The sequence below is a fragment of the Pteropus medius genome, unplaced genomic scaffold (genome assembly GCF_902729225.1).
Source record: "Pteropus medius unplaced genomic scaffold, Ma_sr-lr_union100, whole genome shotgun sequence".
NCBI lineage: Eukaryota > Metazoa > Chordata > Mammalia > Chiroptera > Pteropodidae > Pteropus > Pteropus medius.
In genome coordinates this window covers 1562349-1632103 of record NW_024344433.1, presented here as the reverse complement: position 1 = coordinate 1632103, position 69755 = coordinate 1562349, and the positions used below count along the sequence as shown (strand labels likewise).

Sequence of the window (69755 nt, the reverse complement as noted above, 5' to 3'; positions counted from 1 at the left end):
GAGTGAGCTGCTTTTCCCTTCTGACGCCCAGGCCCTCTCCAGTGGGGGGCCTCCCGAGATGCCGGACCTGGGCTGCGTAGAAATGACAGATTTAAAAGGTGAGTCCACACGGCACCCTTCACCAGAGCATGTCAGCCGTCAGAGATGTTTCTCATAACTGTGGAGTGTAGAAAGCCCATCGTGCTTTTGTGCTTTTTACGTAAATTGCCTGGAAGTTTCCCCTGGAGTGCCAAACTGGGCGTCCTTTCGGGAAAGACTGGCTTCCTGGCTGGTGAGCACGGGTGACACCGTAGTCACCAGCGCCCCCTGCACCTGGTGTACGTGCCCATCCCTCAGATGCCCTTTTAGCAGCCCATCGTCAGTCACATTCTGGAGCTGTGGGCTGACCCCACAGTCAGAGTTTGGACTTGGGAAAGGGCCTGTGAGAGGCTCATCAAGCCAGAAAGGCCTCATTCTAATTTGTTACCAGTCTGGGGCCTGCGGAGAAGCGGGCATTGAGGAACTGTTTGCAGACCCCTGGGCAAGGACTTTATCCCCCTCCCAGCCTGCCTTCCATGCCCCCAGTGAGGGGCTCATCTGAGGCTGCTGTGACAGGCACAGGTAGGGGGTGCCAGGCACGAGGACGCGAGAGCACTGCCTGAGTATAGTCATTGCTCTGTGTTGCGTGAGCCCGACCCCCGCCTCCAAGGCTGGCAGAGGGCACAGCACCTGCTCCTCTTTAGCCTTCTCTCAGGTTCGCTAAGTCAGACAATTTCAGACTGACAACTCGTTTGCTAGGCCAGTGTGCTCAGCTGGGCCTCTAGTGCTGCTAGGTGGTACCTGTCAGGTCCCTTGAGGCCTGAGATGAGCAGCCCCACACGTTGGGCTCTGGGTTTCCCAGCCGCGGCATTCGGCACACAGTGTGTTTCAGAGTTGCATGTCTGTACTTCAGGCCCTGCTCTAGCATTGCACTGATTGCTGGAGTGCTGGCACAGAGCCCACATCCAGTGCTGGGGTGCCTGTGCATCTGCCCACGTGTAGGACCAGAGGTGGCTGTGCCTCTGGTGCCGCTGTGCACGACTGCCCCTAACCGCACTGCTCTCCTGCCTCACAGTGCTCCTGCAGCAGTGCGCCGAGGAACGCCAGATCTGCCCTTCCCTGGCTGGGTTCCAGCTTGCCACGTGGGACAGTGAGGCACATGATGAGGTGCGGTGGGCCTGTGGATGCCTAGGCTCCAGTGGGAACCAATACTGTGGCATCATTTTGATTCAGCCACGACTACAGAAAATATTTGCTTTGGCTCTTTTGTAGAGACCAAAACCTGGGGCAGGAGCGGGGAAAGGGTAGGAATGGGGCGAGTGCCAGCAGGACCGGTGAACAGCTTGATAATGTCAGGAGCCAGCCTGGTGCTCCCATGGGTGAAGTGGCCTGACAAGCCTGGGCGCACACACCGACCAGATTCACTCTTGAGCTTGGTCATCCTGGTGGTCGCTGGCCTCTGGGCTGCTGTCAAGCTCGAGGAATTTCCTGCTCTGAGATTGAGTCCCTTGGCACAGAGTTTCCTGAGAAATTGTCACGTGTCAAGCTTTCCTTTGTTTATTTTTAGCATGGTCCCTTTAGCCTACTTACTATAGCTTCCAAAATAAATGGTCTCCATGGACAACTGTTTTCTCTAAACATGTGGTTAATGGATGTAGATTCCCGTCTCATGTTTTACAAAATGTGCCTAACAGTGCAGCTCCACCCTGTGCACAGAATATAAACGACCCCAGTGTTTTTCTATCATGAGAACGTTGGCTCCGGGGAGGGGGAGGAGGCTGGAAATTGGAATTTAGGGGTGAGAAGGCACATCTAACTGTGACCGGGGTGGTCACGGAAATGACAAGAAACCTCTCTTTGTCCCTTCAGTCTGTGTCAGCCCTGGTAGACAAGTTCAAGAAGAACGATCAGGTATTTGACATCAACATCCCGGTAGAGGACAGTGATGGCAGGGATTCCCCTGATGGACCCCTGGACGACTTTGATGCCAGTGATGAACCCGGCTACACTGCCTCCGGGGATCATGCAGAGTTCAGGAGCTGGAGGGAGCCCTGCCACGGGCAAAGCTGCCAGTAAGGCTCTCTGGGCCCCGGAGAATTTCCTGTGGTAGTCTCCCCAGATTTCCTGCTGGGACAGTCTCATTTCATCTCTGATTGCCTGTGCTGCTGTGCACGTTGTCCACACAGGTGGAGCCATCATGCAACTCATGGTGGAATCACACCTGCCTTTCAATGTTGGCTCATCCACTTATTGTTTATAAAACTGACATTGCAAGAGTTTGTAAGGACAGAGCTCAAGTGGATAAAGTGCTGGGAAAGTAGCTGCTTTGGTGGTGGCATTTGCAATGATGGCTCTAGCAGTGTCATGCAGTGTGCTCCCTTTCCACACACTGCACGTGGTCCGGCTCCTGGCTAAAGTGCTACATAGCATTATAGACAGAAACAGGCTGATGTGTTGCTTACAGAATAAACGCGCCCTGCCTGAAGGGTCAGAGCGGGGCTGAGCAGTGTTGGGTTCCCAGGCAAGCAGGCTGGGACCAAGCAAAGCAGGGAAAACTCAATAAGCAGACGACATTGAGTATCTGGAGCTGGAGATACGACATTGAGTATCTGGAGCTGGTAGAACTGGTCTGCAGTCATTTATAATTTTTATCATTTTTGAAAGCATCCAAGAAAATTGGAGCTCTGGCGGCCATTACTAATATGTGTACTTAATGGATAGCTATTGTTTAAATTTTGAATATGATTTGGAGGCAGGTCCCACAATTCTGTAGTGCTGAGGGCCCCTAAAGGTCTTGAGTGGGCCTGGGTGTAGAACAGGCCCCTGGTAACACCTGTGCCTGTAAGAGCAGCTTTGCAAGCCTGGGACTGTGGGTGGCTGAGCTGGTCGAGTGTGGGGAAAATCTTAGAAGTCCAGTATAGTTTCCCGCTGAGGCAAGAATCCCTTCTAGAGCATGGATTTACTGTCTCCAGGGTAAGAGACTGCCTTCTTGAGCTCAGTTTGTCTGTGTGGAAAATGATTTGATTGATAATATGCCTTCAAATCGGAGTACAGGTCCAGGGCCGAACGTTGGCACCTGAGGGCAAAGTTACCACCTAGGCCCTTTGGCACCTTCTGAGAATTGAGATACGGCAGGCAGCTTGGGGGACATTTTCAACTGTCAGAAGAACTGTCACTCCTCCTAAGTGATGCAGTAACATCTGGGGACCTGATGGCAGCACGGTCACTTCCATTTTATTATTTTGTTAGGACCATAGATGCTTATTTCGAACAGATTTTGGACAAGTGTCTTCATTTCTCGCCCCAGCTCCAGACAGCACAAAACCTTAGACTCCATCCTGGCGATGAGTGCATTGGGAGGCTTACATTTTAGCCTAGGGCTTTGTCCACCCTGAAGCCCCCTACCCTTGGCGCAGTGCTGGCCTGTCCCGGAGCTCACTGTTTGAACTGAAGCGGACCTGGCCTTGCCATGGAAGTCATGCAAGGCGGAGCAGGTGGCTCTTTGTTTTCTCATCCATGAGATGAAGGGTTGGACTAGATGACAATAGCAACACCTTGATAATTACTGACATTGTGCCAGACGCTGTGCTGGGTACCTTTCTTGTGTCATTTCACATAATTTACATAACGTAGCCTTCATCTGCACAACAATCTTATGATTAGATCCTGTTTGCCCCATTTTATAGATGTGAAAATAGGCCCAGAGAGATTAAGTGACGGTTAGGCTGTCAGGAGAAAGCTGCCTCAGGCGTACTAGTAGTTTGCAGAAAGGGTGGAAACAAACCCAAGCTGCCATGTTGGACGGGAGAGTAAGACGCATCACATTTGGCAAAGAATGAGCTGGGTAGCTTAACCGGTTATGAGACTGCAGCATTTGGGGACATCAATTAGATTGACGTCTCCACTTTCAGTAGGCGCTACCACAGAGTTCCGGGAGCCCTCTATGGAGGGTGGTGAGGAGAGGGTGTGAGTGCCAGCATGTGGCAGGAGCCTGTGGGGGAAGAGCCTGAGGCTGGGGAGCAGGGGATGTGCCAGCTCCCAGCCCTGGTGCTCCACTCGTGTGTAGTCTCCATAAAACTTAGCTTCTTCCTGCCTCTGCCTTTGTGTCTCTCAAGGGGGTAAACTCGCATTTACAAAGCACTTTGAAACATCCAAAATACTTGTGTAGATATGACCATATTTTTGTAAAATTAAGAGAAGCAAAGCTTGTTGATGAGGTATTTGCACTGGACTTGCTCTTCACAGTGCTCGTCCATGGAATGATGGGCGGTGGGTGGAACTCCAACTGTATTGCGTGCTACTTGGCACGAGTGCATGTGTGGGCCATACATATCGACATGGACATGACTACACGTGTAAACACGACTGCATGTGTGTTACAGGGAAGAGGCAATCCCCCTCGGCGATGGGGACATCAGGACCATGTGCCCCCTTCTGTCCATGAAGCCAGGAGAATATTCCTATTTCAGCCCCCGCACCATGTCAATGTGGGCCGGGCCGGAGCACTGGCGCTTTAGACCCCGACACAAGCGTACGTATCCCCAGGGGGCCTCGGTAGAGAGGTGGCGGTGACCAGCAGACAGCAGGTCAGCCGAGGAAGGGAGGTGCCAGTCGCTGTCTTGTTGCACCTCCTGGTCAGCTGCAGCAGCACACAGATAAGCCAGCCCACTGGCTGGCTGGTCAGCTGGCCTGGCATGTAGATTCCGTTAAGAGAGAGGCCTCTGAGTGGGAAGAGCCCAGGGAACTGTACTCTTGACTTGGTCCCACCCCTTGGTATCCAGGTGACCTCCAACGATGGCCAGAGGTGGGAATGACCCACAGACTCGGCCCTCGCCAGTTCCTGCATGAGGCAGCCAGAGGTGGGACTTCGAAGGATTATGCCAGCATTTCCTCTTTGAAAAGAAGGGATTAACTAGTATATATACTTTATTGTGTTTTGTTAGCAAAAACAAAATTATAAGTTAAAGATGCAGATCAGGTGTATGATCAGCCTTTCCTAGTGCTTTCACACTGCGGTTGGTGAGGCCATCAGCGTGTCTGGTGGGATGAGGGAGTACCAGCCCCAGGGGTGAATAGTGTGCCATCAGTGTCTCTTTCTGCAGAAGAGACTGCCTTGAAGTCAGAGAACAGAAAGAAGAGCACAAAGAAAGAGTTCGAAATTGACTTTGATGACGACATTGACTTTGATGTGTATTTTAGAAAAGCAAAGGTTTGTGCTGTATCTATTGCTGTTTGTCCTTTCTTAAATTACTCTTCACACTTCTCTTTTTAGATGTGATTTTAAAAAATTTATTATAACTTTAACTCTTAGGGTAAACAGATGGCTTTATTGCCCCTCAGTTTGTACAGGAATCAAGAAATAGTCCCAAATTCAGTGGTTGAATCAAGTTTAGAATATGAATAATATGTAGCAGAGTCGCTGTTTTACACAGAACTGGGAACTCTGATGGTGGACCAGTGATGCCCATAGCCTTTCCGAGCTCCTTCCAAAAGGAATAGGTGTTGACTATTTTTATTAAAGATGCCTAAAAACCCGTTTGTTTTTTATTACTAGGCTCCCACGGTTCTGACCAAGTCCACTCTGGAGAACCAGACCTGCAGAGCCACCACTCTCCCCGCAGACTTCCACTATGAGGCTAATGATCTCGTCAGGCTACACCTCAAACCAGGCACCAGGGTAAGTGCTGTGCCTTGTTCCTCGAGGCCACTGTTGTTGTCGAGCCTGTTTAGAGCATCAGGTACCAAGTGGCTGGCAGTGTGCCAATCAGGCTGTGTCTTGAGGAAAAGATGAGAGCCAGGAAGACTGTGTGGGCCCAGGGGAGTTACCAGGAGGTAGGGGTGAGGCAGAGCTGGAGGGAGAAGCTCACAGGACAGGCGCACACTCATGCTTCGGAGACCTCAGCAGGTTGGATGCGGGACACAGGCTTCCATGCTGCAGTGCTAGGGACACGCATAAAAACTTCTGTTGAAGTTTGTGCACGATGTTAGTTGTTTCTCGATAGTCTCAATTTCTCATTGAAGTTGGGATTCACTAGCCTATGCTTCCCCAGCCCGCCTGGTCTCCCTCATGGGCAAGGTGTAGACAGGAGCCCACTGTGACACATGGGGAAATGGAGGTGCCGTGCACCTGACTGCACCACCTGCGGTCCCTGTCGCCAGGGTAACCCAGCAGTGGTTCATGCTTGTTCCATGTGATCAGAACCCTCTGCTCATTGATTCCTGGTTGTTTTAGTCTGGCATCAGGTGTACAGTCCATCATTCCCTCCTTGTTTTGCCTGTTCGTCCACGAGGTATGAGAATGTATACCCAGTTCCTAAATCCACTGGTATCTCACAGTCCGTGTTTGTAAACCAGCCCTGATGTAGTTTTCTTTCTCGTCAGTACTGCTTGCTTAACAGACCCTCGAACAAGGCAGAGCCAGGGGCACCCACCCCTCCACACAGTCGAAAATCCACTTACAACTTTCCATCACCCCAAAACATAGCTACTAACAGCCTGCTGTGGACCAGAAGCCTTACCGATACATGAACAGTGGATTCACATGTATTTTGTATGTTATGTGTGTTACACATTGTATTCTTACTGTAAAGTAAGCTAGAGAAAAGACATTTACAGTGATTGTTGATAAAATTTGCATGTAAGTGGACCTGTACTGTGTTGTTCAAGGGTCAACTATTAAAAATGCAGAGAGAACTAATACACTATTATATGTCAATTATACCTCAACATGAAAAAACAGACAGAAAGAGATAACACAGCTGCAGTGGTTACTGTGGCTGGGTACTGTCGCTCAGGTGCCCTGGCCATCTCTCTAGCTGGACAATAGCCCCAAGGCCGCCGAGCAGGGCCGAGCTGCAGGGAGTTGGCCCGCATCGAGCTGTCCTGCGTAGGCACAGGAGCCGGTCCTTGTGGGTAGCAGAGCAGCGGCACAGGCACCCGGATCACCACCGTCTCTCAGAGCTATGCTAGGAAACCGTGTCCGATGCCGGTCCACGAACACTGGACACTTAGCGCTCTCCTGGGTAACAGATTGCAGATCAACCAGGCTTCCAGTTCACGTCTTAATGGGGACCCCGATGGCAGCCAACCTGCCCACGGGGGCTCGCTCACCCCTTCTGAAACATTTCTTGTAGACTTGAAACAAGTGGAGCATGTCCCGAGGAGGGGTGCAGCCGCTGTGCCCTCCAAGGCGCAGCAGGAGAAGATGGGCATTTCTTAGTTCAGCAGATGCCTGTTGTTTACCGTGGCCTTTGGATTTGCATTCCAGACACGGTGGAGGCTGCTCTGGGGTATATGGTTGCACTAAAATATTCAGTGTTTTTCTGTACACTCTACATACCTGTAACCCTATTTCTTAACCCCAAAGGCACCCGCTAGTTAAAGTCACTGATGTAAGGGCCTGTGTGTATTTAAAAGTCTGCTCAGCAGGCTCTCCCGAAGGAGAAGCCGATGGGGTCTGGGAGGTGGGACAAGGGTCCCTGGTTGTAATGGTGGGATGGAGAGCTCGATGTTTCTCTGTGGCTCTGTAGGGAGCAGTGGCTGCCCACAGACACAGCGGGGATGGAGTGAGTCTTCTGCCAGTCCTTTAAGCTGCAGCAAGTTGGTTGCTTTTCAGATAGCTGTGGGCAATTTCAATTTGAGTGAAAACCTTTTTCAAGTAAAATTGTGTGCAGACCTAACTGCACACCAGCTGCTCTGACTAACGGGACGGATGGAGGCCCGCGCCCTGCTACCCAGGCTCACACTAGAAAGGGACTGTGTGGCAAGGGCTGCTGGGCTGTGTGGTGCCCTGGGGCCCCCACGACTCGGAGTCTAGGGGCTGTGCAGAGGCATGGAGGTGATGGCCCCACCTCATTAAGTGGCTGCTTTTCTAGAAGATGGTTTCTGTAGTTCTTGCCTTCTTTTCAGTTACTAATGACGGCCCGGAGTGCGGAGACCGAGCATTATGAAGACATCGGAGACTATGACTACGACAACGCCAATGACACCTGCAACTTCTGCCCAGGGTTACAGGTGAGGGGCAGGCCTGTCCTCCCCTCCAAACATCTTTCCTGCCTCCCTCCCCCGACCCCGGGTGGAGGAAGGCTGCAGGAGGCTCTAGTCAGGTGGGTTGGGTGCATGGCCTGCCGTGCTGTTGGCCCTGTGAGCTGGACGAGTGGCCACACTGCAGCAACCCAGCCAGCGTGTGGAGCATTGTCAGACCGCGCAGAGCACTTGTTTCGGTTCTTCTGGAGTTCAAAGGGAAAGAACACTTCTTGCTCTTAGGAGCTGCTATCTTGGTCAAGGAGACAAAACACATTAGCATGAGGAGATAGTGGGTCTTGGAGGAAAAAGTTCATGGTGGGTGGGGGCGGCCTTGGGACCAGGGTATAGCTCTATTGTCGGTTGTCACATGGACTTGCACAAGCTACTCCCGACTTTAGATCCTGGTTTGACTGGATAATGTTTGTCCCTCCTGTGTGTCCACCACTGAGACCCAGTGGTGGTAACAAAAAGGGAAGAACACTAGGCCACGTCTGGGTCCCTGCACATGGGAACAGGGAAGAGAATCAGAAGGAGAGTTTATTCACGTTATTGTCTTACTTGGAGGAGAGTTGGGTTTTTATATTTTAGTGAAACTCCAGACTGACCTCTTGACCAGTGTTTCTCAAACTCAGCGTGCCTAGGGGTCACCAGGAGAGCTGGCTAAGGAACTGGCCCTGGGCCCCACCCCAGAGAGCTGACCTCTCCTGCTGGGCTCGGCTAGGAACAACTCTCCCCCTGGTTCCCAGCAGGACCCCTGATGCCAGAAAATGAAGTCCTAAACTCATTAGAGGTCAAGGGGACACTGGCAACTATGAAGACCGCATTCCTTTTAACTCTCATTCTAGAGGCTTAGTTAACAGATGCCTCCCTCATAGGGTTTATGTGTGACAGGAGGAAAGCTAGAGGCACCTCGAAGTCCATCCTGGGCTGACTCAAAGTATGAGTCTGTTTCTGGGACCTCTCTAAGCCCTGCCACAGCTTCTGCCAAAGTTGAAGAGTTGTTTCCATGCCCAGGATGCTGACAGTGACGATGAAGAGTCGGGTGACTTATTTGTGGGAGCCGTTGGGACCTCTGACCTCTCAGCTTATCCTTGCCATCCACCCAAGACTACACAAGAGGACGATGACACACCTGATGTCCAAGGGTCGGACATCACCAGTTATGGGGAGTCAAACCTGGTAGCTGAGCCTCAGAAGGTAAAGATGGAGCGAGAATTCCATTCCGTAGTGTTCTCTCAAGCTCACTGTCATTTGCCCTATGGATGAGAGTCACCTTGTCTGAGCTTGAGTTTTTCTTCTCAATTTTAACCATTTGCTCTCTCAGTGGCTGATTCTTAAATAGTGCTCTAGGGGATGAACTGATTGATGCTCATTAGGTTCATGTGGAAAAGCCATGTCTCTGAAAGGTGTGATAACCTGGCCACACAAATTATGTGAAGGGGGCCGCAAGCAGAGGGCAGGTTTCTGCCGATTGGGTGAGGCTGGCAGGCTCTGGAAATCCCGGCCAAATTCGGTTCGTATTAAATTGTCCTCATTAAACATCTGTCTGCCTCATGGCAGTGACAGGCCCTCATACGTATTTGACTCGCTTCTCACTCTTGCCCTGAAGTTCCAGAGTAGCCTTGGTGTAGATAGCACTTGACCAAGAAGAAATCAGAACAAGGGACTCTAGTGTGTCCAAAAAGAGCTCTTTAATTCCGTGATTTGAACTCAGTTCTTTCTTTACTTGAACACCAGACTCATTTTACAGTGTGTTGATGGTAAATGTTTCTTCTGCTTAGTTTTCCTCCGTCACCTATTTCAGGTAAATAAAATGGAAATTCACTATGCCAAGACTGCCAAAAAGATGGACATGAAGAAGCTGAAGCAGAGCATGTGGCACCTGCTGACAGAATTCTCCACACAAGCTGATACAGAGGTGACAGGCTCCACTTGTCCTCTAGGTGCTCCACGTGGGGGAGGGGAAGGGAGCCACCAGTGCTCACAGATCCAAGACCCAGAGCTAACGCAGAAGGCGGCACTCAGAAATGGGAGCCATCACACCTGAAAGAGGTGAACTGAGGGTGTGACAGCAGGTCACACACCAGGTGGTAGAGGGTTAACGTGGGACACACTTTACCTTGCTGCTGGTGAGAACACCATGAGAGGACATTTGTGCTGCTTCCAAGTCGCAGCTCAGCAGTGTTTCTCTGCAGAGGCGAGGAAAGACGGGGGGACAGATTCACGGCTGGTGCCATTTAAGTTGATAATTGGCCCTTTTGTACAGCAAATTCTGACACTTCAGGTGCCACATAGTGTTCAGGCCTTTTGATCTAATAATTCTAATTTGGGAAATGTATTCTAAGTAGCAAAGTTAAAAAAAACAAGTACTCTGCTGTCATCTTATCTGTTCTTCAGAGTGAGGTGAAACCTTGTGAACATGTTCCGCTCACGAGAACCTGCCCGCTCCAGGCCTCTTTTCTCGCGCAGTGTTCTGAGCTTCCAGGCTCAGCCCGTACTCTGTGCCTTTTCCTGCTGGCTGAAAAGTGAGAATTCTTGGTCTGATTGAGGACCCCGCGCTGTGTAGTCTCAGATATCTCATAATACTTCAGTTGTATTATAAGATTTTAGCAACTAAAGTGGAATGGGGTACAAATGTAAGAAAAATGTGCCTTTAAAAGGGGTTTCTGCTTAACTTTTGAATTTAAATGACTTATGATACCCTGTCCTCCAGGGATTCCGGTTAATTAAAGGTTTATTTAAAAAAAAAAAAAACTTTTATTATGAAAATGTTCAAACATACTTAAAAATAAAAAATAGAATAGTATAGTGAATGTCTGCTTCCCGTAATGGTCAATGTTTTACCTATGCTGTCACCCAGCTCTGTCCTGTTCCTTCTCCCCACCCCATCATGTACCTTCTGAGTTATTTTAAGGCAGAAGCTATATTCTTTCATAGCTCCTTGCCTTCTAGCAAGGAGGCAGCCCCATGGGGTGGGTGGGTGGGGTGTGTTTGTGTGTGTGTTAAGTGGAAAGCTCCAATCTGCTTTTAGATATGGATTCTGTGCTACTCTGGCTGTATGGTCCAGTTGAAGCTAGAAGTGATCATACCTTTTGTTATTGTTTTGTCTTTTTTCTTATTTTGCAGTTTTTCCTTTACCAGGATCGCGCTTGGCTATGGACACTATGTTTACCAAACCTCAGTAAATGTTGGTGTCATGGTCCAGGGCAGAGGCACTGGTTCCTTCATGGACCCTTTTTCTTGAAAATGTATCTAAGAAACTGTTTTGGTTTCATTCAGATGTGGACTTTTCTTTTTAGAGGTACAACTTTGTGAATTTATGTTGCTCCCTCAAAATCGAACTGACCCCAAGATGTCTGTGAATGTCCTTCTTTTGTTAGGCAAACCACAGCAAGACTGGAAAGGAAGGGGACCCAGTGGAGGTGACTGACAAGAAGATGCTCAGTGGACTCACAAGGGACCTGCAGAAGAGGTGCGTGCCAGCAGACTCAGGGCTGGTGTCTCCGAGCACGGCTGAGGGCACTTCCACCCGAGCCATTGGAGTGATGGGCCTGCTGCACATGACCTGCTGTTGTCACACACCTAGCAGGTCTTCTGTGTCTTCACTGCATTGATGGATGAGTTAACATAGACCAACTTTAAAAGGCGATTTTTTTTCTGTGCCAGTGGTTGGAATGGAATAGGAGATATTTTATTTCCAGATAAGAAACTGGAAAAGCCTGCTTATAAAATGCATCTAAAATACTTCTTTGTTTCTCATTGGACATGTGTGCTCATGTTAGTGAAAGAGCCTTTGTCCTTAGTGCTGCAGTCACCCAGCTAAATACTGCCCTTTGTTTCACAGCCTGCCCCCGCTCATGGCTCAGAACCTATCTGCGCCCCTGGCCTTTGCCTGTCTCCTGCATTTAGCCAATGAAAAGGTAGGTGACTCTGGTAAGCATGGCAGTGTCCTCTTCCTGTTTAAGCTTTTTGTTTAGTCTTTCATGGGTGACCTCATAGGGACTTTACATACAGTGACTTATGTAGTACTTCAACCCAGAGGACTGTCCAGGCACCGAGACGTAACTTAGAAAAAGGCCATCAGTGTGACTCGCAGGACACATTAGATGTGAGAAGAGTCTCCCACTCACCACCAGAACACGACCCTTCTCTGGCCTCCTTCTCCTGTTCCTTCCTTCCCCCTAGGTCACGAGCCTCCCAGGTCATGAATCCCTTCATATGCTATGTGACGGGTTTGGCATGCACCAATGGGTGCTCGGCCCCCTGCCTCTGTGGCCCTGAGTGCCAGCTCCATGTGACTGGTCAGCCATACCTAAGCAACTTCCGGATCCCGAGCTGCAGAGGTCACACTTGGGAGGTGTGGTCTGGGCTTTTCATCACCAGCAGTCCAGGAGTGGGCACAAGAAAGGATGGTTCCGGATGTAGTACATTACACCTCCCCCTAGTGCCATGTAAGGGGTGATGTGTGAATTAGGCAGGACGGGCTCTGACAGTGGCTCAGTCCTAAGGGGACAGTTGCCTGCGACTGACTGGTGGAGAATTCACGGGGCGGGAGGGTGGGCAGAAGCCTGCTCAGAGACGAGAGTGGCTGGACAGGTGAGGAAACATGCTTGGCCCCTGGCAGCCTTTCTACTCATCTCCCCTTTGTTTCTTCAGAGCGGACAGCTTAGCCCTGGGCCTTGCACACAGAGAGATGGTGCAGGGACCAGAGCAGAGGGCTCACCTTCTGCTTTTTCCCTGCAACTGGCAGGTGTTTGAAACCAGCTCTATTGTGTAAACTGTGTTTGCTGTGGCATAATTTTACTTATAACCATGAGACAGACCTCTTTCTTTGCCATCACTGCCTCACTACCACAAGTAGAATTTGTTTTGTGATTCTTGCATTCTTGGTGTGGCGGGTCCATGTGTGTTTGATCCTCCTTCAGAATCTAAAGCTGGAAGGAACCCGGGATCTTTCTGATGTCTTCGTGAGGCAAGGGAACTGATCGCCGGGAGAAGTCAGCAGGAGCGGCTCATCACTGCCCAGTGATCAGGACGTCACTATGGCCACTGCGGTGTGGGGCTCATGGCAGGGCTGTAGCCAGCCAGCTTCCAAGGTTCCCGTTTGTCGCTCTTCCCTCCTACCCCTCATAGTCTGAAACCAGCACCTGGAAGCTGTGCCCTTGACTAGTTTTCTACCCTGTTGTGACACCCTAGGTGGGAGGGGGGAGGGTTGTTCCTAATGATGAAAACCTGCATCCATCTCTGTCTGTGTATGGTCTTGGTCTCCTAACTGATGTGTTGTTCTCCATACTTTACTCGTGTAGAAAATGAGTTCCCAGTTGGTGTTTGTGGTCCTCTAACAGCTACCCAATCCATGTACATGAAATACATCACACGCACCTATAAATGTATATACAGTGCTTAAGAATAAAATCGTTCTGAATAACATGCTTGGCAAAATACTTGAGTGCTCACTAGGTAAATAATAGACCTGGTCCCCGCACTCAAGGGGGACACATCTTGGCATCCAGACAAAATAGCCACGTGTCAGTGTGGGCGCACCTCAGGAAACGCTGAGGTGACATGTCTCGTAGCAGAGCAGAAGGGAGAAGAGTCACTGGCTGAAGACCCAGATTTCAAGATGGGGTCCCTGGGGCCTGTGAATTTTGCTGGAGGGTGGTGGCAGTAAATCTGCTAGCATATCCAGTGGCTCTGAAGAACCTCGTGTGGCATACTTCAGCCTCTTGGCACCACCGTGGGAAGCACACTGTTATTAGTCTCAGAGCAGAGACAGGACACAAGGCTGAGTAAACTCACATGGAGGCAGACATCAGGGGCTGGCCCCAAACCAGGACACCCACTTCTGGAGTCTCTGCTAGTAGCTGCCGTGCTGCATGCCGCTGAGACCGCAGTCTTGGTGCTTCTCAGTTCCGGTCCACAGAGTTCTGGCCTTGGCAGGTCCTGTGTCCCTGCCAGAGCATCCTGTCCCCATTCATTTTGGATGTTGGGTCAGACGCAGTGACATCTGTAATTGGCAATGAGTCCTGATAACGGAGAACTCACTCCTAAGCCGAAAACCACACAAAAGGCCCCACTCTGCCCCCATGAACGTGCCTTCCTAACCTACCCCATTGCCCCTCCAGTGCTGCTCTGCTGAGATGGTTGGACCTGCACCCTGTCCTGTGCTAGGGGTCCTCAGTCCTGGAGCTAGATGATGAGGGTCCACACTCAGTCCCACAAAGCCCTCCACGGTGGGGGCCAGGCCGTGGCTAAGTGGCAGGTAAGTCTGACAGGGATGCTGCCAGCTTCCCTAGCAAGCTCCCTTCCCTTCCCTCCGCCTTGCTTCTCTGCCCTCATTCACATGCTCGTTGTGTCAGAATTTACTGTATATAATAGAAAATCCAAATCAGCAGACTAGTGTGGCAGTTCCCTGAAATTATAAGAGACCAAGGATCATGCCAGTTCTCTTCTATGCTGTCTCCAAGGTGTAACTCATCCTTGTGTTTCAGTGTGGCTGCTGGGAACCAGCCATCACATCCATATTCTAGGCAGCAGGTTGAGGGATTGTGGGGTGCAGGAGAGAAGGCAACCATCAAATCTGTCTTTGCAAATCTCTTCCCTGGACATTTCACATAAATGGAATCATGCCTTTTATATGTGGCCTTTTATGACTAGCTTCTGTCACTGAGCAGGGTTTTCAATGTTCATGCATGTTGTGTGTGTCAGTATATCATTCCTTCTTATGACCAAAATATATTGTTTGATTTTGCCACATTTTGTTTATCCATTCATCAGTTGATGGGCATTTATGTTATTTCCACTTTTTGGCTGTTGTGAATAATGCTGCTATAAATATTCATGCACAAGTCTTCCTGCAGACTTGCTTTTCGTGCGTTTGGATATGTACCTGAGAGTGAACAGCTGGGTCGCATGATACCTCAGTTAACCCTCTGAGGAACATCCAGGTTATTTTGCAAAGCAACTGCACCATCTTATATTTCCACTAGCAGTGTCCAAATAAGCGACCCATTTTTTCCACGTCTTTGAAACCAGTTGTTCTCACGTCTTTTTGACTGGTTCTTTGCCATCTCCAATCTGATCCTGAGCCATTATAGCAAAACTTTTAGTTATAGTTTCAGCTCTAGGATTTGCATTCTATGGTAATTTGTATTTCTCTTTTGAGATTCCCTATTTCTTCATCAATTGTATATTTTCCTTCAATTTCTTCATTTTTTCGACATATTTAATAGCTACTTTGAAGTCTGCTGAATCCAACATCTGGGCCCAGTTTTTATAGATTGGTCTTTTTTCCTGGATATAGATTTATATTTGTTTCTTTACATTTTAGTAATTTGGGGCTGAAAATTGGATATTGTATATATAGTGTTATGGTGAACTTGGAGTCTGTCATGTCCCTCTGCAGAGGCTTGGCTCTTTGTTCAGGTGAGCAATTCACCTGCCCCATCCAAACTGCAGACCTGCCCCCTCTGGTTTGCCGTCACTGCCGCCTGTTCCTGGAGCTGCCCACTGCAGCTTTTTAGCCAAGTTACACAGGTCCACCCTACGCCTACGGGACCAGGCCCAGGATATGGGCAGAGGGGGGACTTCTCTCTAGGACACGGTTCTGCCAGCTTCCAGCTGCTCTGTCTCCCTTGGGCTCTGTCTGAGCCCATCAGGCTTCAGAGTTCGGTCACCGAGGAACATGAGGTTGAGAGCACTCAGGGTAGAGATGCATCGCTCACAGCTCTCACTCTGCACTGCGCTCTGGGGTAAATGTGCCTTCTCCAGGTTCTCCCTGCACACCTGGCTGACCTGTCATCTGGGGAGGGTATCTTGTTCTTTCTAAAGAGTTCATGTTACAGGGCCCCCCTAAATTCCCACTGCTTCCCCAGCTCAGGTCAGCACCATTACCCAGAGGAGCTTCGACTTGTCCTGCCTATTTGCACAGCCAGAGCTGAGGGTGGGCAGCACCCTGGGCCAGTGTTTCCCCTCCCAGGGCAGCTGGTTTCTGTTGGTTTTGATTTTAGTTAGAATTCTAGTTTCTGTCTGCTTCCCAGTGTCTTTAAATATTTTTCAGTTTGGTATTTACCATTGTCATCTTGGGGTTTGCATGCTTAGTTCACCACTCTGCCACTACCAGAGGTCATCTCCCGCCCCCTTTACTCATTTCTGTGATTTTGCGTGTTTCCCTTGGTACTCAGACAGAATCCAGACGCCTGTTGCCCTCCATCTCCCGCTCCAAGCTGACCCCACCTGCTCCCACCCTGACCTCCCTCTTGTCCACCATCTCCCCTCACGCACACTGACATTTTTTTATGTCCCTGGAGCAAACCAAGCTGATTTCCACTTGCTGTTCTTCCTGTGGGATGCTGGGTTCTACATCTTCATTTGGCTGCTCACGGAGGTCAGACAAGGTTGCTCTGAGAAGTGGCATTTTAAAGACAGCTTTAATGTCACTTCCTCAGAGTGGCCTTTCCTGAGCTCCTGAAGTAGTTCTCCAGTCCTGTGAGCACCTCCCGCTCTCATTGTTTACAGCATCCTTACTGCCGCCTATGGTTCTCTCGGTCATTTACTGTCCCAGCTGCAGAGGGCAAGGATCATGCCTCTGTCCCAGCTGGCCCCCCAGCTCCTGAGAGAGTGCATAGCAGGGGCTCAGTAAGTACATGTGAGTGACTAGATCAGGGGTCCCCCTGGGCCATGGACCGGTACCAGTCCATGGCCTGTTAGGAACCAGGCTGCACAGTGAGCAAAGCTTCATGTGTATTTGCAGCCACTCCCCAGCACTAGCATTACCACTTCAGCTCCACCTCAGATCACCAGGCATTAGATTCTCATAGGAGCACCAGTCCCTGGTGCCAAAAAGGTTGGGAACCAGTCTGGCAGAGTCAGACTTCTGTTCCTACTTCACAGGCCTAATGTGTGGAAGCAGTTTGGGGAAGTTGAAGTTCAAGCATAAAGTGGTGTCCACCACAGTTGCATCCCCAGCAAGTTTCCAGGCATGACATCAGCCTTCATCCCCTATGAGGCAAACGGGAAGATTATTGCTTGCTGCTGGAGTCAGCAGTCATTTGCTACTGTGCGGGCAAGGGCTCCAGGGTCCTGGCCTCTGGGCCAGGTCTTGGTTCACAGAGACATAGAGAGAAGCCTATTTGCTCACCCTCCGTGGGAGGCTCTGGCTACACTGTCCCCACCCAACAGGAGGGGCGAAGCACTCCTCTTCTCATCTCGCCATCACCAAACTTCACCTGAATTCATCACATTTCACCCTTCTCAGTAAAAAACCGTGAAATTGAGGGTCGTGATCTCATTTGTAAGCCTCTAAGATGCTCACGAGAGCAGATCCTCAGATTGAGAAGAAAGGAAAGCCTTGCCAGTTACACGGGATGGTATTGCATTGTGTCTGTTGCAAGCCTGCAGCACCCCCTCAGTGGGTTGATATCTCAACGCTGTTCATTCTGGACTCATGTCCCTTGTTTACAGTGTCCCTGCCCTATCTCCCCAATGACAATTCAGACTGTGTGGAGCTGCAGTGGGTGGCGGCGGTGGCAATTCCAATGAAGATAAACTTCCTTTGTTCTGTGGGGATGGTTGGCTGGCAAGCTTGCTTCGGCAGCTCTGCTAAACAAGCCTGTTTTATTTCACAGGAAGGAAACCAAGTCCCAGTGTCCCTGCTTGTCTACGGGCGCTGGGCAGGTGCTCAGTGTCCGAGTCCAGGCCCACAGCACCCTTTCCTGACAGGTCTTTCCTATACAGAGTCCTCCCTGAGTGAGGATGACTGGAATTCATCCATATCATTTGAAATCTCCAAAATAACTAAATACCTACAAAGGTGAGATTGTTAAATAGACAGCCAGACCATGTACTAACATGCAGCAGCTAAGATTATCCTGGTGTGGAAACAGCTCCAAGACACACTGTGTGTGAGTGTACACACACACACACACACACACACACACACACACAGACACCCCATCACCACCCCCCCAACCCCCACGTAAGGAACCAAAACAAACTATTTGTGTATGTGTGAATATATATGTTCTGGGTTGAATCGTGTCCCTAAATCGAAGTCCTGACCCCCAACACCTGTGGCCTTATTTGGAGATAGGGTCTTTGTAGATGATTAAGTTAAGATGAGGTCTAATCCAATGACTGGTGTCTTTATAAAAAGGGATTCACCTCACACCTGTTAGGGTGGCGTGTGTGTGTGTGTGTGTGTGTGTGTGTGTGTGTTGTTGTCTCTCGGCCTGTGCCACCCTGAACAAGCCTAATCCCGTCTGATCTCGGAAGCTAAGCAGGGTCGGGCCTAGTTAGTACTTGGATGAGAGACCACCAAGGAAAACCAGGTGTGTAGGCGTGAAAAAAAATTAAAAAAAAATTTTTTTTTAAGTGTTGGTGAGGATGTGGAGAAACTGGATCCTTGTACACTGTGGTGGGAATGTAAAACTGAAGCCACCATAGGAAAGAGTACAGAAGTTCCTCAAACAATTAAAAACAGAACTGCCATGGGACCCAGCAGCCCCACTTCGGGGTGCATACCCACAAGAATTGAAAGCAAGAACTCAGAGATATCTGTACCCCCATGTCCACTGTAGCATCATTCACAGCCTCCAAAAGGTGGAGGTAGCCCAAATGTCCATTTGAGACAGCCACACTGGAAATTATCTTGACCCAGAGTGGAGGGAGCTGGCTGTGTCTGTGGGCTGAGAGCCACCAGCAAGCCCTGGCTCTGCCACCAGCTCGTTTTGTGATCATTCTGTGAGGGGATCAGGTCACTCACTTCCTGTTGCTCTGGCCCTGGGCTCCTCATGTGTAAACACTGGGGTTGAATGAGCCTCTTCCAGCAACCACAGTTTCCACCCACTGAAAACAGGGGCCCCATTGTTTCAGCCAAGCATGCCTTTCATGCCTCAGACTCATTCAGCCTTAGGAACCGTGGGGACCAGCTCCCCCAGAGTGGGCTAGGGACACTGATGTCAAACCTCTGACGTCAGCACCCACATGGTGTCTGAAAGGACCCATGGCCCCCAGTCCTTCAAGTTGTAACTAAGTGGTGATCTGAAAGGACACATGAGGCCAGAATGAGGGCCCCTTTCCTGCTTCCCCACATCCAACACAGCCAACCTTGTGCCTGGCACCCACCAAGCGGGCCCTGCCCTCAGGGTCCTGCCTGACTGCTTCCCAGGGCACACGCATTCCTCTGCTCAGCTGACCCAGACTGGATCCTTCTGGCAGGCCCTGAAAGTCTGGGGGCTCCCAGCTGGGCTGTTGCTGACCCCCCTGCTGTGTCCTCTCCTCTCACTCTGAAGATCAACCCCACCTGTCAGAGCTCTGCTCTCCCTATTTCCCAAGTGTGAGTGCGGAACCGGGCAGGGTCCCACTCCCAGGCCAGCCTATGTGAGGGTGAGTGTATGCCTGACCCCAGCTTGGCTCTGTCTGCCTCCAGGCCCCACAAAGTGCAAACGGAGCTGCTGTGGATGCTCATAGAAATGTCACCTTAGCTCTAGATTGGCTGGTGACGAGATCCTGGGGCTCTGGAAACAGCCAAATTCAGTTTCCTGACTTTACATAAAGCACTAAATTAAAACACAAACAAGGGCCCCAGTGTTGGGGTGCCTACTCTCCTGCCCTCAAGTACTGGGGAAAACTGTTGTGTTAGGCAGGCCTTACCATGGGCAACTTGAGTGGATGAAGGGGTAAGGCGGGGCTCTCCATTAATTTTGACTAAAACAGTTCCTTTTGGGTAGAATTAGCACTTTATAGGAGAGGAAAAACTTTATCTCCTACCCTCTTAGGTTCTGTTCCTGAGTCTTGCAAATTAAACGAAAGACAAATTAGCAAGAGAAAAAGTGTACATCATTTATTTTACGTGCATGGTGGGTGGCTTCATAGAAAAGAAGTGATGAACCCAAAGAAACTGTTAGAATCTGGTGTTTACATACTGTTTTAATAGAGGGCAACAAATTGTAGAGAACTGACTAGAAACAGAAAAGAGTCTGAGCTCCTAGGGGCTGTAAATTGTAGGAAAGTGACTGAAAATGTATGGTAAATAAGGGTTGTTTAGTGAGGTTTGTTTTGCAGACTGATCTCTGCAGCCTCCAGGCTGCCTGCTATGGTAGAGGGAACACCTTGACAAATAGAAATTTGTTCTGTTTTTCAACAGACAGGGTTAGGGCAGAGAGCCCCTCCCATGTCTGCTGTTTTTCAACTGCCTGCAGGTCATAATAATCCTTATGCCAAAGTGGCATGTTTGCAGGTGGCATGTTCTGGACACCTTCAATGGCATTAGCGCAACAGATCACCACAATTTGTTTTTTTATGGTTTAGAAAAGAAAAATAAATTTGAGTCTGTTAATAAACATGAACTGTACTATAAAGAAACATGTTTCTAAAAACTGAGATGGTATATGTTCATACAATTTGCTAGTCTGCTCTTGGAGAATGCTGGCATGCGAGAGAGTTTACTCATCTATTTCCTAGATTTCTCTGCAAAAGAAAGGCTACAAATGTTTAAAAATTATAATCAATATATCTAATTAAAACTACTGGATATATGTCTGTCAACTATAATTAAAAATAAATTTTAAACTACTGGAAATAATAAGGATGAAAGGAAGCAACTGTGTATGAAAAGTATGCAAGAAATATAAGGATGTGTTTTTTGAAAAGGAAAGGTATAAGGTATGAAGGATGTGTCTTTGTTAAGGCAAAAGAAAGTCATTTTATTCTAAAATAGAATGAATGACTTGTTCCAGAATGAGAAGAGGAAAACGTAGGAAAATAAATACCTGAATGAATGTAAGAAAGTTGCAAAAGTTTTGCAGAAAAACGATCTTACCTCATATAGTCAAGCCCAATTGGATTCAAATGGGTTTCTTTATAAAGTATTTTTTTAATGAGGCTTAATATCAAAGTACAATGAAACAAAACTAGAAATTTGATATGTCAGAATAGCAGGGTTGTCTTGGATTGTTGGTCTGATCTTAAGAGACTGTAAAAGGTTTTTTTCTTACCTTGAAAGTCACCTGCCAAGGACACCAAGGTCTGTGTCTTAACAGCACTACTTCCCGTGCCTTCTGCTAACCTGTATCATGCCTTTGCTTATTTAAGAGAAACAAGACTCTTCACTTTTAAAAGAACTAAGGTTTTTTACATTTTTTTTTTAATTCCCAAAATCAAATCCTAAATGCAGTTTTTTTAAATGGTTTTTTTTTGTTCTTTTGTTGTTGTTGTTGTTGTTGTTGTTGTTGTTGTTGTTTGACCTTAAACTAACTTTGGGATTTCCCAGAGCGCCCCTGGAAAGTCTCCAAGTCTGTTCTTTCACCTTGTAAAAAAGAGAGATGTTACCTTAAGCACAGTTATTTGATTTGCTAAATTGTGTGAGAACGCATTGTTAAAGAGAGGCTTTAACGTTTCCTAGGTTGTATTTGTGTGGGTAACTATTATTAATATAAATATTTCACACTGTATAAAGTTCATAGAAAGCTGTCTATGGCATGTCCTGATATAATACTCTCAGTCAGGATTCTGGTTATTATCTTTGAGTGTGTCACAGAAACAACCAATCTTCTTGTCAAATTAATTCTCATCAAATCTTTAGAAGCGCGTGGGTTTATGAAACTGCTAATCCAGGGTCAAGCAGAACAAGAATTGATTACATGGGACTGAATAAACTGATACTGGATGATTGTGGTCTTGGTTTTGGAACATTGCTAGTTCTTTGATGTTCTATTTTTCAGATGTAACGAATCCCTTTCACTTAAGCTATAACTTATAGGAGTTTAATAGATTATACTTTTGTAAACAGAAATAAAACATTTATCTTTTCTCCCTACCCAATCCCTCCAGAATTCGGAAACTCTTTTTGAATATTCTTATTTCCATGGCAATATAATCAATCATTTGCAAATGTTCAATAAGAATCTGTTCTTGTAACGGGACACAATTGGAAACATTGGTGAAATAACCAGGGCTTAGAGTGGAATGTCAAATTTCAGAACGATGCATGGAATCAGGTACGTCCAGCCAGTTCTAAGTAGCTAAGGTGACTTTATGGAGCTTTCTTGGAAAAGTCATCCTGGTACTTGGCTTACAGTGTTCCCAGCCTTACAGGTGAGTAAGGAAGGTCACTTCTTGGCAGGCCTAGGAACCTCAGGATGTCTTGTGGACCTCAAGAAGAGAGAAATTAATCCAAATCTGTCGGTACTACAGGAAGATCTGGGAAACCCTGCTTGACTTCCCAGCCTCACAAGTGTTTAAAAGTCTAACCTGATTCCCCTGCAAGACCCCATTGCAGTGGCCCCGATACCCATCACTGGCCCCTTGAATGAAGTCTGCCTTACCATTCTTTCAAATAAGTTTCTCTTTAACACATCTGTCTCCTCATTTCTGGGCAGACCCAGGTGTCCCCGTCCGAGGAGGATGGCTTCTGGTCCTTCCCCAGCTCAGGGCCCCCCATCTGCCATCTGACCCCCAGAGTGGGTCTCGAGCTAGAGACACACCCATACTTAGGCTCTGTCCCCACGATATTGTGTCCCTCTGTGTCCTGGTCATGTTTCTTTAGCCGTTGCTGCCCTTAGCCTGCCATCCCTACATGCAGCCCCTTGCCCTGCCAGAGGCTGCTGCCCAACACTGGCTGAGCCTCTGCCTGCCAGGACCAGGCATGCTGGGGCCAGGGGCTCAGAGGTGCTGGTCTGGCCCTACAGATGTCCACACGCCCAGCACATCCCCATCTCATGACCCTCAAGTCCCTCAGGGAAGGTTAGAGCTGGCTGCTGGGTCCAGGTCACTGCTTGGGTGCCTGGGTCCCCAGGCACCCAATGGGCTTTTCCTGTGTGCCCTGAGACAGGAGCACTGGGGTGAGCCAGGTTTCTGGAGGGAAGAGGAGTAGCAGCGAGGGGAGAAGCCCTCCAGAGCCGTGCGTCCACATGGCTGGTCCTCCTGTCTGCCCACAGGAACGAGGGCAGGCAGGGAGGGCGGTGGGCTCCCTGGGGCAGGTGAGGGGCGTCTCCCTTCATGTCTCTTGCTCTTTGCCCCTGTGGACAGTGGCCCGGGAATGGGGATAGGGCTGGCACTGCTCAGGAGTCTGGCCAGGCTGGGGACAAGAGCTGGAAGCTTGCACATATGGCCTTCCTCACACTGCGTGGTTGGCGGACATTGGCTCACTGACCCCCAGCCTCCAGATGTCAGAGGACCCCTTTGATGCATCCTCGTGGCTTCATGGCCACTGAGAAGCCCAGCTCACGGCGGCAGATGGGGGCAGACAGACACGTCATCTGCTTTCGGAAAATAGAAGTCTCGCAGTCCACAGTGGAGGTGAGCTCTGGCAGCAGTCTGCCAGCAGTGGCTGCCAAGCCCAGAGCCCTGGGGTCAGGTGAGGTGACAGACACCCTGCAGAAGCCCTGGCTCTCCTTCCCACCCCGGGAGTTGGACTAGGCATCGTGGTGACAGAGGCCCTCTGCTAGCACCCTCTCCAGGGAGCGTCTTGGTGTTTGAGGCATTCTGTTCCTGCCACAGACACACCCAAGTGGGCAGGGACACTGCGAGCTCATTGCTGGCTTTAAGGCAAAGGGGGAAGCTGGCATCAATTCTCTCTGGGGATGTGCTCTGTGGCCTTGAATTTTCCCTCCATCATCCTTCATTACTCTTTCCTTCAGTCCTCCCCAGAGACAGACACCAGGGGCCTTCACTTCAAATGCAGGAGGGACAGATGATGCAGCCTTGGAGAGCAAACCTGGCCTATTGGTCTGCTGTTCTCTCTCTGCAGACAGACACAGGACATCTTGCTCCCAGCCTGGCTCTTCTCTCATATTAACAAGGAGAGTAAGCCTGGCCTGGTGCTCCTAGGCTGGCCCCTGGGAAGCGAATGCAAGGTGTTGGCACAGAGGCTACAAACTGTCTACCCCTACTCTGATTCCTGCCCACAGACAAGGTTTAATATAGCCTAACCACTGACCAAGTTTACCATTAAAAACCCAGGTTTCCCATAGAAACCTAGATTTCAAGCAAAGAAAGAAAGAGAGAGTGAGGGGTGGGGGGGGGAGAGAGAGAGAGAGAGAGAGGAGAGAGAGAGAGAGAGAGAGAGAGAGAGAGAGAGAGAAAGAAAGAAAGAAAGAAAGAAAGAAAGAAAGAAAGAAAGAAAGAAAAGAAAGAAAGAAAGTTGTTGTTGTTGTTATATAGAGAGGGAGAGAGAGAGGAGAAAGAAGGGAGGAGGGGAGGAGGAGGAAGCTAGAAGGAGGGAAGGAAGGAAGGAAGGAAGGAAGGAAGGAAGGAAGGAATGAATAGCTGAAGAAGGAAGGAAGGAAGGAAGGAAGGAAGGAAGGAAGGAAGGAAAGAAAAGAAAGAAAGAAAAGAAAAAAGAAAGAAGAAAAGATGTGGCAACATTGGGCCCTGGTTCTGGCGAGTGCGTGGAGCTGGGCAGTTGCTGTTCCTAGATGCCCCACAGTCCCTATCAGCCCTGGCTACCTACCTGGGCGCTGCCACCCTCCCTCAGCTGCATTGCCCACGGGCCCTCATGGTATCTGAGTTTTCTCCTGCTCCAGGGCCCTGGTTGGGGCAGCAGCACCTAAGATCCTTGAAGAGTGTGCCCTGCACTCAGAGGCCTTGCTTGGCCAGTGGGTGGCAGTGCAATGTAGGGAATGGCATTCTGGGCTGAGGCACAGGAGGCTGGGCTGTGCACCTCTGCCCCTGGCTGGAATGGCCCTGGGCAGGCTCATTGTCCCCCAGCCTGTAGCTTCCCCTCAGGTGAAGGATACTCCTTGCTGGATTGTTAAAAACAGCTTTGAGGTATAATTGGGATACAATTAACTGCACGCATTTAAACTGTAAAATTTGACAAATTTTGATATACCCATGTGCCCCTGAAACTGTCACTGCAAGATCAGGAGCACAACAGTTACACCCCGAAGTCTGCTCCTGCTCCTCCCTGCCCCTCTCAGACTTGTCTGCATTTTCTGGAAATTTCTGTTCGTCTCCTTTCACTCACCATAATCATTGTGAGATTCGTCTGTGTTGTTGCTTTTATAATAGCTAACTTCAGTTTATTGCCCAGGGCCATTCCCAGGTATGGACAAACCGCCATGTGTCTATGTATTCAGCTGTCCATGGCATCTGAATCATTTCCAGTTTACAAATAAAGCTGCTCCGAACATCTGTGAACAAGTCTTGGTGTGGGTATCTGCTTTCCTCCTCTTGAGTAAACAGCTAGGACTGGAGTGGCTGGACCTATGGTAGGTGCATGTCTAACTTTTTAAGAAGCTGCCAAACTGCTTTCCAAAGTGGACACACCATTTTCCACTGCCACCGGCAGCGTATGTGTGTTCTAGATTCCCCATGTCCTTACCCACGCAAGGTGTATTAAGTCTTTTTAATTCAGACATTCTAATCGGTGTGTAGTGGCATCTCGTGGTTTTAACTTGCAGTTCTCCAATGGCTGATGTTGTTGAGCATCTTACAGATTCTAGCCCACCTGGATTTCCTGCTCTGATGTCTCAATTTTTGGAGACCCCTGGGCTCTGTGTGCATCCCCATTCCTGCATAATGGCCTGGAAACTCCAGGCAGTAAGCTGACCACACTACAGGGCTCACGTCTTTTCTTTCCATTTCCAGGGATTATTGTCTTTCATTGCTGTCTAACATCTTGAAAAACATTGTTTTATATGTTTTGTCCTTCCCCCACCTCCCGCCCCAGTTGTTTCAGCCAGGTGGGTAGTCTAGGCCCTATTACTCCATCTTGGGAGCATATAAGTCTCTATTGGTCGATTTTAACCAAGCCGACTAGACTTGCTAGGATGTGATTCCAGGCGCAAATAAATAGTCCTATTGGTCAAGGAAGCCTCCTGTGCCTCCAGGAAGGCCTCCTTCTGCTCAATCTGCAGCCACTGACTCCTTGAAGTTCAATTTTAAGGTCTCAGTGATGTCAGTGTTGCAGGTTCAGAAATGAACTGCATAATAGCTAACAATAACTAACACTGGTTTGGTTCAATCCTATGCCTGTTCTTAGAATTTTCAGCCATATGACTAACTCGCAGACCTTCCAACGTCCCCAAGATATAAGTCCTGCTGTAATCTTTATCAGCATGTGAGAACACAGCCTCAGAGAGGCTAAGGAACATGGCCAAATTTACATGACTAGCAAACCCAGACCCACCGTTTCTAGCTGTGTGACCTGGGACATGTTCCCCATGCACCTCAGTACCTTCAGCTACAACAGGGGGTTAATACTAACAGGTGTCCATCATGGAACTGTGAGGGCACAGCTACCTCAGTGTCTAGCCCATGGCAGGTGCTCAGAAAATGCCGGTTGTATTATCACTGCGGAACAGAGCCCATTAGCTGGGCTGTCGGACTCAGGGGACGTTCAGACTGTTTCAAGAGCCCTGCCGAGCCTTGCGACCTTGACCAAGTCATTGTTCCTCTGGATACTTCCCTCCAGGACATCAGAACCACTTTCTCTTGCACCTCTTCACTCCCGTTTCATCTTCACGCGCTTGAGTGCTCAGCATCGCCACCCCAGCCCAGAGCCCACCCCATGCTGCTCCCCCAATGCCAGTCCCTTGCTTCTGGGCCTGACAGCCTCGGCCTGCCCTTTGAGAGCAGCTCCTGTCCGGGAGTCCTGTCTCATGGCATTCATTCCCAGGCTAGCCTCCCACTGGCATCTGTGCTACCCAGCCCCTGACCTTAGCAATGGCTTCAACGACAACTTTATTGAACGCATCAGTGGGTGCCTCAGCTCCGAGAAGTCAGGCCCTTGTTGCGGGTTTAACCCTTCTGTGCTCTGGACCTCCACCTCCCTGAGGACACTTCCCCTGTAGCCAGAGCACCTGACTAAGTGTAACCCAAGGACAGAGACCCCGTGATCCCGTGTGTATGAGGTGGGTGGGGGAGAGGAACAGCAGGCACCCAATAGGGTATGTTGCAGGAGTCACAGAAACTAGACCACAGAAAGCAGACACCTTCCCTTCAGCCTCTGGGAAGTCACCCAGGCACCTAAGAAGGCTGGCGAGTGCCCCGAGATGCGGGTGTTCCTGGCAACACGGCTAGCATACTGGCTCTGGGCTGTCTATTCCAGAAAGAGGTTGCTAAGGAGGAGTGCCAGGTATACAAAGGACTTTGACTGTAGTCTGACCTTGCAGAATGTGGCATGTGGAGAAAACCCAGTTACAGAAAGGAAAACACGGTGGCCTGGCTGCCACTTACCCCGGTACCTGTACTTCCTCCTCAATCTCCTCTGGCCCCAGCCTCAACCTCCGCTAAGGTTGGGAGGAGATGGGTTTCTCTTCCCACCCTCCCCACCCATTCCCTTTGGTGGGAAAGGCACTCATCTAGGGACAAGCACCGCACATTGAAGGTGCCCACGGGGCAGTGCTGGTGGCTGCAGGAAGGAGGGTCTCTGTGAGAAGAAGGCTATGCTCTCTGCTGCCTGCCAGCTCTCCCCACACAGATGGCCCTGGCCAGATGTCCAGTTTACCTGGGGCAGGTTCCAACGTGCAGGTTCATAGAGCAGGGTAGGACCGATCTGATGACACTGCCCACCTTCGGCTGTCGGTGACTGGCCCCCGGTGCTAGGCCTGGCTGGGACCAAGGACTGCTGCCCTGTTCCCAGCCTTCAGGGATCCAGGTTCCCAAGCTTCGGTGAGTGTGGAGTAGGAGGACACCGGGAAGAGGTCAGCTGGCATCTCGTCCTGGAGAGTCATTCTGGGCTCAGAGATCCCCAGCGGATCAGAAGCGTGGGTGTGGCCACCTACCTACCTGGGTAAAAAGCCTAGAATGTCCTGCAGGAGTTGGGAAGTGAGCTTGGGCCTTGGGGCAGCTGGGCAAGGACCGGCGTCCCTGGAGGAATCTGGCACCTCACTGGCCCCCTTCTGATATCCTGCCACCCTCATGAGCAAGGGTGACAGGTTCTTCACGGTGTGGTGTGAACAAGCTAGGCACATGCTGGGCATGGATTTGTGGGTCAGGAGTGTGTGGAGGATGGTTCCAGGGCATGTGCCTGCAAAGGAGGTGAGTGCATGTGCACGAATGAGCACAGGGGAGCTGCACGACCCAGGGTGTATGTGACATTAGAGCCCATTCACTATACCTATTCAGTCGTTTAATCATGCATTCATTCCTGGCACCCATGCATTTATTCCTGCCATCTGTGCATTCATTCAGCCATCCATGCATTCATTCAGCCGTCCTTGCATTCATTCATGCCAATTTTCAGCAGACAGTTATGGAGCTTCATGCTACCACATAAAATCTCTGCGGAAGCCCAGTAGGGAGACCCTTTCACCTGGAGCTCACTCTCCTCCCTCATCCCAGCCAAGTATGCCCAAGCTATGTTCCTCATCCACTCTGGTGGCAGCATCACACCTGGCAGCCCTGGATGCTCACACCTGGAGAGGATCCCTCAAGGAGGTGGCTATACATCAGAGTTACCTGGGGGGCTTCAGAAAATACCATTGCAGACCCTACCATGTATAAAGGCCAGGCTTTCCAGGGGGCTTGCTTCAAGGAGCACCACTCTAGGAAAAGGAGGTGGAGGGGCTGGATGCTGGCTCTCCATTCTGAGTCTACCCGCTGTCAGAGGGACCTCGGAGGCCCTGCAAGTCGCATGGCTTGACTTCCAAACCCTCTTCCCCATCAACGAGGTGTGCAAACTGGATTGCCACTCGGGAATAAAACCCACGCATGCTCACATGCATACACCCCTACTCACTGCCCTCACACACACTCACACACTCACATGTGCTCACATACTCACATTTACACAATGAGCACATACACTCACACATTCGCACTCACATAATCTCTCGCACACACATGCACTACCTCCCCCCCAGCTTTACTGAGATATAATTACATTGTGTAAAGTTAAGATATACAATGTGGTGATTTGATTCTGTATGTGTTATGAGATGTTGACCATAGCAAGAGTGGTTAGCACATCCTTACATCATTACTGTTTGTTGTTGTTATGATGACAACATTAAAGATCTACTCTCCGAGCAACTTGCAAGCACACAGTACAGTATCGTTAGCTGCTGTCACCATGCTGCACATGACATCCCGGAACTTACTCATCTTATAACTGACAGTGTGCAGCCTGTGACCAGCAGCTCCCCATGTCCCCCCTCCCCAGCCTTGGGCAACCACCACACTACTCTCTGTTCCTGTGAGTTCAGTATTCTTAGATTCCACATGTAAGTGAGATCATTCTGTATTTGTCTTTCTCTGTCTGACATATCTCACTTAGCATGGTGCCCTCAAGGTCCAACCACATTGTCGCAAATGGCCCCTGTACCATCCCTTTCTGCCCCACTCTGCCTCTCTCTGTTTCCCATGCCTTGGCCAGTGACTTTGGAACACTGAGCAAAGGCCTCAGCATGCAGAAGGCCCAGAGATAAGCATAAACCCTCCTCAGAAGCCCCCGAAAGCAGCCCCCACCACACTGCTGAACCTGTACGGACTGCGTCCTCAGGGACCGACCTCTTGCCAGGCCCTGCCGGAGGGAGCCAACTGACTCTGGTCCATCATGCGGTCCTGGGCCCACACCTGGATGCTAAGTGCTCTGGGTCTGAGCACCTGTTCTGAGCACTCACACAGCCCCCGCCCCGGTGCAGCACTGGACATGTTTGAGTTGTCCTGGCAGGGTCAGCTGCCTGCTTGCCTATATACATGCCTACCCAGAGTTTGCCTTCTGTTCTAGGCTAAATTCTGTCCCCCCAAAATTTGTATGTTGAATTCCTCACCCCCGATACTTCAGAGTGTGACTATGTTTGGGGCTAGAGCCTCAAAAGCAGTAGTAAGGTAAAATGAGGTCACTTGGGTGGGCCCTCGTCCAATATGACTGGGTCCTTATAACGTGAGGAAATTAGGACACAGACACACACAGAGGGATGGCCATGTGAGGAGTCAGAAGATGCCCCTACCTACAACACATTCTGGAAATTGCCTCCAGGCAGAAAACTGGGGCGTTGTAGATTTGCTTCCTTTCTGCCCTGCAATGCGTGTTGCCCAGTGTCTGCAAACCATTGTTTCATATATTTTGTCCAATTTTTTGACTGTTTACGACAGGGGCAAGTTCCACAGCGTTTACTTCTTGACAGGTGAAAGAAGAGGTTGGGCAGGGGACGTTACTTTTCACTGCATGCCCTTATATTGTCTTAGTTTTTTGTTTGTTTATAATAATTATGCATCATTTTATAATTTAAACAAAATAAAGTGTTTTTATCAAAAAATTTTACTGAGAGTGTGCATTGAGAGTTGTGTCAGAACTTCATGTGTGCTTATGACAAAGGACTCCACTCAAGGGGGAGGTGTTAAGTGGAGTGTTTTCTCCAGGCCTGGAGTAGAATACTTTTTTGGGTGGAAAGGCAGAATTTTGGGGTTTGAGCTTTAGCTCTGTCCTGTAAAGTTCTGGTGGCAGAGCCCCTCTGATCCCAGCCCTTGGCACTGGGGGAAAGGAAAGGGGCTATCTATTCTCTCCAATGTAATGTTTGGGTTCTTCCTTTCAGGAAGCTTGGGGCTCTTCAGGGGGTCAACCCTAGGACCACATTCACTTTGAGGAGATATGTGAGGAGCCCAAATGTGAAACATGTTTGATCCTCTCTTCAGCCAGCAGGACCCAAGAGGAGCAGAGGGGGTCAGAGGGGTCCTGGGAGGAAGCCAGAAAGAAGGCTGGGGCCGAGGAGGGAGACTGTGGAGGGCTCTCGCTGTCAGCCCTTCCCTCACAATCACCGTGTGTGTCCAAATTGACCCCCTTTCTGCTGGGAACCTGGGTGAGATGGGGAGAGGTGACCTCAAACTGTAAATAGCACAGCCCAAGGCAGCAGAGCCTGAGGCTGGGATGCAGGCGGTCAGGTTCTAGTCCCCACAACACCATGGACTGCTGAGTGACCTTGAACAAGTTAAATACAACCTGGACCTCAGTTTTTCTGGCTGCAAAATGGAACTATCACTGCTTGCTTGGCCTACCCACTCCACGCACAGCTGTGGGAGAGGGTCAGACTGCTGTACCAGAGGCTCAGGGTCACCACCTCTAGGCTCATGAGGGGACCCCACCTCCTCCTTCAAAGAAAGGGATGGGAGAGCAAGCAAATGGGCCAGGATCTGGTGTGCAGGTCAGAGGAGCGTGGGACAGCACCTCACTCTCTTCACCCCACCGTGCCCTTCCCAATGCTCCCTGCCTTGGCTGTGAACTTCTTCTAAGTGTAACTTCCTACATAGCTTATCAGCCAGTGGGAAGTTGCTGTGTGCAGAGCTGGGGGGGTGAGGATGGGTTAATCAGGAGATAATGCTGGTAGAGGTCCCTCTGGAGACAGCATGTAGAGCCACAGGCTGGGGGTAGGGGTGGACAGGGCACATGGTGGACCTGGTACCCTGAAAAGGAAGCTTGTTATTCTCCACACCCAGTCGGCTAACAGGAAGCCATATCTGAAAGTCACCTGGACAAGGGGATTTTTCTGCAGTCTTCAGGAAAACCCCATGGCCCAGGCTGGCTTCCTGCTTCAGCAAACACTGCTGGTCCTCAGTGACACTTTTACTTTCCTTTCTCCCGATAATGAGTAATTACACACTCTCTCCCTTTGCTTTGGTCCAGTGACTTCTTATCTCCACAGACTGTAAACCTTAGACTTCTAGGAAGTCGAAACTCAGCCTGGCCTATTGTCCCCTGAGGTGCCCTATAGGCAGAGCACATCTAGCTGAGGGGACAGGACAATTGACCTATGGCCTCCTGACAGATTAGCCCTCTGGCAACCACCCCACGGCCAGCCCCAGCCACCTTCCCCCACCCGGCCTCCTCTGTCGCCTCCCGCTCCTTCTGCTCTGTCCACAGTGACCTCATCGTTCCAACATTTCCTGCCCTGTCCCTCTTAGCATGTGCTGCACCCACTGTGCAGGGTACCTGATTTCCCTCCCCCCCCAAAATAGCCCTGCACCCTGTGAGACCAGTTTAAATGTCACTTCCTCTTCGCTCTTCCTGCCCCCACGGCTAATATGGCCTTCCTCTTTTTCTCTCACTAGCAACACATCTTTATTCATCTATTTGGGGGCATTTTTTTTTGCATAACTTAAAATTAAGGTATAATTTACATGCCACAGTATCCATCCCTTTAAAGCATGCAGTTCTGTGGTTTTTAAGTACATTCACAAAGTTGTGCAACTCTCATTTAGAACATTCGGTTTTAGAATAATTTTCTCACCCCCAAAAAGAAACCCCATACCCCTCAGCTATCACTCCCCATTCCTCCCTCTCCCCAGACCCTGGCACCCATGCACCTACTTTCTGTCTTTATGGATTTGCCTATTCTGGGCCTGTTATATGGATAGAATCATACAGTATGTGGCCCTTTGCGACTGGCTTCTTTCAGCTTGTTTCAAGGTTCACACAAATTGTAGCATAAATCGGTACTTCATTCCTTTTTTATGATCAAATAATATCCCATTGTGTGGACAGACCACATTTTGTTCACCAATTCTTCAGCCGATGGGCATTGGGGTTGCTTCCCATTTGGGGGCTATTATGAATAATTCTGCTATGAACATTCGTGTACAAATTTTTACGTGGACATATGTTCTCAAGTCTCGGGTACATACCTAGCAGTGGAATTGCTGGGTCTTGTGGTGACTGTATGTATAAATTTTTGAGGAACACCCAGACTGTTTTCCAATGCAACTGTTTTTGTTTTAACCAATATCGAAACTCATTGTCCTTATAAAAACAAAAGTTCAAGAGCAATTTAAATTTCCTCTCAATCCTATCTGCCCATTTTGCTCATCCCATTCCTTTTCTCGAGATAACCTCTCTTACTCTTCCACACCCTTTACTATGCATCTGCACACACACAATTTTATATGTTTTTACATACACGAGATTTACTATATATCACAATCTGTATGTCAGAAATGTAGCGCTAACTTAGTCTTTGTAACCAAGGCGCAGTGTTCAATACATGGATAATTCTGATTGATATAACCATTTACCTACTGGTGAACATAGGTTGTGCTCCCAAGGTTTCCTCTGTGACAAGTACCGCTGCCAGGAATATTCTTGCACTCGTGCTCACTTACACACTCCCTCCATTTGTTTTAATCCAGTAACTTCCCATCCCACCCGTGTGAGTGATCTTCCAGAGTAGATACTCTGGGGTGACGGGGTCGGAATACTTTACGTTTTAGTAGAGAAGGTCTACCGTTTTTTTGCTCAATCCATTTCTATTCTTTTAGTATCTCGTTGCTGCCTTGATTTGCATTTTTTACACCCTGGTGAAGGAGACCATCTATTCAGGTGTATATTGGCCACATGGGATAATGCCCCTGAATGTGATCTTAGCCACTTTTCTGGGGAGCAATCTGTGCTTTTGTTATTGATTGTAGGAGTGACTATTTTATATGTTTGGGCATCAACTCACTCTCTGTCCTACATGCTGAAAAAGTCTATTTTCTGCCTATTAACTTGCCTTTTAGTTTTGTTTATGGTGTCTTTTGGCATATGAAAGCTTTTAAAAAATTTGTATGTAATCCAACTTATCCTTCCTTTCGTGGCATTTGGTTGTTGTATCTTGTTTTAAAATGCCATCTCTACACTGAGGTCAAATATTCTATACTGTTCTCTAATTTTTTTGTAGAAATATGACTGTTCCTCCAATATCCACTGCAAAATATGTTGAACACATCAAATGCAGTGCCCGTGCACAAGTACATAACATAATCATAAAAAATCATGCATCCAGTTAAATAAAATAGATTATATCAAGAGACGCCTATTAAACATTTAAATGCTCAGAAAATTATATAAATTATTTGAGATTTAAATATTAGTTGTTAAATGGAAAAGTCATGTGCTGTAATGATGCAAAGATATCAACTCAAAGGAAACTCAAGTTAGAGTAACAAATTACCCGCCATTTCAGTGGCGTCACAATAGATGTTAATTTCTCACCCACATTACCATCCAGTGTCCTGCCTCCTCCTGGGGAGCATCACCTTCTTGCTTAGACTTTGACCATCCCCTGAAATCTCAGCATCCTCTGAAGCCAGAAAGTAGATGATGGGGGGAATGGGTGGGGCCTCAGCCCAGAAATAGCAACTATGCTTTCTCCTCATTCCTCCAGAGAAGGTTTAGAATGGAGTCGCAGGCTGGGCAGCTGCTTCCCAGCGACAACGCTGCACTTGTCCTCGCTTTGAGTCTTGCCAAACATCCATGAGTTGTGGATCCAAGGAGTTCTATGTCATGGGCACCGGAACACCATGCCAAAGGAACAGCTAGGCGTGGTGGCCAGGCCACGTACCACATCCCCGTTCGCTGCACACGCCATTGTCCCATGGGACTAAATCACATCTGTCTCCTTTCCCTTCTGGTGTTCCTAGATTCTTTCTATTACGATGGCTTTTCTGCTGGGAGAAACTCCTTCAGCCATTCTTTTAAGTTTGCTGGTGACAGATTCTTAGTTTGCCTCCATGTGAGAAGATCTTGGTGTCTTCATTCCTGGGGTGGTCACTTCTCTGGACATAGAATTCTAAATCGATAGCTCTTTTTTCCCCAACATGATTCTAATCTGTTGATTTGCTTTCTGAACAAATCCACAAAAATATCAAAGTATTTCTTAAATTACTATTGTTTTATGACATCTTATTCTTGTTTCAAAATCATCTGGGCTATTTGAGTACATTTAAATGTCTGTATTAATCTTAGAAAAAGTTCCCCAAGGTCCATGGAAAATCCCACTGAGCTTTAAGATTGAGGCTGCACTGAATTCATAAATTTATGGTGTTTTGGAAAGAAGTGATAGCTTCATCATATTGAGACTTTCACTCTTGAACATGATATATAGATCTTTTATTTTTGGTCTTTTAAAAATATATTCCATAGCGACTTGAATATTTTATTACATTTATTCCCAGATATTTAACAAGGCTTATTGGCATTGCTGATTTAATCTTCCTGGCTATTTTGAGCTACTTGTTATCACTATTATTAACCACAGTCTATTAATATTTGGATGTTAATCTTGTAAGCTTTTAGGACATTGACTACTTTTGCAATATTTTCTAGAGTTATTGAAACATTAGAGTTTTCTACTTCTTGAACCAATTTGGATAACATATTTTCCAAGCATATCATCCATTTCATCTGGGTTTTTTAATTTATTGAGGTAAATTCATTGGTGCAAATTCATTGGTGTACATTATATTCTCTTGTTAATCTTTATGTTGTTTGATATATTCCCTTTTTTGCTGATATGTTAATTCTAATTCTGTATTTTATGTGTTCAGAGAATATAGCTCATGATTTCATTTTTATTTTTTAAATCTGTGGTCTAACACATAGAATGTTTTTACGAATATTTGATATATTTGAAAAGAATATATGTCCTTTGGTTTGGGGATTGAAATATTGTATACATCTACTAGATGAACTGCATTTTTCAAATCACTCATAGTCTTACTAATTTTTGTCTTCTTGATCTCTCCATTTCTCAGATGCATTAAGAGTGTTTCACTGCTATTGTGCCTTTTTCAAATTTTGCCTTTTTTTCATATCACTTTTTGCTTTTTCTTAGGAAGATAATTTGTTGGATGCATAAACATTTGAAACTATGTATCTTCTTAGCCGATTATTGCTCTCATGGATATCAATTCTCTCTTTATCCCCTATAACCCCTTTTTCCTCAAATTCTAGTTTGTCTGAAGTTAATACGGCTTCGGCTGAGTGGTAGGTGAGACCAAAGAGTCTCATCTGGCTTTTCAGATAATCAAGAACAGTGAGTTGGACTTAGTTTAAGGTAAATTTTACTTTGGTTTATAAAAAAATGGATCAAAGGATTTACATAAGATAAGCATGCAGAGTGTGGAGGTGACTCATGGTTGCCCTCTTATTTCTTGTGGACATATGCCTAAAGTTTGGTGGATCTGGATGGAGTAAGACATCTGAAAAGTGTAGAACTGTGGTTTCTCTTCAGCACCAGAAATGACCAATACCACATATACATCAGGAATTCAACCCATCAGGGAGCCTGGCTACCTGCCCTGGCAGCTGGGTTTTTTTCTGAGTCAGCACAAAGCAGTCTCTCCCAGGGGCATTTGTGCTACCCTGCCCAGGGATTTTCCCCCTGTGTTACCTTGAAGGATCTCCAAGGCAAGCCTAATCATGGACTGCCATACCTGTCTGCCTCTTGCTTACACTTGCTTGGTATCTTTTTCTTTTCCTTTATTTTTACTCTTTGGATTTTGTTTTAGGTATATGTCTTAGAGACAGGATATAACTGGATTGCATTTCTTGGTTTTATTTTTATTTTTTTATTTGCCCCTACTGAAAAAAATCCCTCTTAATTGATAAGTAAATTTAACTCATTTACATTTATTATTGGTTCTGCTCTGTTTGGACTTATTCCTGCTTTAGAAACTTTTTAAAGTTTACTTCTACGAGCATTTTTTTTCCCTCTCCCTTTCTCTCTCTCTTCCTCCTGCTATTCTCATTATGTGTCTGTCAAAGCACCTAATGATGTCCCACCCACAGGTCTCTAAGGCTTTGTTCATTTTCTCCCTCTTCCTCAAACTAGATAATCTTTATGAATTTATCTTCAAGTTCATTAATCCTTTCTCTTGCACCTCAAATCTACTGTTAAGCTCCTGCAGTGAATTTTTCATTTCAGATACTGTGCTTTTCAACCTCATAGTTTCTATTTGGTTGTTTTATAATTTCTATCTAGCTATTGATAACCTTTATTTCGTGAGCCACCAATGACACACTTTCTTTTAATTCTTTAGATATGTTTTCCTTTTGTGCTTTGAACATATGATAGATGATGTAAAGTCTTTGTCTAGGAAGTGCATCATTTGCCTCCCTCAGGGACAGTTTCTAGTGACTGATTTTTTCCTGTGTGTAGGCCATACTTTCCTGTTGCTTTTCAGGTTACACATAACAACACACACACACACACACACACACACACCACACACACATTTTTTGAAAACTGGGCTTTTTAAATAACACAGTGTGGCAACTCTGAATATCAGACACACGCACGCACACACACACCAAGATTTTCTGTTGCTGTTGTTTGTTTGTTTGTTTGTTTGTTTAGTGACTCTCCTGGACTAATTCTGTACAGCATATATTCCCTATAGCATGCAGCCACTGATGCCTCTGTTCAGTTAGCTTAATAGTCACCTAATGATTAGACGGAGATTTCCTTAAATGCTTTAAGCTAGAAAACCTTCTGCCCTTTGCCAAGGAGCTCATATGTGGCTTGATGCACACCTTCAGTGCTTAGGCAGTTTACAACTCTGTCATAGCCCACATTTCCTGCTTTCACAAGGCCTCAAGGTCAGCCAGAATTGAGAGACTGGGGCCTTTCAGGTCTTTCCTGAGCATGTACATGGTCTTTCAGATCCCCGGGAATATGTCAGAGCTTTTTAACCTCCCCTATAAACATCTCATTTCTGAAATCCTCCTTTTAAATTTTTGCTGGGTTCTTGTTTGTCCCAACTGGTATCACAGTCCTAGGCAGCTGCAATGTTAATAATTGAAGCTGATTATGCTTCACCCTGGGAATTGGGATTTTCCCATGCAGAGAGCCTTAAGTAGGAAAACAACGCCTTGGGAATTGGGGTTTTCCCATGGAGAGGTTTCAAGTTGGGTCAAATAATGACAACACTCTGTAAATGAAGCTTTTCTAGAGAACTGCAGTACAGGTCAACAGTGATGATGCTCTGATGATGGAGCTTTCTTAGGGGCTCCCGACCCAACTGTTCCCTCCAACAGCTGCAAGGCCGCTGGTTTTCAAGGCTACTGCGGAGCTGGGGTTAGAAGATGGGAGTGGGCCGAGTTCAAACACCACAAACCTCACTGTCCTTACGTTCAATAGTTTCTCTTAGACAAACCTTCTTCAGGTGATTTTTATAATTCTGCCAGTCTGGTTGCTTTTAGGGAAGAATGGATTTGCAGAAGCCCTTACTTCACCATTTTTAGGGATCAGGTCTACTGGCAGGCTAGGTGTGAACTAATAAGAGGTAATTACTGGAAACAGGGTTAAAGTGATGTCCTCGCTCTAGAGGTATCTGGGTTTTATTTTAAAGAGACACTTAAAAGATGAAAAAACTTGTTTTAGGATCCATAAGGATCACCCCAAAATATAGGGTGATGTGAGGGCCCTTGGTAAAAATCAGTGGGCTGCCGGGATCACCCAGGCTTGCACACCCAGCCCCATGACCCCTCGACTTCTATCCCCTGGCAGGCACCGTGTGCAGGGAAGGCAGCTGCCATGTTTCGAGTGCTTTCTCTAAGCTACACGTTTCATACTTGTTATCCTCACAGCTCACCAGCAAGGAAAATCATCTTATTTCCACTTTATAGATGAAGAAAATGAGGCTCACAGAAATAAAGGCACATGCCCCAGGTTAGACATGCATGGGTGGCAGGGAGGGGCTCCTGCTCCAGAGTGAAAACTCTGAGGGGCCATCAAACCCAGGTCCTGACCCTCTGGATGACTACAGTGTGGGCAGGGAGGCAGTTTGAGGGCTCCTATTGTTGCGATTTGGAGCACAACAGGTTGGAATCCCCTTTTAGCCCTCTCCCCCAGAGAGATGCCTCCCACTAGTCATGGAGCAGGGAGCGACAGCCACATCACAGGTATGGCTTGCCTCCTGCCGTGAACAACTGCTGAGGGGACTCCCAGGTCTTCTCCTCCTTTCACTCAAGACCCAGAGTCTCCAGAAAGCACCCCCAAGTCAAGGATGGCAAGGGTCAAGCCTGATTGTGACTTCAGGGCTGGGAGCATAGGACGGGGACTTCACATGATTGGAAGAATAGAGTCCACAGGCCTGAGTGCTCAGAGCCTGCCCAGTCCCCTGCAAGCACAGGGGTGTTTGTGCAGGATGGGAGAGCATGTCCCTAAATGCCCTGGCTTCCTTACCAGCCCACAGCTCCACTCGCTCCCACTGACTGCAACAAAGGGGGCATATTCATTACAAAGTCATTCATAAAAGACAAGTTTTATTTCGCTATCTCAGAAATTGGCAAGAAGACAGCACAATGACAACTTGTTTTCTGAGTCACCTTCAGATATGTAATCTCACTGGGACCTCACAGCCAAGGTGGGTAACTACCGATCCGCTTTACTGAGGACTTGGCGGCAGTAACCCAGCTCCCACACTCTATCCACCCAGATGCCTCTCTGCATCCAGTCTGGGTCCTTAAGCCTCAATGAGCAGGGTTGCCACAGGTACATGCAGACACCTTAACCCCCTCAGCTATAAAGCCAGGGGCAGGCTGCCCATCTCTGAACAAAGATCCTCCTCGTTAACTCACATGGGTTCTTCAGTCCCAAGAACCCTGGCACTTATGTGAGGCTGTGCCGGGCGGCCAGCCAAAAGCCTTGGTAAGCCCTGGGCACAAAGGAACCTGAAGCTAAACAGAGGGGTCAGAAGCCCACTGGCCACTGCTGAGCCACTGTCTACAGCCAGGCCTCCCATCAGGAGGACGGTTCTGGAGTGAACTGAAAGAAGGTCCTCTCCTCGTGCCACTAGCCCTGACCTGTTGGGGCCAAGGGGAAGAGCCATTGTCCACTGTCTTCCTGTCTCTGCTGTGCTTATTACCAACCAGCCTTTCTGACTTTCCTCCAAAAAGAGGGTGGGCCCTCCTACTGCAGGGCTGGCTGGAAGCTAGGCCCAACCTATCACTCTCACCAGGGGCCCTTCTGCAGTTCTCAGAGCGGGAAGACCCCACCCCATGCTGGGACTACTGCCTCAATCTCCCAGCGACATACAGGGCACCTGGCCGTGTCCCCGAAGACCCGCCAGGCACAGCAGCTGCAGAAGTGTGTGTGGCCGCAGGGGACAAGGCAGGTGTTGGCAGCGTGGTGGAGGCAGATGACACACTCCTCTCCTGCTGTGGCTGGGAAAGGGGACAACATAAGTAGGTTAGAGGCACATGAGCCTGTGGGTAGGCAGCCTACTCATGACAGAGCCACAGGACAGAGAACCAGGCAGCCGTACTGGGGATATCACCTCCTGAGAAAATGCTTGCAACATAATCGAGTGAAAAAAATCGGTATGAAGATCATGATGTACATACACCTAAACCATGAAATTCCAATTTAGAAGAAAGGAATATATGTATGACTGGGAGGAAATTCACCTAGGAGGTAATAGGTTTAGTTTTTCTTTTTTACTTCCTTCTTTATCCCTTAATATTTATTTTATTCCTATTTGGCAAAGCTTTTACTCTGAACGGCGGATTGCTTTGGTAAAGCAGGGCTGAAAAATAACATTATCTGCTCATGAATGTGCTCTTGGAACTTGTAAAGCCAGCTGATATTCTCAAAGGCAGAGCTGAAGCCTGTGTGAGTGACTTGACAGGACTTAAAGGATTCTCCTGAGCTCCCAGGGCTGGGGCCTCCCCGGCAGCCTCCTCTGGTGTTCACGAAAGCCACTCACCTTCAGGCTCAGATGGCATGTCCTCACAGAGGGCCCAGGACGTGGCTGTGGGGAAGGTGTTGGCTGTGACATCTAGGGCAGAGAGGAAGACTCAGCCTTGCAGGGCAACATCCCCACCCCTGAGGCAGCACCCATTGACTTTCTTTTCCTTGTCGCCCTGCAGGAGCTCCAGGAGCTCCAGGTGGGTCCCTGGCCTCATTCTGGCAATCTCCTTCCCAGAGTGAGCTGGCAGAGAATTTACGGGGCTGCAGTCCTTTTTCCTAAACCATCCTCCCTCTAGACACTGCCTCTTTGCCCCTCTGCTGCTGCCTGAGTGGAGACCCTCGGCATCAATCATGGTCTCAAACCAAGATGTGCATCAGAATCCACCAAGAGGTGGAGAAAGTAGGTCCCACCCAGGCCTACCAAGTCAGGTGCTCCAGTAGCTGTAACAAGCCAGTGCTAGGGAGGGGAGGGGTTTGGGCAGGGTCACGGACCACCAGCCCAGAAATGCCAGTATTTCTGGGTGTTCCTGTCTCTACCCATTCCCCTGAAATCCACTTTCCTACAGGTGCCTAGAGGAAAAGTTTCGTGCGCACCCACTGACCACACATCGCCCTTGTCCCACAGGCATCTTCTTGCTCAGCTCTGCCCTTGACCTTATGTTCCCTGGCTTGCCACGCTTGTCTACAGTGAACTCCTGCTTGCACTGCAAAGACCCCGCCCCAAATTTCTTCCTTCATGAAAGGTGATCAGTCCCTTAACCCATGTTTGGGGTGCTGGTTATATCTTATTATTCTTCAGGGACAGGGTTGCCCTCCCTAAGCCTGGATCTTGTCACCAGCTCCCATCTTAATAGCTGACACTGGCAGGAACTGATAAAAAAAACTGACAGAATATGAATGAAAGTTTCTACCCGAGGCTCTGGATGCCGTGGAGCACCACTTCAGCCTCCACCTCTCCCTTAGGAGCTGTGCCCCGTCTGTGGTCTGTGCCTGTGGCCTCACCCAGCAGCTGGATGGCCTTGGTGGTCCCGTACACGTCCATCACAGCCCAGAGAGGGGCGCCCACCGGCAAGCCTTTGCGCAGCAGGAGCCGGGGGCCCGCGTTGACCTGGGCGCAGAGCCGGCCGCGTTGGGTCACCCAGAAGCAAACCACGTCCCCCGCCAGCGCACAGCCATGAGGTAGCATAGCCGCCCATGTCGGGCTCTGCTGCTCCAGGTCAGGGCACACGAAGGGCGGCAGGCTGGGCGCCGGCAGGTGCGCAGGGTCCAGGCGGGTGAAGCCTACGCGGAGGCCGCCGCACCAGCCATCCTGGTGCCCCAGAACACGCAGCACTACGCGCTCCCTGGGCCGCACCGGCCGCTGGCTGAACACGATGCCATCGTGGAAGGTGGCGAACCGATACGCAGTGCTCCGCCGAGCATCCAGACAGACATGCATGCCCTTGGCCTCTGCGTGGAAGCGAAGGATCTCCGGAGTCGCCTTGGCGTCTACGGGGTGCAGGGGATGTCAATGCGGACTGGCAGGGACCCATCAGCCCCCCATGGCCACCTCGACCTACTTCCTTGCAGCACTTCGGGGCCACCTAAAGCCTTGAAGGGGGGCGTTTCCACCATCCCCAGCTCCTCCAGCTGTCGACCCTGCCCTCAGCCTGGGGACCCCTGGAGACCTGCTTTGAACCGGGGAGGAGCCACTTTACCTGTCTGGGATCTGAGTTCTCGTGTGAAGCCCCACCCCCCACCCCCTCAGCTTCAGTTCCCCTTCTATAGGCTGGTTGTTAAATTTAAAGGCTGTCAATACCCAGGACTGGTCATTGTCATCACTTAAAAAGAGCAGGTCTGAGAACAGTAAGTGTAACAGGGCCCTGGCTTTGCTCCACAGATACTCTTGCCTAATGTTTCATCTGTGTCCCATCTGTATTGGCAGACGACCTGAAGGACAGAAGACCGCTGTGCTGTGCCTGGCCCACGGCTCCCATGAGAGTGCTGTTCCCTCTTCTTGTCTGACTTTCTGATTTTCCCACCGAGAACCTGAGTCATTTGTGATGGCCATGGCTAATTAGGGTGACTTCCTTGCCCTGGAGAGAAGGGGTCCTGGCAGCTCCCCTTTGGAGTAGGGGCTCAAGTTGGAGAGGGGGCTCTCAAGTCAGCCCCTCAACGCCTGCGGTGAGCTTTAAAATCAAGGAACTTCCTGACCTGACTACTTGGCAGCCAGGAAAGGAAGGTTGCTTACTGCACAGCCCTTCCTCTGAACCCCAGCGGCTTGGGGGGACTCCAGGGGAGGTGCTGGAGGAAGCTGGAAGAGCTTCCTGCCCAGAATGCACTTAGCCAGCTCCCTCACCTTATCTCTCACCCTCTTCCTCTCCCTCCTCCCCTCCCATCCTCCCACCTTGCTGCACCCGCCCCAGGGGTGGGGAGCGGCAGTGGTGGGCACAGGCCCAGTGTGGCTCTCCAAGTAGGCCTATGCCCAGCCCTGGGCTGGCATGGGGCCCCAGCACCCTCACGCCCACAGGTAGCCATTCTTATTACCAGCCCATTTCCAGGTAGACCCTGTGGCTGCAAAAGCAGAGTGACTTGCCTGTAGAGGGGGGCTCCCCAGTGGTTCCCCGCTGCTGCAGGGGACAGACCCTGCCCCAGGTTGGACCCACCTCTGCTGACTGCCAGGGAGTTCAGGAAACATGATTCGCAGGCTTTCGGATGCTCCCCTTCCCGCCACCACACACACAGGTGAACTCTAATTAGAGCTGTTGTAGCAAAGCTCTTAGACTCTTAAGTGAGTGCGAGTCAGCTCTCTGCTCAATGAGGACCCCCACCATCGCCATCATCCTCATTATAGCCATCCAGCCTCTCCGGGGCCAGGTACCTACCAAGCACTTTGAAGCCTTTCCACCCTCCCCCCAGCTCCACAGAGAAGTACTCAGAGGGAGCTGGCTTGGATAGGCTGCAAGTTGCAGCCAGAGTAGGGGAGCCAGGGCCCAGCTCCTGTATCCCTGCACTGCCTCCTTCATGGCACCCCTAGTGTCTGGGGTCCAAACACAGTTGCCTCTGCAGCAGCGGTGGTGGCAGCAGCAGCTGCGGCAGCAGCAGCTTGGTTCCTCCCCCCTCAAAGCTCTGAGTGCCACCTGTCATTGTCGTGTGAGCTCTTAGTGCCCATAGGGGAGAGGGATAGAGGCTGGGGCTTTTTGCCTGGGAAGGAGCCAGGTCCAGGGAGGGCAGTCACATTTCTGGAGGTAAGAGCCCAGGGTCGGGTCTCTGCCAGGAACTGGTAAGAGGGGCGCTATGGCCGTAGGTGACCTTTTGGTCTGTGCTTAGCAGGTGGGCTGCGCTAGCCTGGCTTGGGGATAAGAAAACTGAGGCCCCAGTGATGGCCCAGGGCCCACTTGCTTCTTGCATCCCTGGTCCAGGGAACAAGCTCTGGGCTTCCACTTACCAGCCTGTGAGCAGAGCTGGGCCCCCATCAGCCTGAGGTCTTCCGGCCCAAGGTCCTTGGTTCTGGAAGGAGTTCTCTGGAGAGGCCAGTGGACAGGTTTCCAGAGTCTACACGGGTCCCCTATTATAAGCCAGGATCATGTTACAGGGTTGATGATTAATCTGACGTTGCTGTCACGAGTTACAATAGCTAGGGAATTTCCTGGTGATGTCTTCTCGCTGCAGCTGGCCAGCCTGAAGGAAGCAGGGGTTGAGATGGTCTTGGCGAAGTTTGGGTAGACTTCTATCCCACTTCTGAGCAGTCGTATGCCAACTGCCTGTGCATTATAATTGTCTGCAGCACGTTTACAAGTACCTGTGCCTACACTTGCCTCCAGAGCCTGATTCCAGTGGCCTGGGGTTAGGCTAGCACCAGCCATTTTTAAAAGCACCTGGATGATTCTAATGCACAGCCAGGGTGGAGAGTCGCCTGGCACTTAATCAGTGTTGGCAACGTGGGCTAATTGAATTCCCTTCATCCTGGAATCTGGGAAGCTGCCAGGCCACAGGTCTCTGCAGAGAGACAGCAAGGCAGGTGAACCTGAGTGTGCAGTTGCTCCCCATCCTCACTGGGGCTGGAGTTCCACCTTCCAGAACCCACTCTAAAGTGCAAGTGGTCCCCAGGAGCTCCTGCCAAATGCCTACGTCCTAGGGCGTCAGCTGTGGCAAAGAGGCCATGGAGCCTCTGCCCTTCGTCCCCACAGGGACACAGGCTGGGGATTGGCAAGTAGTGGGCTCGAACCTCATGCTTCACACATGCAATACTCATATGACCCTCCAGAGCAGCTTATTGAATGAAGATTGACTCAGAAGGTCCAGTCATGCCCAGGACCCTGCTCTCCTACCAAGGCGGCTCGTAGTCCCCGCCTTAGAGAGAAAGCCTGGGCCAGTTTGCAGGTGTGTGAGTGCCTGGGCCTCTACCAGCCCGCTAAGCCCTTCCCAGGACCCCAGTCAAGTCCATGATCATGCCTACTCTAAACCTGGCTAAAGGAATGGACACCCCATGCAAGACCCTGGGAGTAATGGTGCTGGTGGCTGGTCTGGGGAGGTGGCAGATGGGAAAGGACAGGGGTTTGGAGACGCAGGCTCTGCCTCCTGTGTTTCCTTGCCCTCCCTTGCCCTCTCTGGGCCCTGGTGTCCTCATGTGTAAAAATAGGAAGCCAGGATGAGCTGGTCCGTGGGTTCCTTCTAGCCCTGATGTGCTGTGACTTTGGTTTTGGTGAATAGAGGGGTGACAGTAGCCTGGACCCAGGGTTTCAGAAGATGTTGCTGCCACCCTGGGCCTTCTCTGCCACACTAAGTCCCCTGACAGGCTCCCTCAATTCCTCCTCCAGAAGCAAAAGCCAAAGGCAAATTAATGAGGGGTCAGCAGTAATCACAAGTCCAAAGTTGACAGTTCCGGCTGGCCCTGCCTGAGGCGAGGACTCATAGTTTATGCTCCTGCTGGCCCAGCCTGGGTGGCTCCAGTTGCAGGTGTCCCCTGTCTTTGGGTGGTGCCAGGAGCCCTTAGTTCTGACTTTCTCCCTCACTGCACCCCCTCCACTCCACCTGAACCACTGGCTGCCTTGGTAGTTCCTAGAGCACCTTGTTGATAAACCACATTCCTGTAAACAAGGTAATTATGAAGCCTTATCAGGAAAATCAGGTCTTGAGCTCAGCCTGTGTGGAAAATTACTAGAGAATCTGTAGACAGCAGGCTGCCTGATGCCACCAGGCTGGGGAGGTATGGTCCCATCTTCAGGAGCTCAGTGGGGGTGAGCCTTCTGAGGAACCGAGCCTCCGCCCCAAGCCTGACTTGGGTGGGGGAGTGCCCAGGCTGAACTACTAGTGCATACCCCTATGTATGTGTGGTTAACAAGCACTGTCCTGCCCATGCTGGTGGCATGCCTCAACAAAGTTCTATTTGCTGTGTCACCTCATTGTACAAATGGAGAAACTGAGGCACGATGCCACAAAGCAAATTTTTCACAAGCACAAACCAGGACTTGGCCCAGGGGTCTGGTTGGAAACTGATGCCTTGGCTACTGTGCTATGCTCCCTCTCTCAGGCCACTCTGAGCCCCTCCGAGTATTTAGTTCTCAGTGACGTCTTCTTCATCCAACTGTGTCGGCACGCAGTGGGAACTTTATGAGTAGTAGCTGACTGGTTGCCCGAGTGTGAGGTGGAAGCCACCCCACAATGGAGCCTGCTCTGTTCCCCCACCTCCAGGCCACCAGCCACCACAAGGCTGTCTTAAATGTTGGTTCCAAGAAGTAAAGTGTCTGGCCTTGGGTGGATGGCAGCCTCTAGACAGGGACTGGGGTTCCCCCTGGTGGCTGCAGTCAGTACTGTGGGATGCACCGAGGCCCTCATGACTGGAAGGAGTACTTCCCAGGAGGGGCTGAGGCTTCTGAGGCCTCTGCACCTCCTCCCTGACCCTGCAGCTACCCACATCACGTCCGCTCTCCTGAGGACCCTCTCACCGGCAGTCAACCCTGAGTTAGCCCGGGGCCCCATCAGTTCAAAGGGCTTTCACATAGGTCACCACCTAAGATGCCCCCAGCACACTGACAAGCTGCTGAACGGCTGTTTCAGTAGCCACCATACAGCTGAAGAAGCGGAGGGCTTGCCCAGGGATCGTGCCAGCCTGAGGCTGAGCAGAAGTGGAAAGCCACGGGCACCCATCCCCACCTGGGACACTGGCAGCTCAGCCCGCTGCCATCGGGACCCCGGGACCCCTACATTTTTATACTTGCCTTGTTCAAATGTTCTCCGCCAAACCAAAATCTCGTGGGGCAAGGGGCTGCCATGCCTGGAAACCAGCCCCTAGAGCGATCAGGGCCACGCGCACAGTAGGTGGTGGGGACGGATTTGTCACTGCCAAAAGGCGCAGTGCGGCAGTCTCTTTACCAAGTGCCCATCCACCTATCTAACGACCCAGCAGCTCCTGGCACTCTCGGATGAATACCCAACAGACTCAGGGGCCTACGTCCATAGAGACTGGTGCAGGACTGTTCAGAGCAACGCTGCTCGCGACAGCCCCAGACTAGACACAGCCCAAACGTCCGTCATGCTGGGCGCTGAGCGGCGACGGGAAGCGCTCGCTGCTGGGATCCGGCCTCAGGAATGTAGGGCGAGAGTGCTGCCCTCAAGTGGTTTCTGTTGGAATTGCACCACTGTCCGGGATCCCTCGTCTGTCCAGGCGTGGATCTCCAGAAGGCTCCCTCCCTCACGAGCACCATCAGTAATCTCTGTCCCAGGGCTGCTCCCTGGGGCACTCAACCCCAGGACTGCGTGGAAAAGGAAATCGCCATGTAGTCACATCATGGTAGTAAAAATAAATTAGTTAAACACAACAACGGGTTAAACTCTACCAATGTGTTGAGGACCCAAGAACAGACAGCACCCACAGCATGCTTCCAATCATATGAATGGAAATTAATGGAAATTAATTTCTGGCTAAATTAATCTTCACTGTTAGAAGTCAGGTTAGTGTTCACCTTTGGGAGGGGCACAGGAAGCCTTTGGGGACTGGCAGTGTCCTCCCTCTTTATCAGTGGTGTGTATACATATAGAAAAAATCCATCCGTCTAGACCCTCAGGTCGCACATCAATTGCATCTTGATCATATATTGGCTAAACTCCCTTCTAGCCCTAAAATTGATCCTAAGTAAGCTGGTGAATGATGGAAAACCTGTGCCCATGGAAACCAGAGTGCTTGGCCCACACTGCCTCCTGCTGGAGTGAAACACAACTGAAGGTGGGTCCCTGCCCAGCCACTCACTGGCTGGCTCATTTTCCTGCCCCCTCGCTTCCTGTCCAAGAGGCCCCCCAACAACTCTGGAGGTCCACCAAACCCTCTGCGTTAACAGCTGGACCTGCACCCAGAGCCGTGGGGACCCAAGGGCAGGGGGAAGGGAGCCAGAGTAGGCCAGCAAAGTAGACCCAAGTTAGGTCTGTGCGGCCACTTCTGCCCCGCGGGCCGGGCCAGATCTCCGTGGACCCAGGTCCGCTGCACACTTCTCCTGCGCCAGGCCTCCTGGGCCCACTGTGCACTGCCGTCACCTCGAGTTCCCTGGTTCCTGCCCTGTCAGCACCAGAGCACCCGCAGTGTGAGCGTGGAGCTTGCCAGGGAGGGGAGCTGGGGGAGGAGGCCAATGTGGCTGCTCAGAAGTGAGGGAGGGGGAAGAGGAGAGGCATGCTCTTTCCTCTTTTGGTTTCTTGTTTTCCTTCTCCCTGTTGCCTGCTCACCCCACACACACTTGTCAAGGCGTCTGTTCTGGGAAGACTGGGGCATCTACCCTGGATGTGTGTGTGTTCGATAGAAATTTATTAAGTACTTACTGTGTGCCAAGCACTCTCCAATTTCTGGGTATCCAGAGAAAAGAAAACCCAATCCTTGTCCCTCTGTCAATTCACGTTGTCCTTGATACTTAGGTAAGTGCCCCAGACTGAGGGCTGGGAAAACCAGGGGTGCATAAGTGTTGTTAGGCCTAGGAAATGGGTGAAGGTTTTATGGAGCAACAGTATAACTAATCCCCAAAGGATAATTAGGCTTTTAACAGCAAGTCGGGTATGGAGGGTATCCCAGGGAGAAGGGACCATATATGCAAAGGCACAGAAGTGTACTCATGCACAGTGTGGTGTGTTTGCATCGGTTAAGGTTAGGATGGTTTGCCTGTAACAGAATGTCCAAAAAGAATAGTGGCTTAAATGAGAGGTGTACATTTCTTTTTCACATAAAATAAGTTGAAAATAGACAGTCCAGAGTAACTGCGACAGCTCTAAGGAATACAGGTTCTCTCCACATTTCTACTCCACCATCCTAGCACTGGGTGGCAGCCAGAAGAGCGTGGTGTGAAGGCAGGCAGGCCTCACAGGTGCACCATGTATTCACAGCAGCTGGCTGTCCCTCATTGTGAGGCTGCCAGTGGCGGGGGGAGGGGGAGGAACGCTGTGGTGGCTGAGAACTAACTCTGCCTGCCAGAAGAATTTTCTAGGATTCCTTGGAGGTCCTTCTGACCCCACACCAAAGCCAAAATAGTACAGGGATTAAGAAACTGTCTTCTTCCTGCTCCTTGGAGCCTTTGCCCATTGTCAATGCTTGTTTTGGCCAGGAGCGACCCTCCCCCCAGGTGAGAAGCTACCCCCAACTCCAGGTGAGGATCCCGGGCAAGGACTCCTGGCAAAAAGCGACCCCCTAACTCTTGCCTCGCCCTAGGCAAGGAGCAATCCCCGCCCTAGGCCTCCTAATGCATGCATGGCAGGGCTGGGACTCCAAATGTCAGGTGCTAGGGTGGACCCCAGCCTATTCTGTCTCCCTGGGGCCTCCCTTCCCCACGTGAGTTTTAGGAAACCGAACCAGAACCAATCCAGCCCCAGGGCGAAGAGGTTAACAATAGGGCGTCTGCCCCTTGGGCTCTGTGCCTACTGACCACCACTGCCTCTCTCCGTGTGACAATATCTGTTGGAGGGAACGAAGTCAGAGTCCTTGAATTCGGTCTCAGTGGGTCTGTGTTGTCCTGAGGATTGAGTTCCATAGGTGTCTAGCAGCTAAATCCAGCCTGAGCTTGGGCACCATGTGGGTGTGCACAGAGTATGCCCTGCGCCCTTCCCCCTCCCCACTGGGAATGCAGTGCATCCATCCCTGGTGTGCCTTCACTGGGGACCTCACTAACTCATGGACTCTTTCAGTAGGACAACCAGGAAACACTTCCTGGAGCTGGTGACATGCCAGCTCTGTACTAATACAACAGACTAGCTTAGTGCCAATGGCAGCACAGAGGTAGCTCTCTGCCATCGACTGGCTGTAGGGCTTGGTACATTACAGATGGGGAAACCGAGGCTCAAGGTTGGGTAACTAGTATAGGTTACACTGGGATGAGTCCAAATTCTCCACCCTTCGACTAATTCTAAAATAAAGACACTTAGGCCTGAGTACAGGCCCTGGAGGGGTTGAAAACTGGGCAGAAGCGTTGTGTGTGTGCTTGGCGGCGTGTACATATTTTTAAAAATCACACTTCCTTGTGCTCAGGGGTGCCCCGATAGGTGAGGTGGTTGCACGGAGGCTTCTGGGTGAGGGTGGAATTGCCAATGGAGCCTGTGTTTGCAGGGGACCCTCTGAGGACAGAGCCCATCTGTGGGCCCCTCCTGTCCCCTCGCCTAGTGGGGTGTGCTGTTCTCAGAGCTGAAGTAAAATGCCCAAGCACTCTTTTTAGGTCCATTGGCACCCCTGGACCCAATGTCTCCTCTCAAATCTCCCTGGGGGTGCTCAGCAAAGGCCCTCACATTTCTCCTGGCTCCTTGCCCCATTTCTTCACACTCCCCATCTCCCTTCCTTGGACATTCTCTTCCCCGGAGCCTAGCACCCCCAAAGAGGGTTTCATTCAAGTGCCACTGAGGTGGCATTTGTGAGCACCACACTGATTGAAGGTGTTGGGTCGCTCTGGGTGGGGGAAGGAGGACCTCTAATGCAGCTCAGCATGGGAACACAGTCTATCAAAGCTCAGCTGCCACAATTTTCAAGGTCTTGGCATGTTTCTGCCATCAGGATTTCTCACTATTTGTTCTTTAGAAGCCCAGGCCTTCTCCTGCCCTCTGCCCCTTATTCTTCCGTCTCTGGGGGCCAGCTCCACTCTCCTCACCCTGCCTCCCTGTTTATTCCTCATGCAGAGACCTCCGTCTGAACCAACACCACCCAGGCTCACCCTTGCAGGCCCAAAAGCTCCCTGGGGTGCTCTGCTAAGCATTAAGATCACCGCTCTCAGCTTCTATAGAAGCTTCTATATAAGCTTCTATATAAAAATATATCCAACCAGCATTAAAAAAATACACAACAGATATCCGAGGCCATTCTCACAGTCCAGGACACACAAGACTCCCACACAGTGAAACCATCTCACTGAAGATAAGCTCATGAACACCAATTCTATCGCATGAAGAAGCCATCTACTGAGAAGGAGTCGGCAAGTACAGCAAACAGGGGAGTCCCCATCTCCAAGAACATGGGTAATAGGACAAGCTGAGGGAGGTGTCAAATCAGCAAGTTAAAGTGGTGAGAAACATAAAGGGAGGAATAAAAATGACAGTGGAAGACAGAATACTATGGAGAGATTTAAAAAGGGACTGAGGAAATGAAAAATATAACAAACCAGCAAGCCAGCAGATCGGACATAGTGGAGGACAGATCTGAGTAAATTAATCAGGAAACTGCACTCTGACAAAGGACTAGGACATGGGAAAGAAAAGTTAAGACACATGGGTGAAAAAATAATATGGTCCAATCCACAACTAACAGGGGTTTCAGATGAAAAGATTAGAATGAGTGGGAATGAGATGATATTTGCAATATTCAAAAAAAAAAAAAAAAGGATGAAAATTTTCTAGAATGGATGAAAGACATGAGTCTTCAGATATCTTCAGATGCCTGGGCAGGATAAATAAAAGTATATCCACATACAGAAAATCCACCGCAGAACACCAAGGTTAATCTTAACAGCAATCAGAGAGAAAACTTGGCTTACTTAAAAAAAGAGCAATAGTTAGATTGGTCGGAGGTGACTAGCCACAAAAATAGAGGCCATAAGTCAACAAGAAAAAATATCTTCAAAGTTCTGACATAAAATAACTGTCAACTTCAAATTCTACATCCATGAAAATTATTATTAAGAGTAAGAATGAAAATTAAAAAAAGACACTTGCAGACAAGAACAAGGTTTATTGCTCAAGATCCTCACTGAAATAACTGCTATAGGACGTCTGTGAGTAAGAAGGAAGCTGAACTTATAGGAAATATGTGCAGCAGGAGGTATCCCAGTTATCGTCTGGGGTGTAGCTAACCACATCAAACTGAGTAGAGTAAAAGAACAACCTTTTTCCTGTGCTCACAGATTCTGTGTGTCAGGAATGCAAACAGCACAGCCAGGAGAGCTTGTCTTTGCTTTATAACTTCTGGGGCCTCAGCTGGAACGTCTGAGATGTCTGGGGTGAGTCAGACGGCTCAGGATTGGAAATATGTGGAGACTTCTTAACTGACATGTCTGTCACCTGAGCTACAACGCCTTCGAGACTGTGCTCAGTGGGGACTGTTGACTGTGGCACCTACAGATAGTCTCTCCATGGCAGTGTCCTCAGAGAGATGCATTCCAAGAGACCAAGGGAAGGCGCATGGCCTTGATAAAGGCAAGTCTCTCAGTCCTCTCCAGATTCAAGAGGAAAGGAATTAGATGTCACTTCGTGATGGGAGAGTGTCAAAGTCATACTTCAGAACATGTGGGATGGCAGATGTGGTTGCCCCATCTGTGGAAAATAGCATCCACCACAGTGAACAAAGAGACGTAACCACGTATAAATCTAAACAGTTACTGATGTATACCGCTGCTGACAATAATACAAAATTGGGGATGTTGAAAGTAAGATGGAAATAAAATATTAGCTAACAATACCTGGAAAAGGGGAAGAGGGTAACCAGAGCTGAAGCTTTCAAGGTCCTTGGCACTGCCTGGAGGAGTAGAGAGATGCTGACTGATTGTATCCCTTGTTAAGTTAAATATACACGATCAAAACATAACATAACCACTAAAAAAATAAAAATACAATGTGTAATATCCAAACCAGTATAGGGAAATAGAGTGAGAGAAAGAAAATTTGGTCAATCTAACAGAAGGCAGCAAAAGGAGGAGAGAAGCAAAGACGTGGTTATATGAGAGAAATAAAATAACAAATTACAACCAAATATAGCAATAATAACAATAAATGCAAATAGACTGAATTTACCACTTAAGTAACTGAGAGTCTCAGATTACACTTTTAAAGCTCTAGTCACATGCCGTTTATGAGAGATATACCTAAAACAAGATGGCACAGAAATATCGGAAGTATTTCTGTACTAAGCAGGTACTAATCAAAAGAAAATGGTGTAGCAATATTAATATGAGGCAAAAATTGACTTTAAGGCAAAAGTCATCAGTAGGGAAAAGGAATCATTATTTAATCATAAAAAGAACAATTCACCAACAGGAGAAAACGACCTTAAATCTGGCTGCACCTAATAACTTCAAAATGCATATAGCAAATATTGACAGAATCACAAGGAAAAACTGGCAAAACCACACCACAATGGGATATTTTAAACAATAGCAAGAATACTTTTTGCACGACACCTCCCCCCCACCACCACCGTGGCACTGTCTTTGCACACAGTATGTGCTCAGTACACCACATGTGCATTTCCCCCCTCCCACCCCACAGCTTCTGCTGGATGTGCAAGGGCTCAGGCACGTGGTAAGCCTCGAGGAGGCCAGGGCAGACTGTGCTGGAGGGGATTCCGTTGGGACCGAACATAGATGAAGACTAGAGAAAGCCTTTGTCCCCCAGACCAGAAACCAAAGCCCAGGGTGCTCTGACCTTAGTCAGTAAGGTGCTGCCCACCCCTGGGCCACATGCAATTCTGCCTAGCATGCAGAAGAGGGTCGGATGCAGGTTAGGAGTCTGGTGACCCACACGAGGCGCATTTTTCCCACGTTCATATTACCATCTTCACATCAACACCGAGAGATAAGCATTCCCATTCTACAGATAAGGAGGGTGAGACCCAAAGGGGAAGCAGCATGCCCAAGGCAAAGCGTGGAGCAGGGCTGGGAGCTGCTCAGTCTTTGAGTTTGTCGTTTCACTGAAGATGGGTACTGTACCTCGGGCTCAGGGTAGCCGCCTCCCCTCATCCTCAAAGGGATGGTTGAAGCAGCGGGGGTCAGAGCAGAGGGGACAGGGCCCTGCAGGATGGGACGCCTGGCTGCTACCCTTAATGTCTATGGCTGCCTCCTTCCCCTCCACAGCAGGCAAGAGCAGTGCCCTGGGGGCTCCCCATTTCAGGGCAGCCCCTCCACTCCCAATCTGGGGCTACTCAGAAAAAGCTTCCCAGAATGCACAAGGTTACAACCAAGCCCTGAATCTCTCCTCTCCCTGTCCCCCTACACTTGCAGGGAATCCAGAGTCCGCAGAGCTTTCTCCCCAGACCAAGGCACCCTTCACCCCAAGCTGTCCTGCCTCCTGTCTCTTTCCCCGTTGCCCCTCTTGCATGGTAGGGGGCCTGGGTTGTGTGCAGGGAATATGAGATGAGGTGGGGGTGGGATGAGATGTCCGTGAGTCTGCGTCCGAGCCTTACCTTTTCCCAGAGTTGGTGACAAACTAAAATAAAAGGAGTGTTCGGGCTCCAGGGGGTGGCCAAGGGCCCTGGGTCCCATGGTGCAGGCAGCTGTGACTGCACTAGCTGCTATGAGACAGCAGCAGATCATAAAGAAACCTCTCCTCGGGAGGACTAGGTTGGGACAGAAACTGATGCTGATTCTGACCTGTCCCCAAGCCGAGTGTACAGAATGTGTGTTGCACCCAGCCCACAACCCTAATCCCTGCAGAGCGCCCGTCAGCTTCACAGACGAGCTAACAACAGCCACGACAGCACCAGTGGCTGTGTTTCTCTTGAGCACACACAGCTCCTCTTTCTAGAACTTTTCACACCCCAGACAGGAATCACTCTGCCCTTTCACAGATAAGGAAACCGAGTTTACTGAGGTTAGGCACCCTGACCAAGGTCACATATTTAGAAAGTGGTGGAACTTTTCAAGCTACGAAGTTGGGGAAATGCTCATCATTTGTAGAAAAATTTTCACCAAGGCATAAGAACACGGGTTTCCAGTTAACCCTCTGTTACCCAGAACAGCCACTTCCCCAGAAGGCCCTGCACATGAGTGCATGTGCGAGCCTGCATGCACTGAGGATTCTCATGAACAGGGCTCCTGGTAGAGGCCCAACCACAGGGAAAAAGTGTACGGGAACCTGCAACCATATTCTCTGAATTCAGTCGTGGGCTTGGAGATCCCCAGGTAAAACGTAGCAAAACATCTCGTTCTAAGCAACTGGCAGAGATGGCAAGGGAAGCCTCTGCCACCGTGAGGGGCACAAGCATCCTTCTCTGTACTCCTTCCAACTCCTTGTGCTCCTGAGCAGCCGACCCTGGGTTAATAGGCCACACCAGCCTATACTCATCGCAATGCTGAGGGAAAAGAAGGTGCCCAGCAGGCTGAGATAGTGCTCAGCCAATTGGCAGAGTGGCCTTCAGCGGGTCACCTTCCCTCTCTGGGGCTTAGCTTTCCCATCTGCTAAGTCAGGAGTCAGCAAAGTTTTTGTGCAAAGGGCCAGGTAGTGAATATTTCAGGCTTAAGGTTTCAGTCAGAAGTTTTTGTGGTTTGTGCGCGCGTGTTTTTTATAATCCTTTAAAAATGTAAAACCTTATAAAAATGAGACCAGGCTAGAATGTACCGGAATAAGGCAGAACCCCTCTGCTCCCCATCCTACCTCCAAGTTCTCATTCAGCTCCTTAAAGTGGAGATGCTGCCGCTTTCTCACAGGGGCAAGGGGGGTTCCCTTCACCCTGAGGGTTCATGGTCTCCTCCTGCTCTAAACCACTTATAATATTGACAGACTTCAATATACATATTAGCAGCTGCTGTACCTCGGGGCCATGTTGGTGCCTTCCCCGCTCTACAGACTTTCTCATAGTATGGCAACTATAAGAGCATAATGCCAGGTGTCCTGGTAGGTCAGTGGCCACCGGGTACTAATTTACCCAGCCCTGCCAGCCCCACCCACTAGCACTGCCCTGCAGACAGAATGTGTATGTGTGCATGTGTATAGGCGTCTGTGTCCTTCTCATACACTTAGCTGATCCTGCATGCCCCTGCCCCTGGCCATGCTTTGCGCTTATCCTTGTGAAGCCAAGCCCTCCATGCCAGAGCCGTCTTGCTGTCCATAGGGCTTCCCGTCTGAGAGCAGCCGTGTGCCTGGCCCTGCCAGCGAACTCGCAATTGTTCTGCTTACAGGGCACATTCTGTGCTGAGTCTGTGAGCTGAGCCAAGGTGGGCGGCAGTGCGTTGGGACCAGACCAGGTGTTCTGGGTGGCCCAGGAAGATGAACCATCAGCATCTCCTTTCCACACCTGTCCAGAGGTCAGCATGAATTTGAGTCCGGCAGAGTACCTAAGCCAGGGATTTTTCGTGACTGCAGAGGCTGGGTCTGGAGGGGTCTGAATCCACATGGGGTTAGGCTGGATAAGCAGGTGAGGGAGCCCCTAGGCCTCACCTGGCCCTCTCTACCCTGGCAGTCCAGCCTGAATAAAAAAAAGATTAGCTACTACATATAGATCAATGTGTCTCTGAATTAATATCAGCTCAAAACATCTTGTTGATCTGGGCTTCACTGTGTCTACTAGGATGTAAGCCCCACCAAGCTAGTGGGCCTGGAAGTGAAACTGCTGCTAGGGACCGGGGATGGAGATGCTGAACCAACTCCAGTGGTTCTTTTGACGTTGGTTTTAGTCTAGTCCCTCTGATGGGAAGCCAGATCTGCTCTAAGAGGGGCAGAAACCCCCAGGAGTGTCAATCTGAGCGTTCCAGAAAACTTTCTGGAAAGCTTCACACCTCTCCCCAGAGAGTGTACAGGGATTTGCAGCCTGGTGGGGAGGGAACAGAGGGTGCAAGTGCACAGAGGCCTGAGGGACTGTCGAAGGCTGAGAAGGGTGGGGTGAGGGCAGGGCGTCCTGAAGCAGGTAGAGGGAGGCCCACATCATCTGGGCCTCAGGGGGCTCAGGGCCCTGCCTGGGCACCCAGCAGAGCTGTAGGCTGGAAGAGGCACCCAGCAGCAGGCAGCCTTTCTGCCCTTAGCCCCTCCTGGCCCCTTTTCTGGGGAAAAGAGGAACTATGTTGGGGTGTGGGGGTTTCAGGAAGGCCCAAAGGACCAGCGATGCTCCGGCCCTGGGGCTCTCTACCCAGCAGTCCCTTGGGCCCCAAAGAAATATTGGCAGCCTTGGCTAACCGAATTATTCTTTCGGTTTGAACCAGCTCCCCCTTTTGACTCAGATCCGGTGGGGCAAGGAAGGCACTTCCCCGCTTGCCTGGCTCAGCGACCCCGTGGGGCTGGGACTGCAGTGTGCTGCTCAGAGCCGCCCTCTCCCCTCCCCGCCCCGGCAGAGCAGGCGCCCAGTGGTTTGGGGGTACAGGAGGGGGAGCTTCTGCGGGAGGTGGGCGGCTCCCCTCTCGGGGCACCCTCCGTCTGGAGTCTTTGAGGACCTGGGTGAGGCTTGGTCCACAAACACGTGCTTTAGGAACCAAAATAGAAAAAGAAAAATGCTTGGAAAGAATTTGCTGCTTCCAAACGGAGCATGAAATCCCCAAGACGGGAAAAGTCAGTCTTGTGGGACGTCCTTACACTAATTTAACCGCTCAGCCGGTTTTTATTTCAAATGATGATAAGGGGGCATGGGCATCGTGATCTTTTTCTGGTTTAGTGTCACTCCTGCCCCACCCCATCCCCGAGGCCCTTAGGCCTGGGTGCCTCTCCAGCCTACCGGAATATTTTTGAGCCCCCCTTTTCAAATCCCCGGGGCCACAGGGCAGCCCAGCTGTTATTTTGCAGAATTTTTCTTGCAGCATCCACAGCAGTTCTGCTTATTACTCCAGTCACTGACTCACACAGGAGGAGGGGATTTCTGAGCTGTTTCAAAACTTAACCAGAATATTAGGGGTTTCATGCAGCCCTTGTTTGTTTTTTTAAAAAAGCTCCCCAAACCAATAATATATGACACACAGGAACAGAAGGAGGGAAGGTGGGGTGGGCAGAGGCCTTCCAGGACCAAATACTGCTCTGGCTCTGGACATTGAACCCAGATGTCCACTGCCTCCTTCTCCTCCGCACAGCCTGGTTCACCCCAAGTCCACTGCTTTGCCCTGTGCTGTGGATAAGAACTGTATTTACAGAGTGCTTCCTCCTGCCAGGAAGGTTAAGCTCTTTATAAGAAACAGCTTGTCTAGTGCACATACTGCACTAGGAGGTGTGTGGGCTATTGTTATGCCACCCCCTCTTTAAGAGGTGGGGACAGTGAGCATGGAGAACTTAACAGAGGAGATGCGGATCCTGCTGCGAATGGAACCTTAAAGGATGAGGAGAGGCTCACTAGGTGGACCTGGTAGGACTCAGTGAGGCAGAGAAGGGCACTCAAGCACAGAGGGGACAGCACATGCAAACACCTTGTGTGGGGAACAGATCATGGGATGGTGAGAGGACAATATTCCCAGTGTGGTTGTATTGCCTGTCAGGGAGGGATAGGCACCAAGCCACAGCCATGCACAAGAGCTGGCTTTACCCCAGGCCCAATACCCAAAGAAGTCACCTCTACGCAGCCTTCTGCCTTCAGCTGTGGCCCGTACCATGCAGGCATGTCTGGAAGGGCCTGCTGAGGCCAAGGCAGGGAGACCAGCCCCATGCCTGAAGACACCGAGGCACTGGTGGGCAGCTGGGGAGAGACAGTGGGGCTGGACAACATCTGTCCACTGCATAGTGTCCACGGGGGCTCAAGGTGGTGCCACGGGTGTGGAGAAGGAGGCCTCAGGGCTGTGGGCTCTCTAGGGAGTTCTAGTGGAGTATGTATGTGTGTGTTCCAATAGTGAGCTGTGAGCTCTTCTGTGTGCAGGATGTGTGTGCAAATACACAGGCATGTGTCCACAGGTTTGCACACGTGCTCCTGGTATACAAGAGTAGACAGGATACGCAGTGGGTGTGGGGAGGATTCCAGCTCTTGGTTGGCAGAGTGGGAAGGAAGGAAGGCCTGGGGTGTAGTCAGGACCATGTGGATCTTAGTTCCCCTTGCGCTCTCCCTGCCAGGCGCTGTTTCAAACAAACCTTGTTGAGACGCCGGGAAGGGAGGGCAGTCCCCACTACCTATGGGGGTCACAGGGTAGACAATGCCAAGATGATGAAAGACCTGGCCTTTAGGTGTGGTTTCTTCCACAGGCTCAGAAGCACAAAGAATCTGCTCAGCCAGAGGCTGTTTGCAAACGATACCACTGACAACAGAATGGCCATTTGTTGAAGGTCAGTGTTATTTCTAACCCTCACAGTCATCTTACAAGGTAGCTATTGCTGACTCTGCTTTACACATGGGAAATTGAGAATCAGAGATGGCCAGTTACTCTCCAAGGCCACCTGCAAGTGAGGGTACCAAGACTGGAAAGTTGTTGGCCTGGCTGCACAGCCTGGGCTGGAGGTTCCTGCTCCAGTGATTGGCTGAGAGTGAGTACACCTTCCTGGGAATGGTCAGCCTCTCTGGGCCTCCCTCTGTCCTTCCGCGAACAGGGAGTTTAACAAGCTCCTAACTGGTTGTAAGAGTGAGTGCTTGTAAGGAGGGGGGCTTGGCCTGCCTCCAGGGTCCAGTGGCTGTAAGCTTGGGTTATGCTACCTTGGGGACTGATGCGAGAAGCCAGTGGGAAGTCTCTGGGCTCTAGTGGTTTGGGTTCCCCCCTCTCCTCTCTAAGTGTCCCCAGGCCAGTCTCCAGCCCTTTGTTTCAACAGCAGGCCTGCTGCTATTTGAGATATGAACTCTGGAATCCGGGACACTGAAGAAAAGGTACCCCCAGCCCCCCTCTAGCCTCATTCACGTTCCAGGGCCACCCCCAGGAGGGACGCGAGAAGGCAGCCCCAAACTTTCCCGAAGCCCTTAACAACGACGTAAACTGAGGCTTGGTGGCCATTGCTGCAGGAGCCCGGGGCCCAGCTGGCAGGTCCTGGCATCCCGCTCCTCCTGGCTGAGCTCCAGCCGGAGCCGCCTCTGCTCTTCTGATGTAAGCTGATATTTTAATTCTCTTACAAAGAATGGTGTTTAGAGAAATGACTTAACCGGATTACTCATCGTCTATAATGACTTGGCCTGACTCCGAGGCTATTCCTAGACTTGACGCTCGAGGCTTTGATCCTTTCTCTCTCTCTTTTTTTTAGTGCCAAGAAATGACAGCCTAGTGCTGGCGGCAACCCCGCCCCCACGCCCGAGCGCTGCATGCTGGGAGACGTAGTCCTCCAAGGGCCTCCCACTACCTCACCCCGTGACCCGGAGCATCTCCGACTGTGGCAAGAAACCCCACGGCAGGAAGCCCCGTGGAGCGGGCATTGGGCAGGTGACTTAACTCCGCACGCCTTGGTTTACTCACCTGTTCAGTGGGAGACAATCTTATACACAGGGTTGAGCGGTCGGTTGAGATTTCATTTTAAGTAAAGCGCTACACAGCGCCCACATTTTAAAAACGTCTTTTGTCAAGGGCTTTGTACTGACCTCCAGTCTAGACTTACCATTCTGTGTTACAAACTGACACACAGATCAGGCTTTAGTTATCAGGGTTCCTGGGACTTAGCAGGGACGTGGCGCCCGATGGCTTTTCCTTACACCTTGCTGTTGGTGGATGAGCCTGCGAACCTGTCCAGCACTTACTCTCTGCTTTTCTGTGTCTTCAGCTGGAAACTTAGAATAAATATAGTGCCCACTTCTAGGGGCGAAACTAAATGAAAGAATCCTATAAGATGCTTGGTGCAGTGTGCAATAGACTATCACTAGGCAAGGCATTTGAGCCTCCCCAGCACCTGGCCACCGCTCAGGAACTGTCTGATTTACCTGATTCAGCCTGTGAGGTTGGCAAGGGCTACAGCTACTGGTCCACAGGGCAGGACTTCGTCTGGTCATGGCTGTGTCCCCAGAGTCTAGTTCAGTGCTAGCACATAGTAGGACCACAACAGATGTCAGAGGAATGAATAAATGAAGAATTACTCCTGCTTTCCAGATGAAAGACCTGAGGCTCCAAGAAGTCAAGAGACTTGCCCAAGGCCACACAGCTGACTTAAGAGGGGATGAACACCCAAATTTTTTCTTTTTCACCCCCCCCCACCCTCACTGTGCGTGGGCAGGCGTGTGCACACACAGACATATAGGGGAGTTGAACTTTCACCCTTCAGGCTCAGGATAGTCAGGATCTCTATTTCCAGTCTGCTGGGACCTTGATGGGAGGGGGTGCTCCCCACTCAGGCCCTGCCCAGCAAAGGAAGTTGTTCCAGATTCAGCAGCAGGGCAGGGCTGAGGGTGTTAGGGGATGGAGGGAACAGTCGGCCAGGTGTGGACTGGTGGCCAGAGTGGACAGAGCTGGGGAAGTGTGGGTTCATGTGCCACAGGGGAAAAGGGCCAAAGCTTCAGTCTGGGAGCTAGGCCCTGGAGACCTGGGCTGGCTCCTCGCCCCAGCACCATGCCTCCCCACTCCTTCACCACCAGCAGTTCCCCAAAGGCCTGGAACTATTTCTGGCTTTTTCTGAAAGAGGCATTTGAAGCCATGAGCCAATTTTTTCCATTCCTGAGCTTGGGTATCGTCTATTTCGGGTGTTTGTTGTTTTCCATGAGTTGCGAATGGTACTGTGAAGCCGGCCTTTCCTGGACAGCTAGCTCTAGGGAGCAAGGCGGGGCCAGCTTTAAAAATACTTCCGCTTAGTTTCTCTTTTGAAAATAAAGCCCTGGGGGCCTTTTGCAACTGCTGAGCCTGGGAACAGAGCTTCCCAGGGCAGAAAACTAGCAGGATGGAAAATGGCACTGGGTCCCAGAAGAAGCTATCCTGCGGACTTGCTGTGTGACCTTGGGCAACTTGCTTAGCATTTCTGCATCTAGTAGACACCTCTCTAAAATGAGGCCAGGTGGAAAGAAGGTCTTGAACAGTCAATCCCTCCAGCTCTGAGAGCTCTAGGATAAGAACCGCCCCAGAGCCTAAGGTTTTCTTCTTAGAACTGGGCCAGCAAGGGGTGTTGGGACATGGAGGCAGGAGCGAAGAATTTTTAGCTCAGTCTCTGGAACACTTTGTGAGCTCCCAAGCCCTAAGAGTGTTCTAAGAGGGTCCAGGATGTTCTCAGAGGATTCATGTAACAGTAAAAAGATTGAGCGCCATTAAGAGGGGATCAAAAAAGACACTGTGGTATTGCCACACCAAGCAGGTCCGTGTTCTTTCATGGCAATGTCTCCAAAACGTACTGTTGGGTTCAAAAGCGAGTTGCAGAATGAAGCAATTAGAATCGCATCATTTATTTTATTTTATTATTTTATTTTATTTTTTTAAGGTGACATTGGTTAATGAATTCCAGTAAGTTTCAGGTGTATAATTCAACAGTAAGGTATATATATATATTGCATTGTTAGATTTCTTTCTGTCACCACATATTTGACCCCTTTTACCCTACTTCCCCCTCCCCCTTCCCCACCTACCCTCTGGTAACCACTAACTAGTCTATTGTTCATGTCCATGAGTCTCTGTTTGTTTGTTGCTTTTAGGTTTATATCCCACATATAAGTGATACCACGTGGTTTTCAACTCTTTCTGTGTGGCTTATTTCACTTTGCATGATTATGTCGAGGTCCATCCATGTCGTCACAAATGGCAGTATTTCATCTCTTCTTATGGCTGAATAATATTCCATTGTATATATCTACCACAGCTTCTTTATCCAATCATCTATTATAGGACACTTCATTTAAAATATATATATAACAGTTATATATTTTTCTACACCATGGATACATATATTTATGAAAATACAGAGGGAAAGTTCTGGAAGATTTTACCCAGTCAGATAATAGTCCTTATATCTGGGGCAGGGAAGAACTGAATTCGAAGTGGTGTCAGAGGGTTCTGATTTATTTAACGTTTTTTTACAGGAAGAATGTGTTTGTTAGTGGTGTTTTTTTTTTGTCTTTTTTTATTGAGACACCTAGATGCTGAGGGCCAAGGCGACCTCTCAGGCCACCCTGGGCAGTGGTCCTGTGGTTGGAGGCTGGCTGTGGGCAGGAGGTGGAGGTATGTGAGATAGTGGCTTGAGCAATGAAAGTGTTTATGCTTTTAGAGAAGCAAATAGAGATATGTTCCTAGGCAGTTTTTATTGGATGCTGTAAATTACTTTCTATTGCAAATAGTTAGTTGCCTCAGGGGCAATTAAATTTGGATCATATTGTTCCCAGGTTGGCACAGGCAGGTGTTGACTTGTGAGGCTTGGAACAACAGCTACTGTCTGTAAGAGTGTGCTTAGCTGTTTGGATAGCAAAATAACTCTATCCCCAGTGGGATGAGCTGCTTCTTTGTAAGGTAGTGAGTTCGTCATCAGAGGGGATATCCAATCCAGGAAGGAGGAGTTGGCCCAAACAGTGGTAGAATGGACGAAGGTGGGACTAGAAGCCCATTAGGCTCTCTGATGGCATTCCATCACAGTGTCTGCCACCACCACCTCAGCTCTCCTGGATAGCTTTTACCGGGAAGTGGGGTGCACTGTTATGATGACCATTATAACAATTGTTCAGGGAGCCACAGTGTTGTCCACTCTGGGCTGAGCCTGGAGAGGTCTTCCATCTCAGGGCCAAAGGGTAAGGTCAGGGTTTCAGGGTCACCAACCTGCAACCCTAGTCCATTTGTTTAAGGTAGTGGCTGGGCAAAAACAGGTGCAAATGGGGTTGGTGGGTATCTGGGTATGAGGGCTCCTTAACCATCTGTATGTCCGGTCTGTGCCTTGCTCCAGGATTCCAGGCCCCGGTTCCAGCTGACACTGGACATCTCATTTGCCCTCATTCCTCACCAGGGCTCAGGTCTTTCCCCTTCGTCTTAAGGACCTCACCCGTAAACCGTGGTCCCAGATTCTGTTACCGGTACTGCCAAGATATGGCAGAGGTTCCCTTGGTTAAGGAGTCCCTTTCTGGAGCCCCAATGCGTGAGTTTAGCTCAGGCACCACCACTTACCAGCTGTGTTACTTGAGCTAATGAACCACCCAGAACCTCAGTTTTACCTTATAAAATGAGGATGATGGTGTGAAATGCAGAGAGCTGTTGTATCGAAAATAATCCACAAAAAAAATGTAAGTGCCTACTATGTGTTAGGAACTGGGTTCAAGTCCTAGCCAGTCACATGCTGAGACCTTAGGCTTTTCTCAAAATATGATAAAGAATGCATAACATAAAATTGACCATTTTAACCATTTTCAAGTGTACAGTTCAGTGGCATTAATTACATTCACACCTACCTATCCTTTGAACTTTTTCATCTGGCAAAACTAAAACTCTATACTTATCAAACACTAACTGCCCATTCTCCCCTCCCCCCAGCCCCTGGCAACCACCATTCTACTGTTTGTCGCTATGAATTTGACTCTAATACCTCCTATAAGTGAAATCCTACAGTATTTGGCCTTTTGTGTCTCGTTTTTTTTTTCCACTCAGCATAAGGTCTCCGAGGTTCATCCACATTCTAGCGTGTGTCAAAATTTCCTTCCTTTTTAAGACTGAGTAATAGTCCATCACATGAGTATACCCCAGTCTACATCATCCATCATTGACACTGAGTTGCTTCCACCTTTTGGCCATTGTGAATGATGCTGTGAGACCCTGGGCTCTCAGACTCAAGTCTCAGTTTCTTTCTCTCTGCTGTGCACACTGGCCAGGGTTCCCCTTCACTGCAGTGGGACCCTCTTCAGCTGGCTCGGCATCTCCCTGGCCCCCACTCCACTGGAGCCTCACCCTTTCGTCTCCAAGCAGAGCTCATGCTTCTCTTCCACCTTTTCACGTTGTAGCTGCCACTCTGTCTTTATAACATATGTGGACGTTGGCCACCAAGGGCAAGCTTCCTATTCCAGGCATTTCTGGGACCTCACAGAGCTTTGGCGAAGGACTGGAGTCCTTGTTTAGCTAGCACCAGCCACTTCTACTTCAATGTTGAGCTAGGAGTTGGGAAATGCCCACGACCCAGTTCAGTCTCACCCCGCCCAGCTCCTCTGGGAGGCCTGCTTGGTTTTCCCAAAACTCTAGTTGCGCCTCTAGAACACAAGGCAGCGGTGATTTCTGGGCGTCCTGCCTTAGTCTCACCAGCTGAGGGGTCTTATTTCATGGGTTTGGAGTCTGGAGACGAGGGAACGCACTACAACTCCCAGAGGCTCCGGCGCTCAGGGGACGGCCCCTGCCCCTAGCGTAGACTCGGACCCACCAATTGTAGATCGAGAGGGGCGGGGGGCGGTGCCCTGGGGCGGGGCCGGGGCGGGGCGGGGGCGGGGAGGTGCGGGGCGGGGCTGTGGCCAGTGCTCCAGGAGCGCGGGGTCCGGCAGCCTGCGTGCGGAGGGCTCGGCGCGCCGCGGGACCTTGCCGGGCTATGGGTAAGCAGCTCGCGCCCGGCGGGGACGGGGCTGAAGGCCCGCAGGGAGCGCGGGACTGCGGTGCCGGGTCTCCCCCGGCCTCGCGGCCGTCGGCGCCGCTTTGTAGGGGCAGAGCGGGGCGGGGGCGCACTCTCGGGCGCTGTGGCTGGGGAGCCAGCCGGCCCGGGGAGCCAGCCGACCCCAGACGCCGGCGCCTCCGGCCGCGCCGGAAGGGAGGCCGGGTGTGGGCGCGCGCTCTTCGAAAAAGGAAAGACAAAAAGTTCTGGTGGCCCGGGGCTTCCCGGGCGTTTATATCGAAACTCTTCTCGCCGTCTCCTGACCGAGATGTACCGAGTCCTGCTCGCTCTGTCATCCCACTTCCTGCTGTGGTTTCAGTCTCGAGCTGGCCTCAGCTAATTTGTTGTGACAGCTGTCCGCGGCGGTCTCCCTGCCCCGGTCTGCCTCCTCCATCTCCCCATTTGCCCCTGCCCCCCATCTGCCCGCCCCTGGCCCTCCATTTGCCCCAGCCCCGGCCCTCCCGGCCCTCCCACCTTCTTCTACCCCTGTCAGCCTCTCGCCCCTGTCTTCCTGCCCTCATCTGCCCCGCGTTCTCAGAACCCGCCGCGCGGCTGGGAAGAGGCGCGGGTCCAGGGAGCGCTCCCCGCCGCGCCCGCTGTTTCCTGAAAGTGACGCTGCGCGTGTTTTGAAGAACTTGCTCCGCGCACTTTGAAGAATCGCCGGTTCCTCTTTCCGCCCGGACCGCGCTGGTCCTGAGCGCTCGCCCGCTTCTCGTTCACCATTCTCTTTCCCTTTCCTCTCGCCTTTTACCTTTTCTTCTTGGGTCTCTCCTTGTATCTCCTACCCACCATCTTCGGTCCCGCGGCAGCAAAGGGCTGGCCGCCCTCCGCTCTCCTGTCCTCTCGCCTTTCCTCTCCTCCCCTGGGGTCTCCAGAGAGAAAGGTGGCCAGGAGGGGTGGGGAAGGAGAAGCCCGGGCAGCAAGCGCAGAGTCGGTCCGCAGCATCCAGGGGCGCCGCCCCGCTGGGCCACCCTGCGGCCTCTTGCGGGTTCGTCGGCGGGTGAAGAGGGTCCCCGGGCCGAGGGGTGGGTGACCTGCGCTTGTTTTCCCTACATGTACCACAGTTAGGCGCTTCGGGGTCTCCGCCTTCAGGGCAGGGGAGGGGCGGGAGATGGAGGCTAGAAGGTCGGTCACGAGAGGAGTTCTAGAGTCCATCCGAGCCCAGGGGCCTGTCCGCGCCGAGGACTTGGAGCGGCAGAGGTAGAAAGGCCTCAGAGAGTCAGCCCCTCCTTTGGTTTCATCCGAGAAGCTGAGGTCCCGAGACTCCCCGGTTCCGGCCATGAGGGAGGGTCTGCACTCCCTTCTAGGATCCGCACCACGAGCGCGCGCGCACCCGGGAGAGCCTCATCGGGGGACCCTGGGAGGGGAATGGCGCAGAAGCATTGAGTGCCCCTGCAGGGATCAGGCTGTGCCCTCACTCTCCAGCGTCTTGGAACCTGAGCATGTCTTCTCTAGGTGCGGTGGGGACACAGAGCATAGTGCTTGGGGGCAGAGGAAACAGGACACGGCTGGAGCTGCTACTGTGATCATCAGACATCACTCAGACTTGGCGCGAAGGGCGGGGGGTGCAGCCCCGGCCTGGAATCGGGTCTCTGAGGACATGCCAGAGTAACTAAGAGGGATCGGAGTCTCAATGAGGCCTTCCAGCGGACGGTCTCACATTTAGCGCCCCGCTCCTACCTTTTTGTACTCTCTCAGGCTGTCATCCTGGTCTCAGCTGAGAGACTGAGGTGGGGCTGTGGCAAGAGCCTTCCGGGGTCCCATGTCCAGCTGTCTGTCCTTAGTGCTGGTCAGAGCGCAGCCGTCCAGGTACTGCCCACCAGAGCAGGCTCCAAACCGCCACCTGCAGGTGGCTGTCCACAGGGCCACCGAGTGGCCAGCCACTTCAAAGATGGCCTTTGGGCTCTAGCTGAAGCTAAGAGCACAGCACCTTAAGCCATGCCCCTCAGGAAAGGGGGTGGGGCCGTGGCTGCTGGCTGTTATGGAGGTTGCTGTTACCATTGACATAGTGCTCCTAGTGGGTGACTTTTCATGAAAGGAAGTGTCACTTCCTTCCCATCACACGAAGGGTGAAAGGGGTGGGGCAGGCAGAGAGGGGGAGAAAGAAGTGGTGCACCTGGCACTGACTGGGTCACTCAGTGACCTGCTGTGTAGTTTTGACCTGGTCCCAACCCAAGCCCCTCTGGGCATCAGGAGTGTCTGGGATCAAGTAGGCTGATGTTGATGGAGGCACTGCTCCTGCCCCACGCAGCTCAGCGGACCTCACCCACTGCCGGCACTCACACATGCACACTCAAACATAGTTGCACAGTCAAACACTTGTGTACTCATGCACACACACAATTGCAGTTACAGACATGTACATGCAGTCACATATACTTATGTGATAGTCACACACACTCCCACACAATACACACAGTACACTCTTAGTCACATATAACACACACAATCACATATACTCACACATGTACTTGGCTGTGGTTTGTGGGGGAAGTGTTGTTTCTCAATTTGTTCTGCTCAGCATGTTGGGCCCATAGAGTGTAGCATAGCCACCTTACAAATGGGGACACCGAAGTACAGAAGCAGAGACCAACTTGGCAAAGATTCAGCTTTTCATCTGGTGGGCAGGGGAGGCTCTTGTCAGCAGATTCAGGGGAGCTATGTGATGGGAGCCTACAGACCTGCTCAAGGAGTGCAGGCAAGTTTGCACCCCTGAGCACATATAAGGAACTGGAATATCCCTGCTCCAGTTAAAGAAAACCTCTAGACCTCAGGGTTCATTGTCTCAGGATAGTCAAGCTGCTCTGGTTCTGAAGCCCAGCCATGCCACTAGTCAGCTGTGTGACCTCAGGCAAGTTACTGAACCTTTCAGAGCCTCAGATATTGTAGGTGTAAAAAGGGGATATTACAGCCACTGGGTGGCTGGGAAGTTTCAGTGAGGATGTGTGCAGGAATGCCTGGTCCAAAGCCTGCCAGGGCACTGATTTGAGTTTGTATAGTGTGGAAGTGGGGGAGGCAATGGCCACAGGCCACATGGATGGCAGGAAGCATCCTCTTTTGGCGTTAGGGACTGAAACTAACCCCTTCAGGGCTGCAGTTGTAGGATCTGGGGCTTAAGTTGACTTTGACACGCACCACAGACTTGAACAGAAATCAGATTCCCAACACAGGAAGGGCCTTGAGCAGTCCCTGTGCCCAGTACCCAGCATGCCCACTCCCTGCCCAGTGAGGAACTGGGCCACCAGCCTTCCTCTGTGTTCTTCCCAGCAGTGAAGTAAGGGAGTGTCAGGGCCTGTGGAGCTGAGTCCTACCACAGATTATCAAGGCTTTTCTCACACTGTTATCTCACTGCATGAAACACAGGGAATAGGCTCAACAGGAAGGACGTGGAGCCTTTAAGAAGGACTGTTGAGGACAGCAAAGGGAGACCTGAATCTGTGCAGACACGTGATCCTCAAACGGAAGATGCAATACAGAAAGGTGTTACTTCTCCTCAAAGTAATTCCTAGATTTAAATGTAATTCCACGAAAACCCCAGTGTTTTTAAATTTTTAAAATTTGTTGTTATTATTTATTTATTTATCTATTTATCTATTTAATGCCTACAGCACCCGGTATTCCTAGGTGGTCTCCCATCCAAGTACTAACCAGGCCCAACCCTGCTTAGCTTCTGAGATCAGATGAGATGGGTCACATTCAGGGTGGCATGGCCATAGACTTATTTTTTTAAGAGAAGGTGACAAAATTATATTAAAGTTCAGATGGAACTTTTTAAACAGAAGAGTAATGATGGGGACATGCCCTCTGGATAGTAAGTTGTTTTACAAAACCACAAAAATTACAGCAGTGTGCATGGGGCCCAGCATTCCACATGGATGGAGTTGAATTGAAAGTTCAAACCTATCCCAGATGTCTTCCTTAAAAGCCTTTAGATTGGGGGCAGTGGGTAAGCATTTATAATTTTGGGGGGAGGGAGTCACTCACTGAATACTGGAACCACCTAACCAATGTGTGTGTGTGTGGGGGGAATGTGGTTAGGTCCTTATCTCACACCTTACAGATTCCAGATGTATTCAAAGTAAACAGTGAAAGGACAATCACCATTATTGTCATTATTGCTTCCTGGATGGGAAAAGTAATGTCTGAAGACATTCCTTTGGAGAGCAGGGGTTTTTGTAGTTAAATCTCCTCCTCTTTACAATAGGGCATCTTTGGCTTTGTGCTTAGAGGGGATCTGTGAGTGAGGTAAGGTAGTGACTCATGGCAGCAGCAGTTGCTTAGGGCAGGTGGGTGTCTCCTGGCTCTATGGGCCAGACATGGCTGCGACACTGGGGTGGCCTGTCCAAAAGCCCCTCCCCTCTGAGTCAGTTGAGGGGCACAGCCACTGTCTCGGGCCCTGGGTAGGAGGGGTCAGCTGGGAGCTGTGCAGGCAGGAGGGCTAACCCATCACCTATGGGGCGGGTTTCATAGCAGAGCCCCTTCTCCAAATGTAGATCTATCTCCCTGGAACTCTGATGTACAAATGACTGGGGAAGGGAGAAGTTCGGGCAGCCAGGCCAGGACTGAGGGCACCCTGGAGGAAGAGGGCTGGGAGTCTCCCCTCTCCCACTTAAGGCTGTAGCAGTAGAGCCCAGAAGGCCCAGCCAGGACAGTGAGCACACTGGCCCTGGTGGGAGAGAATGGAAGCCAAGTTCACGTGGGGACTCAGCTGGGCACAGAGGCAAAGAGTGCGTCTCTTTGTGGCTCTCAGCAAGTGCTCTAATCCTCTTGCTGTCTGGGGTTAAATGG

At 50.2% G+C, this 69755-nt stretch overlaps 3 protein-coding genes and 1 pseudogene across 12 annotated transcripts in view; 2 read left to right on the top strand and 2 right to left on the bottom strand.

Moving 5' to 3' along the window:
* NCAPH (non-SMC condensin I complex subunit H) overlaps positions 1-13473 on the top strand; it is a 19974-nt gene extending 6501 nt beyond the window's left edge. Inside the window, exons 6-17 of the mRNA XM_039872555.1 lie at positions 1-98; positions 1094-1185; positions 1888-2090; positions 4401-4549; positions 5121-5227; positions 5573-5695; positions 7927-8031; positions 9058-9240; positions 9848-9961; positions 11424-11515; positions 11888-11963; positions 12969-13473. The exon at positions 1-98 is cut by the window's left edge and continues 92 nt beyond it. Coding sequence (XP_039728489.1) covers positions 1-98; positions 1094-1185; positions 1888-2090; positions 4401-4549; positions 5121-5227; positions 5573-5695; positions 7927-8031; positions 9058-9240; positions 9848-9961; positions 11424-11515; positions 11888-11963; positions 12969-13028 — 1402 coding nt within the window. The 3' untranslated portion in view covers positions 13029-13473. The remainder of the gene's footprint in view (positions 99-1093; positions 1186-1887; positions 2091-4400; positions 4550-5120; positions 5228-5572; positions 5696-7926; positions 8032-9057; positions 9241-9847; positions 9962-11423; positions 11516-11887; positions 11964-12968) is intronic.
* A 25514-nt stretch (positions 13474-38987) lies between these two features.
* On the bottom strand, positions 38988-46927 carry NEURL3 (neuralized E3 ubiquitin protein ligase 3). Of its 3 annotated transcripts, XM_039872553.1 has the most exons (5): positions 46634-46927; positions 43861-43980; positions 41436-41921; positions 40450-40521; positions 38988-39907 (listed from the first exon to the last, which is right to left on the bottom strand). In XM_039872553.1, the coding sequence occupies exons 2-5, from the start codon at positions 43886-43888 to the stop codon at positions 39720-39722; spliced, it is 774 nt and encodes a 257-aa protein (XP_039728487.1). In that variant the 5' UTR covers positions 43889-43980; positions 46634-46927; the 3' UTR covers positions 38988-39719. The 3 variants fall into 3 exon arrangements, with proteins under 3 accessions (XP_039728487.1, XP_039728486.1, XP_039728488.1); XM_039872552.1 differs by lacking the exon at positions 46634-46927 and having other exon boundaries at positions 43861-44097; XM_039872554.1 differs by lacking the exon at positions 46634-46927 and having other exon boundaries at positions 39747-39907; positions 41345-41921; positions 43861-44204.
* A 17894-nt stretch (positions 46928-64821) lies between these two features.
* ARID5A (AT-rich interaction domain 5A) overlaps positions 64822-69755 on the top strand; it is an 11963-nt gene continuing 7029 nt past the window's right edge. For 2 of the 8 annotated variants that reach the window (XM_039872545.1, XM_039872541.1), the window contains exon 1: positions 64822-64911. In XM_039872545.1, the coding sequence (XP_039728479.1) occupies positions 64908-64911 (4 nt within the window). In that variant the 5' untranslated portion in view covers positions 64822-64907. Of the gene's footprint in view, positions 64912-65479; positions 66423-68960 lie in introns of those variants that run through there. The other 6 variants (XM_039872548.1, XM_039872547.1, XM_039872543.1 and 3 more) reach the window with 6 other exon arrangements.
* On the bottom strand, positions 68567-68685 carry LOC120610342 (uncharacterized; annotated as a pseudogene).

What these genes read in the sequence shown, in the direction of transcription:
- NEURL3 (XM_039872553.1), bottom strand. Translation starts at nt 43,888, where the DNA reads ATGGGGGCCCAGCTCTGCTCACAGGCTG. An exon ending in CAAGGCCATCCAGCTGCTGG is followed by an intron (nt 40,522 to 41,435) that starts GTGAGGCCACAG and finishes TCTCTGCCCTAG; the next exon opens with ATGTCACAGCCAACACCTTC. An exon ending in CATGCCATCTGAGCCTGAAG is followed by an intron (nt 39,908 to 40,449) that starts GTGAGTGGCTTT and finishes CCCCTTTCCCAG; the next exon opens with CCACAGCAGGAGAGGAGTGT.